Source organism: Solanum verrucosum, unplaced genomic scaffold (assembly GCF_900185275.1).
Source record: "Solanum verrucosum unplaced genomic scaffold, falcon-dt-bn FXZP01000062.1, whole genome shotgun sequence".
In the NCBI taxonomy this organism is placed as follows: domain Eukaryota; kingdom Viridiplantae; phylum Streptophyta; class Magnoliopsida; order Solanales; family Solanaceae; genus Solanum; species Solanum verrucosum.
The window spans coordinates 2996220-3068308 of record NW_026020477.1 but is presented as its reverse complement, the minus strand read 5'-3'; the positions used below and the strand labels follow the sequence as shown (position 1 = coordinate 3068308).

At 34.2% G+C, this 72089-nt stretch overlaps 4 protein-coding genes and 2 pseudogenes across 4 annotated transcripts in view; 4 read left to right on the top strand and 2 right to left on the bottom strand.

The window, feature by feature from the left end:
- Positions 1 to 447, top strand: part of LOC125809246 (cytosolic sulfotransferase 12-like) — a 1023-nt gene extending 576 nt beyond the window's left edge. Inside the window, exon 1 of the mRNA XM_049488909.1 lies at positions 1 to 447. This exon is cut by the window's left edge and continues 576 nt beyond it. Coding sequence (XP_049344866.1) covers positions 1 to 411 — 411 coding nt within the window. The 3' untranslated portion in view covers positions 412 to 447.
- Positions 448 to 6193: 5746 nt separating this feature from the next.
- Positions 6194 to 11341, bottom strand: LOC125809378 (GDSL esterase/lipase 5-like). The gene is made up of 5 exons (XM_049489031.1): positions 11080 to 11341; positions 9759 to 9880; positions 7348 to 7581; positions 6715 to 6976; positions 6194 to 6435 (listed from the first exon to the last, which is right to left on the bottom strand). The coding sequence occupies exons 1-5, from the start codon at positions 11339 to 11341 to the stop codon at positions 6194 to 6196; spliced, it is 1122 nt and encodes a 373-aa protein (XP_049344988.1).
- Positions 11342 to 36705: 25364 nt separating this feature from the next.
- LOC125809377 (uncharacterized) lies at positions 36706 to 37182 on the top strand. Its single transcript, XM_049489030.1, has 2 exons — positions 36706 to 36828; positions 36874 to 37182. Exons 1-2 carry the CDS (start codon positions 36706 to 36708, stop codon positions 37180 to 37182), a joined length of 432 nt encoding a protein of 143 aa, XP_049344987.1.
- Positions 37183 to 38570: 1388 nt separating this feature from the next.
- LOC125809376 (uncharacterized) lies at positions 38571 to 38964 on the top strand (annotated as a pseudogene).
- Positions 38965 to 40757: 1793 nt separating this feature from the next.
- LOC125809374 (GDSL esterase/lipase 5-like) lies at positions 40758 to 42498 on the bottom strand (annotated as a pseudogene).
- A 10449-nt stretch (positions 42499 to 52947) lies between these two features.
- On the top strand, positions 52948 to 55503 carry LOC125809373 (disease resistance protein Roq1-like). Its single transcript, XM_049489029.1, has 3 exons — positions 52948 to 53450; positions 53835 to 54885; positions 55195 to 55503. The coding sequence occupies exons 1-3, from the start codon at positions 52948 to 52950 to the stop codon at positions 55501 to 55503; spliced, it is 1863 nt and encodes a 620-aa protein (XP_049344986.1).
- Positions 55504 to 72089: the final 16586 nt, after the last annotated feature.

Here is a 72089-nt window from a genome sequence, read left to right as displayed (position 1 = left end):
TGTAAGGGGGTGAGCCTTTATGGTCCATTTTGGAATCACGTGTTGGATTATTGGAAACAAAGCTTAGAAAATCCTAACAAAATACTTTTCTTAATGTATGAAGAAATTAAAAAGAAACCAAAAATTCAGCTTAAACGCTTGGCTGAATTCTTGGAATGTCCATTTTCCATAGAGGAAGAAAATTCAGGAGTGGTGGATGAGATATTAAAAATGTGTAGCTTTGAGAATTTGAGAAATTTGGAGGTGAATACAAATGGAAAGTTTTCAACTGGAGAGCCATATAAAGTGTTCTTTCGTAGAGGAGAAATTGGAGATTGGAAGAATTATTTTACTATAGAGATGATCGATAAACTCAATTATATCATTGAAGAAAAGTTTCAAGGGTCTGGATTAAAGTTTTCGTATGTTTAATTATACATTAATATGCTATAAAATGCAATTATTTATTTTGAAAGCAATGTTGAAGTAATTTTGTTTAAGAGTAATGTAACAAGAACAAACACCAAAAGTCTATTGTTGTAATAATATTTTAACTGTTCATTACTCAACTTTGTTGCAAATTTAGTATTAAATTCATATTTCTTCATTTTGTCACAAGAAGTCACCTTTTTGTTAGTACTACAGTAATGTTAATCAAGTTGGAGGAATTTAATTTTCTTTTTGATTTTGAGATTATTATTTAAGTCCACTAGTATTACTATATATGCCAAATAAAAAATTTAGGACTCAAACATTATATATAACTAGATAACTTAATCGCGCTTCTCGTGGTAATCCATGACCTCATTAAGATTATGAATGATCATTTTCTAATAGTTGAATATTAGAAGTTTGGTATTTTCAAATATATTAAGAACTTGAAAGATTGTAAAATTCTTATTAATGTAACACCCCAAAAATTTCTAAGTTATGACCCGAACCATTCTTCATTTGTGAATAAGATTGTACCGGATGATTCTTAAATTGCCCATATGTGTAAAAATCAATTTTTTAGCGCAAGAATCACTACCAAAAAATCGCCTTTTAGCCACGGTTTATTAGCCACGGTCGCAAAACTGTGGCAAAATTAGCTAAAAAATAAAAAAATCTCTACATAGTACGAACTGTGGCTAAACATCTGTGGCTAAAATAGCCGGGTAAAATTTCATTCCCTTTCTTTATTTTTTCATTTGCCTCCTTTTCTATTATTTCCCTCTACTCACTCTCTTTTCTCTCACTTCACCCAAAACCAACCCCCAAAATCTAAATCGATTTCTGCCCAAAATTCGACTCTCTTCTTCAAAATCGATTTCTGTCAAAAGCCGCTTCAAATAGTTGTGTAATGTGGTAAGTTTTCTTCGTTCAAGTAACAAATCTTTGGAATCTAGTGTATTTAAACTCAAATTGAATGTAGGGTTTTGGATAAAATTTTTGTTTATTGAAGTTATGAGCTTTTGAAATCTGCAATTTGATGTGTTTTTATTGGGTTTTCATGTTGTAAAGAATAGAAATTTTAGTGGTAGGTTATACATCCTACTTTATTTATGTTGGAAAAATCATGCTCACACCTCTGGAAAGATTGATGGATATATTTTCCCCACGAATTTTGTAGATAAGATTATACATTGGAGGAATTATTATCATAAATCGATAACCTATAAACTTATATATAAATCTTGAGAGGTGTGAAATTTTGCAAGATTAGATCTCCTTTTGTTTTGTTCTGTGCATTTCTAACCATGTTCTAGTTATCGTTTGTTTCTGTATAAGGAACATGAATTTAAGTTCAACATTTGAAAAATTAAAGAGCAGTGCCTATTTGGGATCAAATACGTTACTACTTGTTTTAAGTTTTATTGGGTTTTCTAGTTGTAAGAGCATAATCATTGTTAGAAAGCCTACGAGGACGACAAGCTGACAACAATAGCACAATTTCCCTAAATTTTGATCAACTAGATGACCAAATTGTGAATGAGAATATCACAACTCCTACTCTCGGTAATGGAAATTTAATTTCTTCTTCAAGTTTTGTTGGAGCCAGCTCACAGGTGAAAAATGAGTCGTTACTTGTCCACATTAGAGGTTAGAAGTAATTTCATATTAGAGTTGATTGTTGCTTTGTATTCTTTATTATTAGTTTGTTGTTATCATTACTTTTCATTTCTGTTAATGGCTTGTTAAAATGATAGATACTTCAACCGGAGAAGTTACTACTCAAAAGATGCAATCAAATCGAGTTTGAAACTTTGAAAAAAATTAAAAAATCATGGTGGAACTAAATGGTGATGGAAAAGGAAGTGACAATGGTTCAAATTTGCTTGTGAGATTTCTTGGCAAACTTTCTCAAATGTTTGTATTTTGTCACATATTAGTTGAGTGATGGGATAGGATGCCACATGAAAAAACAAAACGACAATGGCAACTTATTGAGGTAACTAGCTAACTTTATTGCCATTCAAATAATGTTATCTTTTTCAATAGGTACTGATTTATGAATACAAACATATATGAAGGAGAATTTTGAGTTTGATTATGAGATTGGATTTAAATGGGTGATGCAATCTTTACGCGAGAGGTGGAGGGCCCTTAAATATAAGTTACGATGTAATAACTTCTACCCCAACAAAAGTAAAGAAGAGCTACTTGCTAAGCCTCCCGAAAATGTGGATTCTATTGATTGGATTGCCTTTGTGCATCACTGTAATAAGGATAAGATGAAGGTAATTGTTGTTCATAATTTGATTCTTTCTTTCTCTTATTTTTTGGGTAAATAATTTTTATTAATAACCAAAATGGACTTTACAACTCAAGGTAAAAATAAAAAACAGAAGAACTAGGTTCGATATTCATTCGAAATCTCTAGGCTTGCATATGTAGACTCTTAGAAAAAAAAACAATTTCAACACAGTTTACGTTGGGTATACATTCAGTTCTCTTAGTTTTCTAGCCGACTAAGGTCTCAAATTGGCTCTCAAATAAACTTTTTGAAGGATCATTTTGATCAGGACTTCATCTATTCTTCTTGGCTTCGGAATATCCTCAGTTAAACATCTGCCACAAGTGTTAAATTATCCTTGTAAGTGTCATTCTGTAAATAGCATCCCATGAAACATTTTCTTTGCATTAGTTTTCAACCCATCGTAATTCACCCTGCTACTCCATTGGACTCTTGCTACATAACAACTTTACTTCAGAAAAGTATGGAAAGGAAGAAATATGAAACTTTCTAACTCCTAAGTTCTGTACATACACAATATAACTCATTTTGTACATTTAAATATGCCTTCAACTATAAATACAATAAGAATTAGAAGTTATAACTTATATGCTAAATTTGTAGAGACAAAAAGGGCTGAAAATTACTAGTTACTTATAAGAAACTTATGTGATGTCAATGAATGCTTCAAATATGTTGGTAAGTTCTTGTTTCAGCTTTGCAATGTCTGTTTTTGCTCTCTCCCTTCAACATCATTAGAGCTTAAACTCTTTTCTCGCTCCGATATCTTCCTTTTAAATTTTATATTGCATCCTTTGTGTGGAAGTAGATACTCCTTTTAAGATGCCAACAATTATGAAATAGGATATAGTTGTATGATTGTTGAGTAATCTAAATGAACATGTTATAAAGACCATTGTGAGTCTGAAAATTTAAGATTGATTTTTGTTTGCTTTCATTAAGTAATATTGTTGGTGTTGGCTGTGATAAAACGATTTATATAGCTTTAAGAACTTGTGTCCTACATCTTGTGAAATTGTGCCCTTCTATTACATGTAATTAAATTTATGTTTGATAATTACAGAAATAAAGTGCACAAAATGTAAAAAATAGAAAGAAACTTAAAGTCTCGCATGCCGGTGGTAGCAAAAGCAATGCAAGGAGAGGTCGTCAAATGGTATGTTTCTTAACCTTGAATTCTATTTGGAAATCATTTTATTGTATCAAGTGAAATGTGTTTCATGTTTATTTTTTATTTATATATACTTGATTAATGACAGGAGTAAAAATTGAAAAGACTTGTGTGTCGGAGTGAGGTTATTTTGTCAATTTTACTGAAGAAGGATGGTAATTATGTGAATGAGATTTTAGCTGTAAGATTTATATACCTGTCCATTTTCAAATTTCAATTATGGTGTTGATTTATTCTTGTCTTTTTTCTTTGGTCTATAGCCTATCATAAGACTCAACTAGCTACCAAAGAATAAAAATAAAAAATAACTAATGTAGCAGCTGCCTTTGTGCTACAAATGTGTCTGCCTAGGATGCTCTTCATCTTTCCTCGTCAAATAACTTTGAAATTGTGATAATTTGTATTGGGTTCTCTCATTACACATTAGAAAGTGGTTTTTGTTTAAGTTTTAGTCAAAATAGTTGATGTCTTGTAGTAATACTTTTGTTAATATTTTTTTTGTACAAATTATGTTAACTTTTGTTAGTAGTAGTGCTTTGGGGTGTGTTCTATTTGCCTATAGTATTGTGAAAATATCTTTTCTTGTAGGATAAGATATCGGAGCAACTACCTAAAGATCAGGAACTTGCTGCCAGTTCAGGTGTTCCTATGAAGATACTAGCTCATTCTAATGATGCCGTTGGAAAAGTGTATGGAGTTGAGCATTCTGATCGAGTGCATGGTTTAGGTGGTAATGTTTGCCCTTCAAATGCTTTTGGAATGCCTCGCATTCAATTAGTCATGTGAATCTTGGTAGCTCTAGTAGTATGTCTCATCAACGTGTTAGAGACCTAGAGAAACATGTAGAAACCTTGAAAGAAAAGGTATATAAAGAGACAAAAAAACAGCTTGAGGCGACCAAATAAACGCTCGAGGAAACTAAGAATCGACTTGTGCAAAATGAGGATCAGTTGGCAACTCTTCATAAGCTTTTACAAGCTAAGTTTGGTAGTGAGTTGCCTACTTTCAACTAATCTTCTTAGCCTTTAGTATATGTTAAGACAAACTATATATATGGTGTTTCATTTAACTTTTAGTATTTCCATTACTCTAGTATTTGTGGTATTTTGTATGAATATTCAAGGTTTGAAGCTCTTATCTTTTGTGACTATATGTAGAACAATGTTGGAACTTTGATCATTATTATAATAGCTAGTTTTGTGTGTATACTGGTTCAGTAAATCTTTTGGAAATCATTTTATTGTATCAAGTGATAATTATGTGATCACTGTGCATGCCTATCTATTAGTGTATTGATATTGGGATATATAGCAGGGAAATTATTGTTTTTTTAAAAAAAAAACTCACTTTTGCCACGGTTGAACCGTAGCTAGTTCATATTTTGTATTAAAGTTATGAGCAAATTACCAACGCCTAAATTAGCCACGGTTAATATATGGATAAGTCATGATTTGTTGTAGGCAAATTTACCCATGGGTAGACCGTGGCTAAACACAATCTAAACCGTGGCTAGAAGAAAGTTACCACGGACGCTAAAACCGTGGCAAAATTCATGGCGACGCCCCTGTTGGGCACGCAGCTGACCGTGGCTAAGTGGCCGTGGCCAATATGTGATAGCCACGGTTTGGCTACCATTTAGCCACGGTTTCACGCGTGGCTAAAAGGCGAATTTTTTGTAGTGAATGAATTTGGATATGAATTAAAGTCACTAGAATTCCCTAGCAAAAAGTTGAGTTGAAAGTTTCCATACCAATTAAGTTTTGATGTAAGATTCTATTTGAGTCAACTTCAAACGATTATTTTTCTTAGAATTTAAAGAGTTACATGACCCATAACCTATCAAATTAAAGGTATTTGAATCTTCTTTCCAACGCCACCAATTTTGCAACAATTCAAGTTTCTAGTAAAAAGTTATAATCATTTTAGTAACCTACATGTGTTGCCCAACATCTCTAATGACCGAAATAAATTTCTACGAGATCCAAATCATCATGCAACACGAAAATACACCATTGAAGGCACTTGAAGCTCAGAGAAATTTAGGAGAGAAGAATCAAGAAAACAATAGAATTATACTCATAAGATTCATGAATAAAAGTTACTTTTAAAATTTATTTTCATTGCAATTAATTTGAAGCAAACAATTACATCAAGAGATGTCCATATTCTAAAAAGCAAATGCAGTATTATTTTAGTTTGTGAGTTGAAGTAGAAATGTATGCGTACAAGTTGGAGGAGGAAGCTATAGAGAGATAGTCTTATTCCCAAAAAAAATAATAATAGTGCACACCAATTTTATGGTGGATTTAGCCTGAAAATTCGAAAAAAGATTTTAGGCCATGAGGTTTAGTGACATGCGGATCGCCATGCCATAACAGTTTAGCAGACTGTTGGTAGGTGGATTGTGAGGGATGCGAAGCATCGAAAAATACATAATCTTTGGGATTTTTGCAAAGTTGGTACTCTTTAACTTGCCTCTTTCCTCCACAACTGTTAATTCCTCGAAAGGGTCCTGTACCACAACATGCCTTCTTTGATACTTCAAACCCTACACAACACATGAAAATCCATGGATAGAGTCATTACATCAAAAATGATTTTTAGCGGCAATTAATCAACATCAATAGCTTAATTGCCACTACCTATGTATTTTTAGCGGTAATTAGCACCCTTTGTATATGTCCCTAAAGCCTCTAGCAACACTGGATCTAATGACACTTAACTAATGCTGATAAAGACGTTAGCACTCTTCTATTTATTGCCGCTAAAAGTTGTTTTTGTTGTAGTGAGTATCAAACACTTCAAGCCAAGTAAAAATAAAACTTACCAAATTTCAAAGGATGGTTGATTCTTTGATCAATTACTTCATATAGATCAAACAATGTATACTTAAATCCTGCTAATTCATCTTGTAATTTCTTCATCGTTTTCGGAAGAGCCAAACTATGCATTTTCAGTATCTCATTTAGTTCATTTATGCATTCACCACTCTTGTTTTGTTGAAAGGTAAAAGCCCTAGCACCTGGAAAACAACCTAAGGGAATCAAAGTAAATATGGCAAATTTTCTTCCTCCTTTTTTGTAAATTTCCTGTTACAATACATAATATTAGTCACAATAATTAATTATATAGAAGGGAAATATATCCGAACTTTGACCGAAATTGTTGTAACAATACCGAACTTTAGAAAAATTTTTTTACCCCTGCACTATTTAATAGTGTATTTTAAAGGTATATATGTGCCCACGTGGACACGTTACTATTTATAATAATGCAATATTTATGATGTCCACGTGGACACATATATACCTTTAAAATACACTATTGTATAGTGCAGGGTAAAAGGTCCTCCATAAAGTTTGGTATCGTAACAACAATTTCGGCCAAAGTTGAAGTATTTTTCGGACCCTTTTCCCTTTTTAGAAAGATATTTACATTCAAATGCTATTTATATATATACCTTCAAAACGGATGTGAAATTTGATAATACCATTTCTACAAATTGTTGTTTAGGATATGGAAAGTGAATTAAATCAGGGCTACTTCGAAAAGCTTCACCATAGTCAACTGTTCCAGTACTAAACATGTAAACAGCATTTGAGATGAGTTTTTTGGACTGCTTGTCTCCCACTTTATTATTTAACAATTTTGTCACCTTCTTGAAATATTTCAATTGTGTTTTAAGGTTTATTACCTGCAAACTTAAGAATAATGTTTTTAGTGTGCCTGCTACATGAATATTCACAAATATTTATTTTTTGTTATATAAGTACTAATTAGTTTCACATAGCTTCATAATATTGGACTATTACAAACTTAAATGATGTTACATGGATATTGACATATGAGGCTCCTCTTCATTATTCAATCTCTTAATTTCCCTAACTCCTGGATGGAAGTCACATGTATTTCATAATTAAAAATTACAGGTTAAGATTTGTTCTAATTGTTCCCACTAAGCATTAGATGACTATTTTTCTAGGATTCAGTCCTAGCAAATGCGATGCAGTGAAAAACATTGCGGACTATATATGTGGTCGTAAGATATCCAAACAGTTAGCCAACTTTACTTTATATCTAACAAGGTTAAGGCGTGATCTAGAAAACGAAAATAGCGAGATCTGAAGTCCCATCAAATAAAAAGTTTAAAGATGAAGACTCGGTTCGACACGAAATCATGTTTGATGTGAATGTAAGGAAGAACTGAGGAAAATAATTTCGTAAATGTACAAAAAGAAAATATTTGTTCAAAATAAGAAGAGTTGGTAATAAATAGAAAAAGTGAACTTTATTGTTCTGCTAAAACTTTTTATTTAGGAGTCATAACTAAGCTTTCTTTATTGTTTGTTATATGTGAAAGTTGCTCTATTTTATAATATAAATTTGGCCCAAAATAAAAAAGTAATGAAAATGGTCATTGCACCGAAATAAGATGCAATGACCATTAAATATTTTGATTAAATATTTTTCTTTGACTAAAAATAATAATATTCTAAAGAAATTTAGTTGATTTTGGACTAAAAATTACACAGTAAAATAAGTGGTCATTGTTATTGTATGAAAAAATAAACAGTTCAAAACTAATTTTATTTGGCTAAAATAATAGAGTTAGGCCATTTTTTTCCTCTTCAAATTGGCCCTTGATCTAATCTAAAGAACAAAACGAACATAGCATATCCAATCCAACAGTATATATAGTCCTACATATCTAAAACATAGGCCATTTTGGAACATGAAAACATGTATTATCCTCTATAGACTATATATGTGTTTTATTTTATTTGTAAGGTGTAGATTTATACATAGAGTATACTCAAGATAGTTTGTAAAACGACAAAAAATGTTAGCTTCTTTCCAGCAAAGCCGTTTTTTGTGAGTCACTAATATATACAACTAATAACTTCATCATAATATATGTAAATTAAGGTGATGGAAGGTGGCACGAAGCTTCCTATTTCCTTGTTACATTATTGTCTCTTTATAAAAAACTAGAATACTACTTTTACATGTAATGTCCATTTCCTCATGCATAATATCACCAAATTAAAAAGATCATTTTACTATGTTACCAAATACCAAAGAATCAATGTCATTCTCAAGCAGAAAGAGTAGTGTGAATGTGAGGGTTCCGCCAGTTAGAGGAAGAATCAAGAGACGAATATTTGCTACTGTTTTTCATGAATTCAAGCGATGTTCGAGTAAACACATATATAGGTGGTTGCATTAAGAGAACGAGGCAAGATTTTTATCCTGAAAATTCATCTTCTACTATATATACAACGTAATTTTTATGTAAATTAAAGATGGCTTGACCCCCGGCCCTCTAGCTCCAACCCTAGCTAGTTGTATACAGGGAATTGAAATTTATCAACTTTGAGTTTGTTTTGTTTTCTTTCTTTTTCAACTAGTATTTGGAGCCTCTAAAATTATACCGTGGGAGTTATCTTAAAATGCATTTTTAGTTTTACCTTAATTTGGCTAAGGTGAACATATATGATTAAAGGCAGTTAATGCTGTATACTGTAACATCTTAAATGCTGAAATTATATGTTTTGGCTATAAATATAATAAAAATTTGTCGTGATTTATTTTTTAAACAAGTGTTTGAATCGACCCTTTTTTATTTGTAAAAATTGACTTACTTGTCATTAAAGTTGTATTTTCCACCTAAATTTAGATCATGGCCCATTACTTATAAAAACATAAAAAGTCTTTGAAACGACCAACGAATTTTGGATAGTTTTAACTTATAACGCTTACCTAAATTGGCTAAACACAAACACCAAATGCAAGCAGGAGTAATAATTAGTAGATCTAAGAAAAAAACACAAAAACATTTTGTCCATGTGTTAGAAAAATTATACGACTTACATGACCACGGTTGGTTTCTACGAGAGAACCAGATAAGCTTGAAGCAAAATTGACTCCATCAATAAATCCTTCCTTGTCAATTTGGAAATAAGATGGAATGAGTGGCAAATTAGCGTATTCCGCTACAAACAATAACACAACAGACCATAAGTTACATCTCCACAACTTCAATAATCAACTATATATATATATATGAGAAAAATGATAAATATACTTCCGAATTATCGTAAATCGTATCCAAATACCCTCTGTCATACTTTTGGGACATTGCTGCCCTGCCGTCCAAAAACTAGAGTATATATATACTCTTTATACTAATAGACATACACGTGCCATAATTTTATCCACCGACCCGACATTTTAATTGGATCGACGGATAAGATTGTGCCACGTGTCCCTATTTAGTCTTCCGTTAAAGTGAAGGGCATATATGCTCTAGTTTTTGAACGGCAGGGGCATCAATGTCTCAAAAAGTATGACGGAGGGTATCTGTCTACGATTTACGATAGTCTGGGGTATATTTGTCCCTTTTCCATATGGAAACAAGACAAATATATCCCGAACTATCGTAAATCGTATGCAGATACCCTCCATCATACTTTTGGGACATTGATGCCCCATTTTCGGCTAGCTAAATCAACATGTACGATTGTGCCGACAAAATCAAGTTATGTCGTATTTTTACAAATTAGATTAGATTAATACAATTTCATATTAATTGAATTTGAATTTTATAAGAATTTATACACTTGCCCTTATTTGACCGGCTCCAATAAGTCATCTCCGGGCCACTTTTTAATATTACTACATCATTTATCACCTTTCTAGGCAAATGTCTCTTTTTAAGGACATAATATAATTCATATTTTTAAAAGTAGGGTAATTATAGCTCTAAGAAAATTATCCAATCGGTGAATGTTATATTTAGGTCTAATGTTTGTTTATATATATCAATCTTACTTATAAAATATTAGACTGTTGTCTAGCATTTATAATAACATGTAAAATTTTAGAGCATAAACTAACATTTTTTCATAAAATTTTCAGTTTGTTGAAATGAATCTTTAAACCATAATTTGCAAAAGAAATATATTCTAAAAGATAGTCATTTAATAAATAGATGTCGAAAGAAAGAGACAAGTTGTGAAAATTTCTGATATTTAATTATTGTGTGGGTTTTTAAAGTGACATGGTTACTGTAAAAGAAAAAAGATTGACTCGGAAAGAAATGACTTCTAATTATGTACAAAGAGTGTTAATAACTTCTAATAATATATACTAGTAGTATTGTTTAGTTGGTGAAATTGATGAACTTACTTACCTATAAAATCAGATATGAGACGCCCATTAGAAGGTCTACCAGTTGGATATTTGAAGAATGATTCACCATAAGGCCACCAATTTGATTGATAGTCACTAGTAGTGTTGATATAATTATTATTCCCAGGATCCAGTATCGAATCACCGAACACAAAGAGGGATGCCGTATCAGCTAGTTTTCTATTGCACTCAACACACCCTAATAATATTAGTGCAACCAAAATGCAAATGAAGCCATGAAACAAGTTCGAGTTGATAGCCATTTGAGGAGTACCTATTGACTTTCTATAGCTACATATATATACACTACATGTCAACAATCTGCTACCCTCATGTTTCATGAGTTTTATATTTCCCATCATGGATGGCTGCTTAACAAAATATATAAGAATGACTTATCAATCTTTTTAGTCTGATAATACTTTAATTTTAGCTTTTCATTGATATGTTTTAAATGCCACAAGATTGAAAGACATTTTCATATATTTGATATAACTTTAATTTTGAATCAACCACAAAATTGAAAAGTGTTCTTTATTTTCTTAAACTCCATATCAACTGTCAATTTAAACTAGGTCATTCTTTTTTAAAATGGAGGGAGTAGTTACTTTTTATGGCCCTTCTTTCAAGGTCAAACACAACTAGTTCTCAATTTTAAATCAAATCTCATACCAGATGACTTAGATATCCTGAGGCATAGGCAATTATATTTAAGTGAATAAATAAAGAAAATCTATGTATATCATATTATTACATGGTTAGCTTCATTCAATGGACTACTGCCTCTTGCTTTAAATTAATCTAATTAATTAACACTTCATTGCCTCCCATTGGAGCTAGTCTTTAGAAATATTTAATAGTACATACACCACGTCAAGATAACAATACACTTATAGTTATGAAATACAAATAAAGCAACTGAGTTGGAATCACGAATACAAATAATTAATACATGTAGACATGATGTACAAACTGTTATATATGCTACAATTGCTATGAAACATAATTAAGTTGTTTGTCTAACTCGCCTAGTGTGATGCATCAATCACATGTCCTACATATATTCGTAGTCTTGTGTCACTATACCAAAAATATTTTTAACGATAGTTAATTAACTGTAACAACTTAATTATTGCTAAATATGTATTTTTAGAAGCTATTAACACTCTTTGTAAATGTTCTTAAAGTGTATAGTGACATTGTATTCAATGACAATTAATTAATATTGGTAAAGATTTTAACACTCTTTATTAATGCACATATTTATTTATACTAAAATATATATTTTTATTGCATAGTGTGGTACATCAACCTTACGTGTTATTGGATACTATCACATATTTATTGATACTAAAATATATATTTTTATTGCATAGTGTGGTGCATCAACCTTACGTGTTATTGGATACTATCTATATTCACTATCAGATCGTATGACATCACCATGCCTAGATTGTGTGTGCTCACTAGCTATGTGCAATTAAACAAATATCACAAGAAAACATATTTAACTGCTAGAACTAATTGAGTAATTAGCATTCTAAACGATACTAAACTAAATGGTATCACAACAGAGCAAGGAATCGGTCAGAAGTATCAAAGATTATTCAAAAGTTGTCAACCTAGTTCATGTTTGCTCACTCACATAAAATAAATTATTTAAATGCATACAACTAACACATATATAATGATTTGGGGAAAACAACATATATACTCATACTTTTAAGAAAAGGAAAAATCCTTTTGGCCAGAAAATTTGGTTAGAATGATATTTTATCTTTTTGAACATTTTTACCCTTTTAACTTTAATACTTTTTAATTAACAAATGGAAAAAAGATTAGTTTATTTTAAAATAGAAAAGATGTTACAAACTTTTTAATTTTCTGGCCAAATTCAGGTCAAATTTTCTGGTCATTTAACATTATCCGAAAAGGAAAAACAAGCAAATTAAGAGTTAAAAGTTTCACTTGCATCGAGAACGATAAAATTTTACTCTCTTGAAATGCTCAAATTGCTCCAAACGATCTTCAATGATCTTAATTTAATTGAAATCATGAATAACAAATACTCCCCCCTCTGTCCTTAATTACTTGTCCACTTTTCTTTTTATAGTTATTCCTAATTACTTGTCTATTTTGACAGATCAAGAAATGACAATTTTTTTACATATTATACCCTCAATTAAATGATTAATTACTTTGAAAAATGTAGAACTTTTCATTCACTTCATAATTAATAGGGATAAAATGGTAAACTCATCGTGTCATTAATTGTTTTCTTAATAGGCGTGTCAATTCAAAAGTTAACAAGTAATTTGGGACGGAGGGAATACAAATTAGTCAAGGAACCTGATCCTGAAATTGTAGGACATTCTAGGTCAAAGTCTTTTCTTGGGAAACTCAAACCCGTCCCTTGGTCTACGATTCGAAAACCAAAACTAAATACATGGACACCTTATTCATCAGCTATGAAATTCAATTTTATAATTAAAATCTAATTTTAATAACGTTTGCTCAGTCAAATATAATATTGCAATGTCTAGGTCTAAAATCCTCAACTTTAACCTCTTAGATTTCATGTTTTTGCTGATCCAATTCAATGAAACTTACACACAAAGGTCTAAAATATCCAATTTTAACCTCTTAAATTTCATCATTTTTACGTATCAAATTCAATGAAATTTACACATAATCAATTAATTGATGTATTGAATCCATACCTAACTTTGGGATTTGAAACTACATCTTTTCAGGATCCAAATAGAGAGCCATTTGCCAAAAAGAATAAAAAACTTTTTAAGTTCTTCCTAAATATGTTGATGAAAATACACTATAGTTTTTGTCAAGTTATGAATCCCCCCTTCAGGCCTATAACAATTTAATCAGTGGTTTTGTATATTTATGTGCCAATACATGATTTGAATCTTCACATAGTTACATATTATTTATTTTTTATTCGATACTCCCTCCGTCTCATTTTATATGTCACATTTTTACTTTGCACCTGCATTAAGAAATGATGTAACATTATCCTTCTACCCGTATTTAATTTTTTTGGAACTCAAGTTTTCAATCAATGAAAATGAATTAATTTATTTTGATTAATTAATTTAACCAATGAACATGAATCATTTACTTAATTTTTCTAAGTTGGTCAAATGTATATTTTCAAGGCTAATAACTCACAAGGGTAAAAAAGGAACAATATGATAATTTATGCATTGATTTTATGAAATGACAAATATTATGGACCGACTATTTATAGAAAGAGATGACATATAAAATGGGACAAATGGAGTATTCATTTAAGATTTAATTAATTCACATTTATCTTCAAAAATTCTACTTTTAAAGATAAAATACATCCTACAAGAGATAGCTCTATTCTCAAAACTCCAAAACAAACATTTAATTAAAAATGAAGGATATATATTAATCACCCCAATACAAAGTGGGTAATCATGAATTAAACTATATGCATGCTGTCTTCTTTTAAAGGTCAACCGTAATACTATTCTTTCCTCCATTCCATCTTTCAAGGGTCAACAATAATACTGTCCTTATTTTCTTTTAATCAATTACAAATATAAATAAATTAAACTCCAAAAAATAGCATTAACATTTACTTTTTAACTTTATTTTTAAACCAAAATTTAGTATTTCTTGGTTCTTGAATGATTCTTATCTAATTAACTTAAATTGTTGACTTTGCTAAATTAATGAAGTATTGATTGCTACCTTAATGAGCAATTAAATTTTTCTAAATAGCTGAAAAAGCAAAGTGTGCTTTAAATATAATGTAAGTTTGTAGAGACTTATTTTTACCTGTTAAATAATTCTTACAATCGAAAATTTTATTCAAATAACTTGATAAGGATGTACAATGACTATTAATAATATTAGCAACTTAATTAAATCATTGCAACCACATCAGGATCTTCTATTTGAATCTTTGACGCCCTCCCCCACTTCTACAGTTCTACTTATGAATTTTTACTTAGATCTATTTGTTTAGCCAAAAAAAAATATATAATTGAATTTATTAGAAAATTAAGTCGATCGAGAACGTAACAATTTATCTCAATTAGAGAAAAGCTAAAACAAAATTGACCGAAAATGAAAAATATTGATTAAATATAGCCTATATTGGAACTATTTCTGACTAGATTCTTGACAGAAGTTGATGACTACAAAAAGTTGATGAACAAATTAAATAATAATAATACTAGAGAGAAATGCAAGTATTTAGCAAGGGAAATTTGATGATGTACAGTGTGATGACTTAGCTGATGAATTCTTGGGAGCTGATTATCAAAATATATAGCGTAGGAAGTAGATACACAACAATAGGGAAGAGTTCGTGGGCGGGGCGGACTTGGTAGAGGAGGATAAATTAAAGCTCTACCAGGTGGAAAGCCTTTCGCCAGGAAATACATGGAGTAGGGACAAAAAACTAGTTAGAATATGAAAATTATAACAGGTGAGGAGGTAGAATACTAGGGAACAATTGTGGTATGCTATGTACTAGGCTCAAATCCACCACAAGCAGTCATGGAGGGGTATTTTAGACGGATTCGAAAGAAATTAGGTGTTGCTAAAGTAAACAGAGGAGTATTTATGATGTGGTTTGCCAGTAGTGTTGAGAATTGGGGGAAGAAGGGGTCCACCAAATGTTTGATAAAAAGGCAGTAATAGTGAAATCATGACATTGATGTAACAAAACAAAGTGTGGACAAATTGGGTTTGATGGTGGGATTAGATATCAAGTACCGGAGGAAAAATGCACTAACAAAATAACAGGGAACCTTATCAAAGCAAATAGAGCAACTACACAAAAGGAGAGGGAGGCTCATGACGTTTGCAAGAGTACTTATAGAGGTGCCTCTTAACAAGGAATATCCCAAATAGATAATGTTCGAGAATGAAGTAGGGAAGATATATAATCCATTAACAGGTGGAGTATGAATGGAAATCGGTACTATGCGACAAATGTAAAAATTTTGGGCATGCAATAAGATAGTGCAGAAAAAGAAGAATAAAAAGGAAAGGTAGATGGGAATGAGGGAGATAAGGGGAAGGAAGTTAAAATGAAGGATCAATATAAGAATGTACAGAAGAAAATAGAGTAAGAGGGGAACCTAGTAGAGCAGGAACTCGGTGGGGGGAAACTACAAATTTCTAAGGCATTGGAAACTGAAGAACAAGGGAATAAGATCACAAACCTAGGCAATGTTAAGACTAGCAATAGGCACGATATGGGGATACCCCATCCTCAATAGATAGGATTGGCTTTCTGGAACTCCAGGGGATTAAATAGTACTGATAAGCAAAAAGAGGTGCATGTCTTTCTGCATAACTCAAAAATTAGACTATTTAGTTTTCTGAAGACTAGAATTAAAAGGGCCAAAGCTAGTAGGGTTGCTTTTAATCTTTGCAAGGGATGAGCATTTACCGCTAATCTAACAGTTCACCGAAGAGGTAGAACATGGTTTTTTTTGGAAACCGGAAACATATACGGTTGATCTGCACATGGTAATAAGGCAACTAATACATAGCAAAGTCAAACATAGAGGGACATGGGAAACTTTAATGTCACTATGATTTATGGGTATAATGAACAAGCTATGAGAAGAACTATGTGGAGTGAAATAACAAGAATACGGGAAAATTTAAATGGAGCATGAACAATAATGAGGAATTTTAACAATGCAATAAATACAAATGAAAGGGTGGGGAGACATGTGAAAATTGTAGAAAAGAGAGAGTTTAGGAAATATGCTGAAGAGTGTGAGGTTCAAGATCTTAAATCAGCAGGGTTATTCTTCACTTAGAACAATAAGTAAAAAAGGGAAGATAGAGTATGTAGTAAGATAAAATAGGGCATTGGTGAACATGGAGTGGAAAACACAACTACCAGCATCAGAAGTGCAACTTATGAATGAGGGAATCAATGATCATTGCCCAACAATTATAAGCTAGGAGCATGGACACATAATTGGAAGGAAACAATTCAAGTATTTTTTAACTTGTGGAAAATGACCCCAGAGTTTAAATCCAGGATAAAAGCAAGTTGGGAAAAAAGAGTAAAGGATCGAAACATGTTTTGATTAGTTGGGCAAAATGATGGCAGCGAGATTAAGCTTCATCTTCCAGGCGATTCGGCTTCCACATCTCACTGGTAAACTCTCAATCTAAGCAAGTCTCATCCTCTCTTCTTAGCTCTCCATAACATCAGGTAAACATGAAGCCCAATCATCCGAAATTGAACTCATCTTTGAAACTTAACCCCCGACTGGCCCCCTTCCAGCAGAATGGAACTTCCATGGAGGTTGATACCACTCCGAGAAGGGTACCTTTAGAAGATTAGAATTATAATTAGATGTCGCTGTAAAAAGTGAAGGCTGAGTGATGGCTGTATTTGTTTTATTGAAATTTTTATTTGTATTGAGCCCTATATGTTGGTGGACGGTGGTAGCACTATGAATCTCTGTCAATCAACTTCTACTTTGACTATTTGCTCCATGATTGTGATTTGCATTGGTTTGTGCTGCTCTTTGATGTCTTCGTATAGCCAAGTTTGAAGTTTGTGCCTTATCCATATTAAGAAGTCTTTTTTCTTCACTGGACAATCCCTGATAAGATGAAAAAGTTAAAGTACCTGCAAAATCAATTGTTAGGTTAGTTAAAAAATCTACCAACATGTTTCCTTTTATGTTGATTTTCTCAATTGTAATATTGCATCCCCTCCTCATAAGGATAATCTCCTAAACCACCATAACAGTATTCCAAGGGACCACCCAAATTCCATCTAAAATCTTCTTCATGGGAAAGGAGTTAGTCTCAACTATAACCGGTCAAAATTGATTAGCAATACACCATTGTATCCCTTCCTTTTTTGCCTTGCCTCAACAATGATGTTAGTTCCTTCCTCAATCCCCTTAGTTGCAGCATACACCAAGTCTCCATTCATATCTCTGATGCAAAATCCAATAGAACTAGGTCAAGGTTCCCTTTGGATGCACCATCTGTATTACATTTATCACAATTATTGTTAGGTTTCCTCCATTGAACCACCTGACAATTTAAGTGAGGAATATAACCTTCTAGAAACTGCACTAACAAAGGCCATTGTTGAGGCATGTGTTGAAGCCATAGGTATCTATATCTCACCATAAAATAAATATTCTTATTAATCTTGAACTTAGCCTTTGTTATAGACATAGTCTCAACATGGAGTATTTGTTCCTTCTCTTCCAGATTTTCCATATTATAAGGATTGGGACAACTTTAAAAAAAAAGGCACCAATTTGCTAGCACACTCACAAGACCACCATTTGCGTATAGTCTGATTAAGTTGTAGAAAAGGACCACTGATGCTTGCTGTTGCAGCAAAAGCATGTCAGATATGGCTTGCAAAAGAGCATGTGAGAAATAGATGATTATTGATTTTATGAGTATTTCCAATGCAACAACAGCATTTAGACACTATAGAAAAACATATTCTTTCTAATAAATCATCTATAAGAAGTCTTTGTTTCCACAATCTCCAGAAAAAAGAATGATGCATTGAAAGGAATCCCTCTTGTCCTTATATTGTAATAGAGTTGTGCTCATCTTCCTTCTACCTTAAAATGTTTCACGCATTGTTAAATGTGAACTTTCCAAACCTGGTTAGCATCCACCAAGGTCTATCCTAGTTTTGATAATCTCCTTAAATGATCAATTCTTGTTTCACATTATCAACAGGTAGAATTATTTGCAACTTATTTTCATCCCATCCACCATTATGTATAAGCTGATTAACATCTTCCATATTCAAATTTATATGAGCAGTAGGAGGAATGACATAGTATAGATCCCCCAATCTAGTTCAGTTGTCAAACCAAATGTTTGAATGCCCACACTTCGTTCTCACCAGATTTCCTGGGCAACAGAGTCTCTAGCTTCCAACATCATTTTCCATAGTTGTGATCCCCGTTTCCACTCCACTATTTGAGGAATTTGTTTTTTGCAATATTTATTCCACATATAGTTGGCCCACAATGATTTAAGAGTCCTGATTCTCTATCAAAGTTTGCAAAAAGAGCTTTGAAAACATCAAAGAGCGATTTGAACCCTAAACCTCCTTGTTTTGGTAGACACATATTTTGCCAAGACGCCCAATGTTTTTTCCTACCATCTTCCTTATTATTCCAAAAGAATCTTGCAAAGATTTTGTGAATAACATGAATGACACATTTTGGAGGATTTACTGCATATAACAGGTGGATTTGCATACTCCGTAAAACATTGGAGATTAGTACAACCTTTCCTCCATAAGATAAGACTTTGCCTTTCTATGCTTGGATTTTATTCTTCACCTTCTTTATTATGTTATTGTAATAGGATATCCTTGTGATAGGACACCCAAGATATAGGAAGGGAAACTGACCTCTGGAAAAACCTATGAGATGTGACTATACTATTAGTAACCTTGTGATACATGTAGAAGAAGCTCTTCTCTTTATTGATATTCTGCACTGATATCCCTTCGTAACCCTACAAAGTTTTCATTACTAGCTTTAAAGACTTTTTCAGTAGCTAGAAAAATGATAGTATCATCTATATATGATAAATGATTCAGGTTGGAGCTCCACTTTCGCATTCCAAAACTTCTAAAGGAGTTGGATTAAAAAAAGGCATTCAGTGCGCCAGATAAAAGTTCAGCTAATAGGATGAATAAAGTAGGAGACAGAGGGTCCCCTTGCTTCACTCCGCTGGTGGAGTGTAAAAAACCATGTGACTGTCCATTAATGAGAACAGAGTACCAATTGTTAGCTAATAATCTCCAAATTTATCAAGGAAAATCTTTGCAAAACCCATCTTCCTCAACACTGTTCTTAGAAAAGTCTATGATACTCTGTCATATGTTTTTTCCATATCAAGTTTAATTGCTACATTAGCTTGATTGGCCCTCTTTCTTATATCGATAATGATCTCCTGAGCTAATAATACATTCTCTATTATGTTCCTCCCCTTCACAAAACCTTATAGATTTTTTAAAATCAAGCCAGGAAGCAAAATATCCAGTCTATCATGGATGATTCTGTATATAACCTTGCTTATGAAATTGCTGAGACTTATGGGTCTCCTTTCAGAAAACCTGGTCACTATTTCTTTCTTTGGTATCAACACAAGATTAGTGTGGGTGATATATTTTGGTAATGAAAGCTCTTCATAAAAAATATTAACCATTCTCACCATATCACTTCCTACTATGTCCCAACATGTCTGGTAAAAAGTTCCTGTTGAACCATCAAGGCCACTAGCATTGTAACCATCCAACTAAAAACTGCTCTTTTTACCTCTACTTTTGTAGGAATGGTGTCCAAGAAAATATTATAATCTAGTGATATCATTTTGGAATATGTCTGATCAAGGAGTCATCTTGTGTCACATCTTCTTGTGTAAATTGCCTCTGAAAGAAGGTTACGGCCTCTATGGTGAGTTGATTCACTTCTATCCAATCCCCTTCTACATTTTGGATTCTTTTGATATTTAGTATTTTCTTCCTTTTATTGACCTAGTTGTGAAAGAACCTTGTATTCCTATCACCTTCGGATAACCAGGCGATGCATGCCTTTTTTCTCCAAAATTCTTCTTCATGATGTAAATATCTCTTTATCTCTTCTTGTGCTTGTTGTACGACAAATCTTTTGGTCTCAGTGGTAAATTCTTCAAACAGGTCCTCCAATTGATTCTGACAATACCCTCCCTTATTGTGAGTTGTTGGAATATATTTCCATAGCATTCTCTACTCCATTTAGATAAGGCTATCTTCACCATTTTCATCTCTTGTTTTAGAATTATGTAAATATCAGTATCATTCTCTGCCCTCCAATTTTCCTTCACCACTTCTAAAATGGTTTCATGTTCAGTCCAAAGTTTTAAATCTTGAATGGTTTGAAGAAATTATGAGATTGTTCCCCACAAGTTAGGAACAAATGAGCATGGTCAGATCTAGTTCTTGACAAGTGTTCCATCTCATATTGGCCAAAAATATTTTGAAATTGATGATTTATCAATAATTTGTCTAACCTTTGGAAAATGCATTCTTCATTTGATCTACCATTCTACCAAGTAAAAGGAATGCCTTTAACGTTGCTCTCAAATAGTTCAGACGAATTAATGCAGAAGGCAAAATCCTCATACTCTGTAGAGTTCACAGGGAGACCCCCAATCCTCTCTTCTTTATTTATTATCACATTGAAGCCCCCCCCCCCCCCCCCCCCAAACCAACCAAGGGTCTACCATTCTGCAAGAAAAATCATAAATACTATCCCACAACTCAATTCTATTAAAAGAGTTACATTTAGCATAAACAAGAGTTGTGTACAGTGATTTCCATGTGTCTTGAAATAGTAGATTGAAGGTGATTTGTTGGTCAATATTCATAATGATTTCTACACCTACATAATCATCGATAAAAAAACATATCTTCCCATTAGCATCGAAGTTGATATATTTCATGTTTAGTCTTCTCTTTTATTTCTGAATACATGTTGGAATCATGAAAGGGTTCCATCAAAGCAATTAATAAAAATGGAGAAAATAGTAAAATGCCCCCCTAACCTATTAGTCAATTCTCAACTACACATTTATACTTTACGGAGGTCCTATTACCCCCTCCCCCCCCCTCCCCCCGAACTTTTTATTTTCGATATTTTGTGACCCTTAAACCCTAACCTGTCCAAGAAGGTGAATACACCTCTTGTAGGCGCGTAAGGGTTCAACAAAAAGACATAAAATGACTAAAATTGAACTAAATAATCCATGTGGCAGTATCTCATTGGAGATTATATAATTAATTCATTTTTTTATTCTTTCCCTTTTTTTATATCACAAAATTGTTATCCCCATTTCATGATTTCTTCAAGTTTTTATCAAAGTCCTTCAATGGTGGTCTTTTAAATTTCGTCTCTAGGAGCTCCAAATTAGTTTATAGCTATTGATTTATGCTTAGTTAATCATACATCAACGGTTTTTAGCAACAACAATCACCTAACTCATAAGAAACTTTCATATATGAAGCTCAAAAATGGAGTACAAGTTTTTTCTTAAACCCCTCATAATTTCAGCAAAAATAAATAAATAAAAAGAAGTCAAACCACAATGAACCAACAATGGTGAATTTGAAATTTCACTTTCTAATTTCATTCTTACCAAATTTGTTTTTCACTACTAGATTTGTGAATACTTATTTGTGGAATTTTGTTTTTGGGTTGGATTTCAAATTGAAAGTTTATGTAGACTAGCTATGGAATGGTTCTTCTTCTTTAATTTGGTTTAGGGATTTTTTCATCATTTTCTCTTATTATTCTCTAAAGAAATCATTAGTATTTTGGAAAAACAATCTCTATTTGAAAGCAATTTTTGTAAATTTCAATTTCTAGGTTTGATAAAAATGGAAACTTTACATAATTTTATAGGGGATTATTAAATTATTATTTTGATTAGGCTTATAATTTATAGGAAAAAAATAAATGTATAGTGATTCATCGGGTGTGCTGCACATCTTTGACATAAAACTGGTTATGCCTTTTTAGGGAGGTGATTATTCCATATTTAAATAGTTCAGAAGGGTAATAGGATCCTCGTATAGAATAAATGTGTAGTTGAGAATTGGCTAATAGGTTGAGGGGGCTTTTGACTATTTTCTTAGAAAAATTTATGGAGTCTATGTAGTATTTGTACTATATGAAACGCTTGATGAGTATTCATTGATCTTATATTCCAAAAAGGGTCTTCATCATTATTTACTAATTCACTTAGTGACACCTCTCTTTGGCAAAACTCTGGTACACTATTAGAAAAGTGCGAATTACATGGGGATATTACCTAGGGAAAATTGTCGCAGGTAATACTTGCAAATTTTCTTGCAAAAATTTTAAATTCCTCAATATTAGAATATATTACATGTGAAACTTATATTTCCAACAAATTTCGCAGCTAAAGTTGGTACCATTTTGCATTAAATTAGTTGCTGCAAAATTGTCTAGGGAAATATATCCGCAGAAACAATATCTCTAGGTAAATCCCCTATGTAGATGGCTCAATTTTTTTTTAAAAAAAAATCCTTTTTAATCTGTAGGAAAATTCCAGATTGTCTAAAAAATTATTTTTGGGGATTTACCTAGACATTTGATTACCTTGAGAAATAATTGAAGATTTAGGAATTATTAGATCAATTATCTTTTAGATGGTTGGATTCTTTTACACTCATAATTTTCTTGGATAATAGACCAATTAAAAACTCAATTAAAACGTTAGGAATTGAAAATTAATTGTAAGACCAATTATTCTAACTCCCTTTTCCTTCTCTCTAACTCACTTTACTCAAACCCACTAAGCTAGAAGCTTCTCTCCAAAACTCACATGCAGAAGTGATGGTGGAAACAATCTGATTTTCCAAAGCTCCAATCGGTGTAGCTCCAAGTTCCAAGCTCATCCAAAGCTCATCTTAAAACTCTCCAAGCAAACCTTTTAGGCGAGCTACTTCGTTCCTCAGCAAAGTGTTCACTTCTTTTTCGCCAGGTTTCATTCGATTTGTTGTGGATTGGATGATGGAAAAACCAGCAAGCTACGGCTTCAAAGGGCTGGGGTCCGATCTGTGCATACATCACTAAAGAAGATAAGAATCCACATATACCTCATGCTTCTCTCCAAATGGATTTTTCTGAAGTAAATGACTACAGATCGAGAAGATTTGCTTGCCAATCTACCCAAAAAATCAGGTTTAATCTACAAATTTCAAGCTCTGTAAGGTTAATCTGTAAATTTCTGTTTACTGATTTAGTTTGGATGAAAATTGAGTGAATTTTTTTTTGCAAATCAAATATCTCGCTTAAATACTATGTCAATGATTGTTGCGGTGTTAAGTTTAGCTCTTTTATTTTTATTTTTCATTAGCTGTATTTCTTCTTAGGTTCTTGTCATGTTGTTCTAGAATCTCTTCAGTTTGTTCTCATCTTCAATTTTTTCTTAGTTGATGTGAGTTTCTGTTTTAATAAGTGAATGTGAGATGTTGTGAATCTTGTACCTTTTTAATGAAAAAATGGTTGGAATATTTTTAGAGTTTCATTTATCGATAAGAAGGTCATAAGTCATGCTATGTTTCGGGTCAAAGAAGAGCAAAACCAACCAGTGTCTACTTGTGTTGTTCCATTGCTAAGCATGTGTGGACTCAACACTATTTTGTAGGAAACAACCAAGAGAACATAGCCTGCAGAGTATAGACGATTATCTCTAATCCATATGAATAACATGTTGTGCTGACTTAAATTTGTCAAGAAAATCAATTGACTCGGTGCTCCTTGAATTGTTTAGTTTATATAAAGAGGATAATGAGTTGAACTTAGATAGCACCTTTTTATAATGACAGTCTACATTCATTCCAATACAACCAACATTATGGTCCTGTATCGCCTAGTGTACTAAGACAAGATATTTTTGTTTGTATGTTGGATTCTTAGATAGATCATCTAGCCTTAAAGTTATGAGTTTATTTGAATTCAACAACAACAACAACATATCTAGTGAAATTTCACAAAGATGGGTCTGGGGAGGGTAGAGTGTACGTAAGACCTTACCACTACCTTGTGGAGGTAGAGATGCTATTTTTGAAAGACACTCGAATCAAGCCTTGGGTTGTACCTGAAGAGGATGGGTAATGATGGGTAACCAATAGGACTCCAGTCACCTCATCTAATACATTTGGCAATGTGGACAATGATCATCAAATCTGGATTGTACCTGAAGAGGATGGGTAATAAGACTAACTTTTAATAATACATTTGCTTAGCTGAATTGTTTATCTGTTTATATGTTTGATAACTACTATATTTTATATAGGTTTGATCCTCACAAGATAGTTATTGAAGGCATTGCTAGTTGGATTTGTAGTAAATTTGAATTGGCTAGACCCTCATGAAAGAAGTTTCCAGAATCTACTCATGATATGTGGTTTGAGGAATTCAAGGTAAGGACACTATACACATATGATACATCAAGTCATATGTTTTCGATGTTAACCTGAGTTATTGCTTATTGCCTTCACTAATTTCCTATCACTCTCGTTATGATTTTTTGTTTGGTTCATTTTAGCTCTTGCTTCTCTTATTTAATTCTTCAACTTGCTCATTGGGTTGTTGAGTTTCACTTTCATGGCCATTAAGGTTTTAACTTCTCGACATATCCAGTTAGGTTTAGTTTTCATCTCTAATATATTTTTGGGGATAGTTGTTAAGTCTTAGTTCGGTTAATGGTTAATGTTCTAGAGGCAATCACTTTTTCCTCTAGTTTCTTATGTAGTGTATGTGTTTAAATCTTTTGTTAATCACCCATACATTTGTATGTGATCTTATGTCTTGTTCAAAGATTTCTTCTTCCTCTTCAGATTATGTACAATCGTTGGAGATGTTGGATTATATGCAAGGAATTAGACATAATAACTTGTATCTTATTCAATAGACCTGTATAAATACAATAATATTAGAAGTTAACTAACGAAAGATATGTTATCTATATATATCTTTGTACAATATCAAGAAAGAGATCTATATTGATTTTGTAACACTCCCCCTCAATCTGGAGCATGTATATTGATCATGCCCAGCTTGTTACAAAGGTAATTTACTTGAGCTCCATGCAATGCCTTCGTGAACAAATCAACTAGTTGTTCTTCTGTCTTCACGTAGCCCGTAGATATCAAGTTTTCCTGGATCTTCTCACGAATAAAATGACAATCAACCTCAATATGTTTCGTTCTTTCATGATATACCAGATTTGAAGCAATATGAAGCGCATCTTGATTATCACACCAAAGTTTTGATGAAGTAGAATGCTTCGATCCAATTTATGTTAAAAGATGATGTATCCACATGATTTCACATGTAGAATGTGCCATTGCTCTATACTCGGATTCTGTACTAGACCGAGATACAATGTTTTGTTTCTTACATTTCCATGACACCAAGTTTCCACCAACAAAAACACAATAACCAGTAGTAGATCTTCGATCAATCTTGAATCCAGCCCAATCTGTATCTACGAAACACTAAATGTCAGAGTGTCCATGATTGTTATACAATATACCAAGTCCAGGGGATCCTTTTAAATAACATAAGATTTGTTCTAAAGCTTCCCAATGTCTGACTGTGGGTGTGGACATGAACTGACTAACCAAACTTACTACAAAGGCGATATCTGGACGAGTCACAATGAGATAATTTAATTTCCCAAACAACATTTTGTACCGTTCTGGATCTTCAAATGGATAGTCATCATCTTTCATAAGATGCAGATTAGGAACCATTAGAGTATTGCAAGGCTTGACAACCAACTTTCCAGTTTCTGCCAGAAGGTCAAGAATATACTTTCTCTGACATAGAAAAATACCCTTCTTGCTTCTAGATACTTCTATTCCCAAGAAGTATTTAAGTTGTCCCAAGTCTTTTGTATGAAACTTAGTATGTTTGAAAGACTTAAGAGAAGAGATGCCTGCAAAATCACTTCCAGTAATGACAATGTCATCGACATATACAACAAGGAGAATAGTTCCAGCATCATATTTCCTGTAAAAGACTGACTGATCACATTTTCTCTTTTTCAATCCGAACTCTTGAACTACCTTGCTAAATTTTCCAAACCAAACTCGAGGACTTTGTTTCAAGCCATACAAAGACTTCTTCAAGTGACAAACCCTTTCATACTCCCCCTGAGCAACAAAACCATGTGGTTGCTCCATAAAAACCTCTTCATGGAGATCACCATGAAGAAACACATTCTTAATATCCAACTGATGTAATGGCCAATTCGCATAAGCAGCTAGAGAAATAAATAAGTGGACAGAAGTGAGTTTGGCAATCGGAGAGAAGGTGTCTGAATAATCCACCCCATAAGTCTGAGTATACCCTTTGGCCACAAGTATGGCCTTAAGTATTGTCACAGAGCCATCTGAATTAACTTTAACTATGAATACCCACTTGCTTCTCACTGCTTTCTTTCAACTAGGTAAGTCTACCGGATCCCATGTGTGATTTCCCTCTAAGGCATGTATTTCCTCAAGCATTGCTTTAGATCATCCATGATGATTCAAAGCTTCCTTAACAGTTTTGGGTACATAAATAGAGTCCAGAGATACAATCAAAGATCTAGATGCGGGAGATAACTGTGACCGTAGGAAACAAAATTACCAATGGAATATATAGATTTGTAAGTGCGTGTACCTTTTCGAAGAGCAATATGAAGGTCAATATTTTTTGTAGGATCACTTGGAGGAGGATATGATGACGAATGAGTTGGTGCATCATAGGTATCATTAGTCTCGTACCTCCTAGAGTAAACCTGAACAACAGGAGGTCTTATTGGAGCTGATGGAACTGGCGTTGAAGGCACAATAGTAGATTGGTGCTCAATTGAAGAATCAGGCGATGTATGAGAAACATCATTTAATCGTTCTAGTATGACCCTGGTAACTTGGTACACTAACCACTCATCTTCCTCCCCCTGACTCGTAGAAATGGGAGGTGCATACAAGAATGGTGTAGCCTCCGAAAAGGCTACATCAGTTGATACTAAATATTTTCCAAGTTTTGTAGAGTAACAACGATATCCTTTCTGAAGGCGAGAATATCCCAAGAAAACACACTTAAAGGCAAGGGATCTAACTTGGTAACTGATGGTCGAACATCCCTAACATAACAAGTGCTTCCAAATACCTTAGGTTCCACCGAAAATAGGGACTTATTTGGGAAAATAATGTTATAGGGTACATTACCTACAAGCACAATAGATGACATGTGATTAATCAAGAAACAAGCTGTAGAGATTGCATCGGCCCAAAACTATTTAGGAACCTTTGTTTGAAACAATAATCCCCGAGTTGTCTCAAGTAGATGCCTGTTTTTTCTTTCAGTAACTCCATTCTGAGAAGGTGTATCAACACAAGATGACGGGTGGAGAATCCCATGTTGCCTCATATACGACTGAAATGATTCTGACATCTATTCTTTAGCATTATCACTCCTTAGTATGCGCACGGTAGTATTAAATTGAGTCTTAACTTCAGCATAAAATGCACAAAAATGGGAAAACACTTCAGATCTATTCTTCATAAAGTATATCCACGTCATTCTAGAAAAATCATCCACAAAAGTAACAAAATATTTATGTCCACTTTTGGAAACAACGTGACATGGTCCCCAAATATCAGAATGACCTAACTCAAAAGCTGACTCTACTCACTTATTAACACTTGGACTTAACGAGGTGCGATGGATTTTAGGAAATCGACAATCAAATGAAGAAATATTTTGAAACTCTGGACAAAGCTTCTTCAACAAAGGTTATATAGGATATCCCAATCGACAATGTACTTTAAATGGAGAAATAATACCTGAGCATGCAACAGACCGAGGTTCCCATTCATCAAGGATGTAGAGATCTTCAGATACATGTCATTTACCAATAACCTCATTTGTTCTAACGTCAAGAAACAGATAATAATCCGAAAAGAGCGTGATATAACAGTTAACATCTCTCATAAGTTTACTAACATAAACCAAATTAAAGGCCAATTTTGGGAGACTTAAGACAGATGATAGGGTAATAGATGAGGTTGGTTTAACAGTTCCAGATCCAACACTGGTACAAGTTGATCCATCCGCTACAATAATTGGAGATGGTGCTTTGTGTGGCTGGAAGTTAGAAAAATTAGTAGGGTTACATGGCATGTGATTTGTGGAGCCTGAATCAATCACCCATTTATTTGAAGAGGTAATAAGGCACACTTTCCCTAACTTGACAAAAGTAGTAACTGAAGAAGATTTATGATATCGGGTGAATCTAGAATAATCTTCTGATGAAACCAAATCTGTTTTGTCCGATGATGGCAAATGAGCAACATCAACCTTACTATTATACTTATCTGAACTCTTCCATTCTTCTCCCTTATTATCATTCATTCTCACAATATCAACGCAAATTAACAAAGAAATCACCAAAACTCCCAATATAAAGGTTTTAACAAGAGAATAGTCAACTTCACAAAACGGCTCAACTCAAGTAGAGAAAACCAAATAACCCAAAACAAAGTTCAGGTTGTTCGAATACCCAACAGTTCACAGATAACAAGCAAATAAAATATGAATAGCCAAAGGCTCCGAACAGAAAAACAATCAAGCAACAAAGAGGAAATTTGAACCACCAGCAGCAAAGATCAGACAGTAGTCTGGCTCAAAACAGACCAAACAGTAACAGAGAAAGGAAGTCAAACTAAAGTATCACCAAAAGAAAGATTGTAGAACCTGGATCTTGTTGTTAAATCTTCAAAACGTGGTCCAATGATAAGAAAACCACCATAAATCAATTGGGAATCTTAAGGCAATGTCAAATTAGTAAGACAGACCACCAGCTGTGAAGTTAGATGAACGAGAAATATAGCATCGGCAAATTCCGGCCACCACCAGTGGTGAGGTTCGAGAACCACCACTTCAAGTCTCACAATTTCGGTTATGCTGTGATTCCATGTGCAAGGAATTGGAGAGAATAACTTGTATATTATTCAATAGGTAAACTTGTATAGATACAATAATATTAGAAGCTAACTAAGGAAAGAAATAAAGAGGAAATCCTAAAGATATGATATCTATCTATATCTTTGTATAATATCAAGAAATAGATCTATATATATTCTGTAACGGATTCAATTTATGAGAAGGTGTGTGACCCATTCATTAGTGGCATTGCAGGAATTGATACTATTGACACAAGCATCGTAAGCATCAATGTGATATGAGACTTTAGGATGAAGGGTGTAGAGTCTAGTTGTTGTTTTACCAATTACTAATGGCTTTCGGTAAATATAGATAAATAATTAATTGACTAAGTAGTTGATGCAAGAAATTAGATTGAAATAAAAAAGAACTAGCTTCACATTACGTAAAATAATTTGTAGTCGAAGTTAATGCGATGTGAGCCAGATGGGCAACTAAAAGGATCCTGTACTACATCAGATAAATGTGCTTGTTGGAAAAGGGATATCATTTCTTTATACAGGTGGTGTGAGATTGTATAACTAATGCAATTTTTATTTGCTATATGCAGAAGAAATTCAAAAGGCTCCCTCACTATACTGATGTTATACGACGTGATTTTGAGAAAAGGGCATCTGCAAGGATGGCACAATTTTTTCAAGATGTTAGGAAAAACTTGCCTCTGAAGCCACATTGAATGAGGGGATGCAATATTCAAGGAGATGAAGAGGCACTGGGAGTCTCCTTCATTCAAGATAAAGTCTGAACAAAACAAAAAAAATTGTGATTCAAATGTTGGTGCATCACTTCATACAGGTGGTTGCATACCTCATCAAGTAATAAATAAGAGAATGGTAATCATATTCAACGTTGATAACACAAATATCTTCCTTCATTATAGAAAGAATCTACTAAAAAAGATCCATCAATTTCAAAATTTTATTTTCAAACTCATCGCAAGAAAAGTGATAAAAGTTGGGTAAATGAGAAAGCAGAAACTGCTTATGTAAGTATTCATTCACTCTATTCTTTTGTAGATTAAATATTCCTGATTTTGCTATCTTATTGTTAGAGCTCATCTTTTATGGTATTGGAAATTCAAGTTGGTGTATGAGTATATCAGGAATATGGTCGTACAATTATAGCAATATGCATAAATCTATGAAACCCTGCAATGACTATGAATTGTGAAATGAAATTGTTTTTTCCCTTGACAGCTTCAATAAACATATTCTCGAATGTTTTTTCCCATGCTTTTTAAGAAAGTATATAATATCACTAGCCATCTAGAGAGTGTTGATTTTTCAGTAATTTTGTAAGGTTCTTGTAAAGTGAATTTATATATTGTAGATGGTCAACTCCAACTGTTACAAGGTTGGATATTGATAGTTGGTCAATTTTTAGTAAATTTTCAATTTTGAGTCATTTTCTTGAATTTGTTTACTTAAGTTACAAAATGATTTTGTTAGCTATAATACATGAGATTTAGTCTAGGATTAGGGAACTTACAGAATTCAAAGATAGTTCATGTTATTTACAGAAGAGAATTTACACTAGCTAAAAAGATTCATAAGACATCTAGCCCTCGAGGAGGATACCATCAAAACATCTATGATTTCTTTTTATCCAAATACACCATAAAATAATAGCAGACACCATTCTCCAAATATTATTGATGGTGAACTAAATTAGGAAACAACAAAGAGATAATGTCGCTATAAGTTTCTAGACTGCAAATTAATTGACAAACCCTGATAATAGATGTCACGTTTAGTTGCTTCATAGCCTGGTGCTGCTTTTTGACAGGTACATGAAAAACTTCTGAATTTTTAGTATACCTTTCCATGTAAAGCCATAGTAACTCACTTCGAATAGGCTGTAAAGAATATGATAGTTAAATTTGTATGTCCCATTCTACCTTCTCATCTTAATAGACAATATTAAGTGATATTGGAACAATAGTACTAGTCACACTGTCACAGTGGAGCCAACTACCCAACCCAGCTATGCTCCCACAATTCAAGTTGCAGAAGAGTTGTATGAAACTGATCCCTTTAGTACTTGGAAAGAGATTGTCGTTGGCAATATGCTAACGCGTATTAATAGCTTCGTGATTATTCATTCTCCATGCTTTGATTAAAAAAGAGTCTCTGATAGAAAATGAAAAGGATGGAGAATGCAAAATCAATTCTCTATGCTTTGATTTGAATTTCATGCATTATACTCTTTTAACTTTAAATGTAGTGAACACACTTGATGAGATTTAACTCATCAAATGTCAAAGTATTTGAACCTTTGTGACATTTTGTATCCCAAAACAGATGTGCTACCATGCTATGTATGAAGTTGCCTCCAGAGGGGGCTAAAGTCTTGACTAGAGAATGTAATTTCTAGAATCAAATTAGGCACAGAAAGATGGAAAATGTGAATTGATCTATGCAAAGCATGTGTTATGGATAACAAGTCATCCCTTGAAATCATTCCTATTTCCAAATGCCAACAAGTAGAGGAAGAAAAATTCAGAAACTACAAAAACTAAAAATTTGATAAAGATTTTCTATAATACATGAGATTTAGTCTGGTCAGACAGTGCACTCAACTTCACCAATTGTGGTTCACTGATTGCAGCTTGTGCTCCATCATTCAACAAAGTAAAGTGCCTTAACTTGGTCTTTGGTTCTTCATTTGTGTGAGTCCAGCTGTTATTTGCAGATTGTGTTCTGCTCAATCATCCTAATAATAAGCAAATAGAGTATGACGAAACGGTCATTGAACTTGTTTTGTTGAATGAAAAGAAAAATTTGTTTTTTTTAGTATGAAGATATTTTCATATATCTAGGACATAAATATATTCTAATATATGATGGTTTCATTACAGTCTACATACATGAGTTATCATCATATTACTTTTATCTTTAAGCTCCAGATTTCAATATCTACCATTTCATAAACTCCTCTTGCCCCCGGACTGGAAATGCTCTCAGGCATGGATACCGAGAGTCTCACCTAAGACCCTTTTGGCCTTAGGCACCTTTTTTCGGTGGACTTCCTCTGCCGAAAACTTTCTTTTTGTTTTCCTTCCCTTTTCGAATCTCTTTTTTCATCGTTCTAATCTGCATGGACAAAAGGATATACTTCAGATTAGGGGGGAAATCATATGACCTAACTGAAACTAGATCAACCATAGATTTTTGGTACGAATGGGTGGAGAGTGCAAGGCTTCAAATGAGAAGGATGAAGCTTAGCAGGGTTGCACTCCTATGGTTATGCAATAGGCTCAACGATGCTTCATCCATTAAAGGGAAATCATTTAAGACTTGGAAATGCAAAGATGCAACTACCAGCATTTACTGTACCTTAGAGTTCAATAAATATGAAAAGTATATCTCTGTTGTCTTCAGTAAATGGACAAGAAAAATGATTATTTTACCTAAAAACTCATTCAATGAAGGATGGGGGACTTGTCTTAAAGATAGACAAATTCATAAATCAAATGGCAGGAGTACAAGTCTCTATTACAGAGCAAGGAGGTCTCACTTCTATGGGACTAAGGGAAAATGCTAGTTATAAAGAAATAATACAAAGAAACAAATGGAATGCTGGAGAACAGAGCTTGACTCTGGCGGCTTTCTCTGAAGGAGAAAAAGGACCCCTTAGTAGGTGTTTGGCGGGAAGATTCCAAGGATGCGTCGAGATACCCACCAGAAGTGAGGTTAGGAGCTGGGCGGAAAAGGCATGGATGGGCATCCACAATCTAAAGATCTATGACATGAATAAAACTCAGTTCCTATTTGAGTTTCAATCAAGACGAGATGCAGAGCACATACTCATGGGAGAGTGGGGTCGGAAAAATCACCTTCTACTTCTAGATGGTGGACACCAACGGTAGGAGCTTTTCCAGAAACTAACTTTGAGTGGTTCTGGGTGCGTATCATAGGTCTACCACTGCAACTTTGGAATGATAAAGTGATGAAACAAATTGGAGATCTCTGTGGGGGATGGATGGAAACGGAGGAAGAAACTCAATTGAAAAACCATCTACGATGGGCTCGAATCCGAGTGTGGGGATCGAGAGAGAAGATTGATTCTTCAGTGGAGATTAATGATGGTGAACTCATATTTACCCTGCTGTTATGGGTTGAAGCTTAGGCCAGATACCTGAAGAAGGTAAGGGATGAGCCCAATAATCGAGACAACAATATGAGGAGTGAGAAAGGAAAGGCTATAGAAAATCCTAATCTACAATTGATAGAGACATGACAGAATAGGAAAATCTTTTTCAAAAAAATTTCCAATGGTCCTTAGTAAGGACTCTGGCACTTTTACTAGTGGAAGCCACATGACCCTTGAAGGAAATGTGTCAACATATATGCATGGAATGGACCCAGACAGTCACAAAAATTTTATAGGAAAGAAATTTTGTAGGAATTGTTGTTGGCCTATTAAAGCCCAAACCTCTGATAGCCCAAATTTCATTAAAGGGAAAAGTGTTGGTCCTATTTTAAAATTCCCTCAAATAAGTCAAGAATACACTTTTTTTTTCTCCAAATTCTCTCAATAACACAGAGCTGGAGTCTGTTATGAGAATGAAGATCAAGAAAATACATGAAAACTAGAATTCAAGTGAAGAACATAAGAAATTAAATGCAAAGTGATGGAAGAAGAGAGGAAAATGACCTAACCCTCTCTATGGAAGATGCACATGAAAACCGGACTGGAAAAGAATAAAGTCAATTGTCAGCAGGACATCTTACAGTATATGAGGAGTCGGTGCCAATTCGAATGGAAGAACCTTTGTTGGAACATGAGATCGAGGACAAGACTACTATTTGGGTGCAAACCAATGTTCTAAAATTCAGCAGGATGTTTGGCACAACCTTTGAAGGATGTGATAAAATAGCTTTTGACCTCTTTATGAAGATAGATAAAAAAAAAAAAAAGGGGGGGGGGGGGGGGTATTAGATCAAAAGAAAGAGGCGAACAATAAATACACCAAGCAGAGTTCTATTCCTAAAGAACTCAAGAACCTTGAATTCCATGTAAATTTTAAGGATAGGGAACCTAGAGGCAGGGGGAGAATAACACCCTTGATGCTCAAATGAAGATAAAAATCATATCTTGAAATGTGAGAGGGTTGAATGGGGGAGGGGGGATAACATGAGCTTGGTTAGAGGTTTAACTAAGCAATGGGGAGCTGATGCTTATGTCTTTCTTGAGACAAAACTGATTGGAGGGATGTTACTTTATTAAAAAAAGTGTGGCATAACAGGTGTTTGGGAGAACTTCATTTAGATGTTGTAGGAAGAAGTGGGGGGATAGCGGTGATGTGGGATAAGAGGTACTAGAAGGGGGAGCTGGTAGAGGTAGGAGGACAAATGCTTACATATAAATTGATAGGCATAGAACAAAATCTTTCTTGGTTTCTAACTGATGTCTATGCTGACTGTAACATAGTGATTAGAAGGGAACTATGGAAGGAGCTAACAACAATTAGAGATTCTTGTGTTAGGCTATGGGTTGTGTGCAGTGATATCAGGTATCCTAATGAGAGAACTGGCAATCACAATCTATCTCGGAGAATGACAAAGTTCACTGATTGGATTAATGAGATGGAATTAATTTATCCTCCTTTATTTGGATGATCTTTTACTTGGAGAAGGGGGGAAAGCCATATAACGGCATCAAGAATAGACAAATTCCTATATTCTAGTCAATGGGAGAAAGTGTTTCCATAAATCAGACAGAGTACTCTTCCTAGAGTAGGTTCAGATCACAACCCTTTGCTCTTGTATTGTGGATAATGGACTCCAATGAAAACATATTGCAAGTTTGAACAATGGTGGATGAGAGTGGAGGGTTTCAAGGGAAAGTCAGAATGGTGGACATCTTTTTCAGTCACTGGAACAACCTCCTATATGTTGTCCACAAAGCTGAAGATGTTGAAAGGAAACTAAAGAATGGGGGTTTAAAAACAAAGGTAATTGGAAGCATATAAAGGAAGATATTCTGAATCAGATAGCCAATCTTGAAGAAATCCAGGAACAAAGACCACTAAATGAGGATGAGATACTTCACAAATTCAATCTCACAAACGAGTTTGCAGAAGTGTCCAGGAATGAGAAAGTAGCATGGAGACAGAGGTCAAGGGTACAATGGTTGAAACAAGGGTATAAGAATACAAAATACTTCCACAGAGTTGCCACAGCCCATAGGAGAACACAATTGAAAAACTAAAAGTGGAAGGTGCAACTATCACTAAACCAGAAGAGATCAAGCAAATGACTGTAAGCTTTTATCAAAAGCTTTATAAGGAACTAGAGCAATGGAGACCAGGTTTCAACTTGCAGGGATATGAAAGAGTGAATAAAAAAGAGAAGGTTTGGTTACAGAGACAATTTGAGAAAGATGATGTTTTAGAAGCACTCAAGTTGTGTGCTAGTGACAAGGCCCTGGGCCCATATGGTTTCCCTACGAGTTTCTACCAGAGCTTCTAGGAAATCATCAAAGTAGATATCATGAAGATAATGCAACAGTTCCATGATCAACATGTTTTTAAAAGAGTTTGAATGCAACCTATATAGCTCTAATCCCTAATAAAGTGAGAGTTGTTGAATTAAGAGATTTCAGACCTATTAGTTTGATAAGTGGAATCTACAAAATAATTGCGCAGAAAGACTGAAAAAGGTGATAAGCAAGCTAGTCAATAAACATCAAATGGCCTTTATCAAAAGGATACAAATCATTGGCGCAAATTTGATAGCAAGTGAATGTGTTGACTCAAGAATTAAAGGCGAAGATCTTGGCATCATGTGTAAATTGGACATAGAGAAGGCATATGATCATATAAACTGAGAATTCCTGCTCAAAATTCTAGAGAAGATGGGTTTTGGGGGAAAATGGTTGATGTGGATTGGCTTTTGTATAAAAATCATTAGGTTCTCCATTCTGGTAAATGGAGAACCTACAGGTTTTTTCCATCAAAAAAAGGACTCAAATAGGGAGATCCACTCTCTCCTTTCCTGTTCATCTTATCCATGTAAGGTTTTAACAGCACGATGAAAGTGGCTATTCAAAATCATTGGATAAGAGGATTCACGATTGGCAATCTTTCAGTGGAGGAGATGCAGATATGTCATCTACTATATGCAGATGACACAATCATATTTTGTGAAGCAAAGGCAAGTCAGATTTCATTCATAAGGATGACCTTGGTGATTTTTTAGGCAGTTTCTAGGCTATTAATAAATTGGAGGAAGAGCTGCATATTTTCCATTAAGGAGGTTCCTGAAATACAAAATTTGGCAACTATTTTGGGGTGCAGAGTGGAGCAGCTTCCAATGACCTATTTAGGCATGCCGCTGGGACACAATCACAAAGAGTTAGAAATATGGGATGACATCATTGAGAAGATTGAAAAGAAATTGGCTAACTGGAAAGCCCAATACATCTCATTAGTAGGGAGAGTTACTTTGATAAAGGATTCAATGCCTACTTATGTAATGTCACTGTTTCACATCCCTGCTAAGGTGTAGGAAAGGCTTGACAAGCTAAGAAAAGATTTTTTGTGGTTGGAAAACAAAGAAGGAAAGGGCCGACATTTAGTTAAATGGCAGGTTGTACAACTTCACAAGCAACCAGGTGGACTTGAAATAAGAAATCTAAGAATTCAAAATACATCTCTTCTCTCAAAGTGGCTATGGAGGTTTACCAAGGAAACACGTGCTTTGTGGTGAGAGGTGATAGTAAACAAATACGGTATGGATGGGAAATGGTGCTCCAACTTAGTGAACGGCACCTATGGAGTTTCAGTTTGGAGAACCATCATAAATTTGTGGCCCAATCTAATCAGAAATATAGACTATAAAGTGGGATCTGGAACCAAGACTTCATTCTGGAAGGAGAATTGGATTGGAAATAAGTCACTGATGGTCTTGTTTCCAAACCTTAAGAGACAATGGCTGATGTTTAGTCCCAACAGGGATGGAACATTGTGTTTAGAAGATTCCTTAATGATTGGGAGATTGGGAGAGTCATTGCTTTATTACAAATATTGGATGGGTTTACAGGGAAATCAATGGACGAAGACTCTATCAGATGGAGACATAGGAGCGATGGGGTGCTATCAGTTAACAAATTATATATCAAGGAAGTGAAAGAGTTGCAAGGTGGTAAGATTGGTCCCTGGAACCAGATATGGAAAACCGAGGTACCAACCAAGGTGAAGTGTTTCTCCTGGTTGGTGGCAAGGAAACGTTACTCCACTCATGAAAGATTAAAGAAGAGAGGCTTTCAGATTGCTTCTTGGTGCTCTCTATGTAATGAAGTTGTGGAAACTAGTATACATTTGTTCCTACATTGCAGAGTGACAACATTATTATGGAACTTATTTTTGGGCCTAACACAAATAAAGTGGACTATGCCGGAACACACAACAGATTTACTCAGTTGCTGGATCAAAAAGGGGGGGGAGAGTAAAACTCAAAAAAAATGGTGGAGTATGATTCCATCATGCATATGGTGGTCCATATGGAAGTAGAGAAACAATAGGTGCTTTAAAAACAAGGGGAATACTTTTGAGAAGGTTAAATGGTTGTGTATGACAACCTTTTATTTTTGGTGTAAATAAGAAGGAATAGATCAGAATGCACAAATTATAGATTTCATAGGAAATATGTAATCTATTAGTTGTTTTGTCGTAGATTGAAATGTAAATCTTTTGGAGGTCTCCGTCATGTCCTTAATGCTGATGAATACAACCTTACCCTTATAAAAAAAAATTGCCTTTAAACATTGTCTCAAATAACCTGTTTTGATGCAGAATAATTTTGAAAGAAAGAAACAAGAACTATTAGCTTCTCAAAGTGCATCAACTGCGGAAGGAGAAACTAATTCAGCTGGTCAACCTTCTCAATTAACAAAAATGGATATCTGGGTGCAATCTGTTGGTGGACAGAAAAAAAGGAAGAGTTAAAGGTCTTGGCTCCCTGGGTCAATCTGTGAAGGCATCATCTAAACAATCAACATCGGCTTTATCGAGAGAAACTGATGAGATGATTAAAGCTCAGGTAAATGCTTCCAATGCTGACTTATATGCTCAATTGCAGAAAGAGCGTCACAAAAATAAGAGGATGAGGAAAGAATTAGACTTATTGAAGAAGCATGAATACAATGCATCATCTTCAAATGTGCAATCATCTCAAGAAGACAATCAAGCTTATGAGGATGAAAGTGGTGATGACTCTGATAGCGTGAATGACAGTGGTTTTGTCCATGACTCTGATAGTGTGAATGAAAGTGACTATATTAAGGATTGAAATAGTTGATAGTACTATTTAGGATTCAAATTTGAATTGTATATTGTTTTTGACCGTTTAAGAATCATAAACTATTGATCTTGCGGGTTTCTTTTTGTAGGAATTATGAGTTCTGTTTTTTGTTGAATGAAAGTGATATAATGTGAGTTGTATTTTTTGTTAGTTCTTACGGGTTTCTTTTCATAGGAATTATCTTGAGCAATATTTTCATATATATATATATATATATCCGCAAGAAATTTCCTTTTGTTTCACAAAAAAATATCTCCAAACTCCTACATATTTACTTGGGAATTGCTTGTGAAATATTTCTACGAAAATCTGTAAGAAATTTTGGTAAAAAATTTGCAAGAATTTTTTATATTTATCGCAGATAAATCCGCAAGTAACACATGCGGATTTTAATTCCCTAAGTAAATTACCTAGGGCTTGTATAAATCCGCAAGTAAGAGTTACTACGAAGGTTTTTCCATCAGATTTCATTTTTCCAGAAAGTTCGCAAGTAATTGAATTACATGCGAATTTTACTATATTATTCCTAGAAAAATCCCCAAGTAATCAGTAATTTTCTTATAGTGCGTAGTGTCACGTCCCGCCACTTCGCAGTAGAATTTTGCGTCCGAATAGGGGCGGAAGGGTCTAGAGTTGTAGAGAGGTTTCCGGAAGACTCTAGAACCCTTTAGATTATTCAAGAAGGCTAGAGAATTCCCTAGAATTCTCTAGAATGACTTAGAAGGCAATGGAAGGTCCTAGAGTGTGTAGAGAGTTCTAGAGCTAGGACCAAAGTGTAAATATCTTAGGGACTTGTAAGTAAATTTAAATTGCACTTTAGTCCCTAGGTGCTAGTATAAATAGAGGTGCCCCTCATTTGCTAGGCACCAAGAAAGTGTAAAGCATTCTCCAAAAGCAATACAAAAACCTTCTTCCAAAATTCTCTTAAGTCTTTCCTTAAGCATTCTCTTAGCGATCTAGTCTTAAAGGGCTTACTTGAGCTTACAAGATCGTGAAAGATTCGTGAGTAAGTTGTCAAGTGCCGCACGGAGCTTTAGTAAGACTCTAAGTCCGTGACAGTAGGCTCAATGTTACCACATTTTTGTTTTTCTTGTTTCCTTTGACATGAGAATTTGGGGACAAGCCTGCTTCTCTACCAACCAGCTCCATATTTAGTATGTTATCTTCTTCTTCCCAATCTTCTTCGGTTGATCTGTAACACATCTTAACAAAATTTTAATTAGAGGTATTTTTACTAAATAATCTTATAATGATAATTTGAAATTAGATCTAAATTTGATTACTATTACTTTATGTAGTTGTTTAATAGTAAGGTTAGTATGAGAAAAAGTAATAAAATTTTCTTGATTTGTTAAAATGGATAAGTTAAACAAAAAATCTATTTTTTTTATAGAAGGGTCAAGTAAAATGAAACGGAGGGAGTATTTCTTAATATGAGGTGGCCAGAGGACTTAGCAATTTTCCAACCTTTTATCTTATTTACTTTTTTATCTTCTTTTTATTTAATTGGAGATAGGAAAAGGAGAAATGAGAAGGTGATTGCGATTTTCCAGCTTAGCTAATTACAAATCAAATAAAAATAGTACATACATACTTATTCTTTTCCCAATGACTCTAAAAGGGAATTTGAGAGTCAACCCAAAACTTCAAAATAGAAACTAGAGAGTAAACAAAACTTTTATGAATTTCTCCCATACATAGTATAGGTTAAACAGAAGAATTTTGCCTTCTATTTATTTGAGTATATTTTACATACCCAAATTCAATATTGAGTTACAATACTAAAGTTGGATAAAAGATTTTAGATTTTGAGGTGCAATGACATCAGTCGTCCCATTCCATAATAGTTGAGCAAATTGCTGGTTGGCTGCTTCTGTTGGATGGCTGGCATCAAAGAACACAAAATCTGTCACATTTTTGCATAACTCATACTCTTTTACTTGCCTCTTTCCTCCACAACTATTAATTCCTTTAAATGCACCCGTCCCACAACATGCTTCTATTGATACATTAAAACCTACACAAAACACACAAAATTACCCTTATGATTGATCCCTTGAAACATAAATATATAATGTTATGAACATCAAATAAAAACATAATACATAATCCTGCTTTTTAATTTGGCCTCAACTGACATTTATGTCTTCCAACTTTGGATGTGCATGAGTAGACACTTAAACTTAATTGTATAAAGTTGAACAGTAGACACATATGCATCCTATACGTGGCAATTTCACATCCTACGTGGAGTCCTACGTATATTAGTGTGTGTCTATTTGTTCAATTTTATACAAGTTTAAGTGTTTTGTTGTGCACACCCAAAGTTGGAGGACTAAATTAAGATGTAGTCAAGTTAAAAGAGCATATTTTTGTATTATCCCTAAAATAAAACTTACCATATTTGGAAGGGTTATCAATTCTTTGAGTAAAGAGTTTGTAAAGATCAAATAATGCAAAATTAAATCCTTTGAAATTTTGTTGTAATTGTGTGAGCCTTTTGGGAAGAGCATTGTTGTGCATCTCTAGTAGTCCACTCAATTCTTGCATGCACTCACCACTTTTACCTCCTATTTGAGCATTAAATGCCCTTCCACTTGGGGAACAACCTTAAGGGGGCAATGTAAATATGATAAATTTTCTTCCTCTATTGTAAATTGCCTGCTACAATATTCATTCACACAATGTTAATCAAATTTATCTAATTAATGTTGCCAATACTAGTTAACAAATTAATTATTACCTGTAAAATAGCAGTAAAATTACCCAATACCATCTCCGAAAATTGTTCTCGTTACTTCCCGTGCTAAACATGTATACAGTATCAATCAGGAGTTGTTGAGACTGTTGTGACCCTAACTTATTCACCAACAATTCAACCACTTCATTGAAATGTGTTAACTGAAGATCTATAACCTGAAAATTAATTTTATTACATTCGTTGGAAAAAATTGTACATTTTCATAGATAAATTAGTTATACGTATTAAAGAGATGTCAAAAATGAAAAGAATATAATACGAAAGATAATAAAATGATTTTCGAAAAAAAAAGTTACTTACAATACCGCGATTGGTTTCTACTAAACAACCTTGAGCCACTAGAAGCAAAGTTCACCCCATGAAGAAATTTATCGGTCCCAATTTCAAAAAATGCCGGAATTAATGACAAGTTAGCAAATTCCGCTTCAAAAAATAAAATAATTTAGTTACAAATACAAGAGAAGAATAAAAATGTCGATTTTTCAGTATCATTACTAATAAAATCGGATATGAGGTGACCATCACAAGGTCTACCGGTAGGAGAGTTGAAGAACTTTTCACCATAAGGCGACCAATTAATTAGCTTGGAATTGAGTAGTAGTGTTGATATAATTATTATTTCCTGAATCTAAAATCGAATCACCAAACACAAATAGGGCACGTAAAGGTCCGTCACCTTCAACACATTTACTTGGATTGGTAAAGAAAAAGGCAAAGAAAACCAAACAGCATACATGAAACAAGTTGGTAAAAAAAGTCATTATAATTGTTTGTGATGATAATGGGGATAGTTCGATAGTTTGTCTCACTTTTATATAAAAAAATATTGTTTTCTTTTATGATTAAAATTTTAATATGGACATCTACAGATATCTTAACCTGATCCTATATTAAATGTTAGGTTAAAAATGGCAAGATTTTTTAAATATTATTCTATATGTAGTCTTTCCTAGGTAAATTGGTAGTTGATTATTTACTTAATTTATGTTTATTTTATTATTATAAAAATAGGAATAACACTATTGAGTGACCAAAAAAAGTTTTTAAAATATTTACTTATATACCTTTTTAATCTATTTTATACTATACCAGTTGAAAATATAGTTTAAAACAAATACTAATTCTAATTTTCGATTTGCATCCAATGTATTAAAGAGTTGCTATCACATTCAGATTAGAAAATATCAAACGGATGCCCTTATTTTTCATGGAGTACTTTTGTAATTGAAAATTGTTTGTGGCTGTAAAAAGTTTAAGTTTAAGTTTAACTTAGAAAGAGATTAAGTAATTATTAGACCATATTTTAATAGGCTTAGATATTTTTAGAATTATCTTTATATGCTTGATCTTAAAAGATAGAATATGAGTCATTACACTAAAGTAACATATTAATTTCATCACAACGAATAAAGTAAACATCAAATATAATTGTACTGTTAAAGATTTTATCCAATATCTAGAATTTTGATTATTTTTTTTGGAATCCAGGATAACCCAAAGCCGTTACAATCTCTATCACAATCTTTGTCTTTGGGGTGATCACTCTGTGGTGAACATTCTGCGTACACTCGATAAACCCCCACTGTGAATTCCTTATTAATCAATAATAAAATACTGCTAAATTAGGCTAATTCACAACTAAGTTTTACCAACGGTTACTCAATTTTGAGTTAGTCAAAGTCACATTTTTTAATATATATTTTTTTGTTACATACTAGGGGTGTGCATTCGGTTTTTTGGTTTGGTTTTACACTATTCGGTTTGAATTTTCGGTTTTTGGTTTTGTAAAAGTGTAACCCAATCCGATCCAAAATAAATTTGGTTTGGTTTGGTTTTCCTCTATTCGGTTTGGCTTTCTTCGGTTTGGTTATTCGGTTATGTCAATAATTAATAACATATATAACCAAAGTAATAATATTTAATCCCTTAAATATACTTTCTAATATAAATCATAAGTAAAACTTAAAACACAATACTTATAAGTATACCTATTATAGATGCAATTCAAACATAAAAGGGAGAAAAGAGAAAAGACACAAGTACCCCCTAGACTATAACCGAAATCACAGCGACACACCTTAACTAAATTAAGGTCCTATTACCCCCTTGAACTCATTTTTTTTGTAATTTTGTACACCTTTTGACTTATGTGGCACACCACGCGACTCCACACAGTATATATATATATAATTCGGTTTTTTCGGTTTTTCAGTTTTTATCTTTTAAAATTCGAAACCAAACCAAAAAACCAAACAAAGTAATTTATTAATCCAAAACCAATCCGAAAAACCAAAAAACCAATCCAAATAAAAATTCGATTTGATTTGGTTTGATTATTCGGTTTAATCCGAATAGTGCACACCCCTATACATACGGGTCATCCAACTAAAAGTTTATCAAACAAATCATTTTTTTTATTTTAAATTTTTGTTATATAAATGTCATCAAATTTGGATCAAGTTTACTAAAAAGAAGAGTCTCACTTGAATTTTCTATATTTTGTATTGAAGTATGCATGACACCAAAATAAGTTAATTATATTTGTTAATTTACTCTTTTGTTCTATTTTGATTTGTCACACAGTTTAAAAAAATAACGAAGACTTTTGAATTTTATGGTCTTAAATTAAAAATATATGTCAAATTACTAAAATGCCCTATGCTCTTAAATATATCATTGGAAAAGTTGCTAAAAACAAAAAGAGACATTCTTTTTATGACGGATCAAAAGGAAAATAGGACAAACAAATTAAAATGAACGAAAATTTTCACGAATAATTTCAACGAAATCTTTCAGTTTCTTATTTTACTATGTTCAACTCTATGTATTCCTCTATTAGTAGAGTACATTGAATATACTTAAATGACTGTAACAAAGTTTCTCATATTTGTATCAACAACTACTCTAGAGGGAATATTTTTATGCAGTGTTGGCAATTTAATAACTATCATTGTAGGGCCAGAATGTTTCAGGTTATGCTCCTCCATATTATCATGATACATCAAGAAAGGTATATAGTCTAATGCGGCTACTACGAAATACTTACTCATGAATGGGCCAAACTCTTCTATATTGGTTCATGATTTTTCTTAGCTATATAATTCATCCGGAGGGGTGGGGGAGATTGAGCCTCAAGAAATACTAAACGATCTTATCAATATATCAATGTATATATAATTTCGCTCATATTCATTATCGTAGAAATTGAGTTCAAGCTTTCTCCAGCCCCTTCTCATCAACGAATTCGTTTTTGAGGACGACTCTCAATCAAGTGATTTTCCCTTTTAGGGTACTGACAATTTGTTCATTTATTGCATTTAATAACTAGGTAATCGTGTAAAGCATGACCAGTTTGATGACAATTTTTTACACAATTTTACACAATCCTATTAGTGGCGGTAAAATCATCTAGTCGCTTAAGATCCACACAAATTCTTCAAATTTAAGACAAGGAAGAATATCTTCAAGAGTTGGCAAAGGTTGTCGGTTAAGCAATGCAGCCTGAGTTGGTTCATAATCATAACTAAAAGCAATCAAAAGTTGAAGCAATTTGTCATTATTGTGGTAATGTAAAATTTTGGCATCGTCATCAAAAAACTTTAAATTTGATTTGGTCTGGAGAAATATTCATAGAGAGTTTCCTCCTTTTCTTATTTCAAGGTAGTCATCTCTTTCATCAGTTGAAAAACAATCAAAAAGATCAAAAATAGTATATGTTGAGAGAAATGAGCTCATACCTCTTTTCCAGTGTCAAACTATCCAAATTGGAGAGGAATATTTTAAAAAGAAGTGTTTCGAAGTAACATAATAATATCATAATTTCGGCTATTTCAATCTTCCAAATGATCAACAAACTTTTCATCTGTTTCAGTCTCACTTTGCTTTGGACAAATAATATAACCAGTGACATATTGTTGGTGTAGATAATGGTGAAACAGTAATGAAGAAGACAAAGGTAGGGGTGTAAATCACCAGATTAATTCGTATTTTTTAAATATCAAATCAAACCATTTGTATGGAGTTAAAAAATAAATAAATCAAACCAAATCAATAATAGTCAGATTTTTTCAACCTCAATTTTTTTTGAAAGATTCTATTTTCTCGGATTTTTTGGACTTTTTCGAATTTTATTGGTAAAGACTAAAGATCCTATTTTCTTTCCGTGATTTTTAAAAAACTGTTGAACACTAACTTAATTTTTATCCTAGAAATGCATTCATTAGTTTCATTTGACATTGCAAACCCATGAATTTAATAGTCAATTTCCCATTCCATTTGGAAATACAAGAGAGTTTCTATTATTTTTTTGGACAAATCATAAAACATTATCAATACTAAATTCAAACCCGAATCACTGGTATGTCAAATTGACTTCTGCTTTAAATTTCAAAGGTTTTACTCATTTGTTAAATGACTACTCCATATTCTTTAAGAAAACATATTCTTCTATATGTATTGTGGCTGTCTACGTAGATGATATCTTGTTAACATGACATCAAAGAGATGAATGGACTTAAAGTCTTCCTGGCTGAAAAGTTCAAAATTAAAGACTTGGGAAACTTGCACTATTTTCTTGGTATGGTGGTTCTTCGCGAGCAGTTGTGTCTAATTCTCAATCAACGCAAGTTCACTTTGGATTTGCTGGCAGAATTTGATATTTTCGGTCTTACTCCAGTATCTCCCCCCTCTTGATCCCACATCAAGATTGCTTGCTAATTCGGGTGATCCAATCAAAGACCCAACTTTGCATCGTCATCTACTCGGAAAGTTAAATTATCTCACACATACTAGCCTAGATCTTGCCTTTAATGTACAATATTTGAGCCAAATATATGCACAATGACGGATTCAGGATTTCAATGTTCTGGGTGCTCCCTTAGCTACAGTGGCGGATCGAAAATTTCGACTAAGGAGTGTCAAAATATAATGAAGTAAAATCGTGTAGAAGCTAAGGAGTGTCTATATATATATATATATATCTATATAAATATATTATTTTTAATGGTTTTTACCTAACTACATGTATAATTTTCCGACAAAGAATTGTCGATCGACACCCTTTGAGTATATTCCGTTATTGCTTAGCTATCAATCACAAATATAAGTGCACAAGTTTAACACTTGTTAAAAAAAAGGACAATCATATTTAAGCACGATAATAAAAAAAATTACAATAAAAATTATCTTGTATAAAAAAAAAGTTAGAAAAGACCATTAGCGAAAGAGAAAAAGCAACAATCTGCATGGAAGAAAATAAAATAAAATGTCCAATTAGAATAAATAAGTAAGAGAAGAGCTCATTTTTAAACTAAAAATAATGTCTTTGGAGGGAATAGAACCTCTGGCAAAGAAATAAAAAGAATGAAAGACCTTGAGCACCCACAATAAACCACCACGCCAATTAAGTCATTGTTCCTACGGGTGCTCTCTAGTAAATTATATACAATTCTTCTTTCTTTCTATATAAATATATATAATTCGATACGAGATTAATGGGTGCTCGAGCACCCATATAGGACCATGTAGGTCTGCCCCTGTATATGCAAGATCCAAGGGCCCCTCATCTGAATGACGCTTTTTGTGTCCTTCGCTACTAGTTAAAGGACCTGGTCTAAGATTATTCATATCTTCATCACCATTCTTTGAGTTGATAACTTTCTATGATTCAGATAAGGGGACTTGCCCCAATTCTCGAAAGTCAGTAAGTGAATTTTACATAGCTCTTGGTGATTCTCCCGTCTCCCGGAAGTAAAAGAAGCAGAGTTCTATCTCCCTCAGCTTTATTGAAACTGAGTATTGGTCCATGTAGAGAGTTATAGCCGAGTTGACTTGGTTGGTACAATTATTCATTGATCTTTTGATTCCTATAGCTTCACTGGTTCCTCTTTATTAGGATAGCAAAGTTGCGATACATATTACTTAAATTCAATTTTTCATGAACGAACCAAGAATGTGGAGCTTTATTGTCATTTCGTTCGACAACAATTCATTGTTGATTTAATTTCACTCTCATTTTCTCTATCTTCGTCTCAATTAGCTGATTTATTCACCAAGCCCTTAATAGAGCCTCTTCACCATAACCTTCTGGGCAAGTTGGGTGTGTTTTCCTCCCTCTTGGGGGGGGGGGGGTGTTGGTGTAGATAATGGTGAAACAGTAATGAAGAAGAAGACATAGGTCTTCTAGGTGTGTTTCTTGTTTGAATAAGGCTTTTGGAAGATTAGTCATATATATATTTTTATTTCTTGTAATTGTCTTTAGTTATGTTAGATAAAGTAGGACACATTAGTTTGTTAGATAAAGTAGCATACGTTAATTTGTTAGATAAAGTAGAACACATTTCATAGTTGGTCAGTCACGTTTGTCATTATCTTTTCATAGTTTGTTATTCACGTATTTTGTGAGTTGTATATATACACATATGTACAGTGATGACAAATATACAAAAAAAAAGATTTTTTTCTCAATCAATTTCTTCCTATTTTTTCACACATCGCCACAACTTTCTCCCTTTTAAAAAAATTATGCATTGTCTGCCACCAATGAAATAATTAAATCTACTGAAACTAACAAAAACAGGCTGAGAAATATTATGCTTGTTCATGATATCCACTTAGTAAATTAACATCAACAAAAAAAAAGAAGTGAAAGAGAGCGCAACGTGCCCTTGCTTGGTGGGTTGTTAATTAATCAGTTCTAAGAGAATGCCATGTAGGACATGAAATTGCACTGACTAGGTTTTTTTTTGTCTAATTCCACTCCCAACTCTTGGATTGGTTTAAAAGAGGAATCATTTGAACCTACCTCTAATTTTAGCTTAGAAAAAATAAAGTGGCTCCTCCTCCTTTTTTGTTGTATCAATAATACAATTGTCACACTGATCACATAGGCTCTTTATTTATTTTTAATGCTATCCAATAGGATTTACTTTTTGCTTGTGTTTTAGTGAGGAGTTGGGTGATGTTTCAATCGCATTGACTTATTAAATTTTGGGGTGATTGTGTTTTAATAACAACCTATTTGATTAATAGATTTCCTTCCAAAGTTCTCAAATACAAAACACCTTATAAGATTCTTTTCAAGTCTAAACCAAATTATTAGAGTCTTAAGTGTTTTGGTTGTTTGTATTTTGCTTCCACTCTTTCACTTCATATGGTAAAGTTTGAACCTAGAGTTGTGTTATGTGTGTTTTTTTTGGATATTCTCATGGAAAGAAAGGTTTTAAGTTACTAAATCTTCAAATCAAGAAAATTTTTGTTTCAAGAGATATGATGTTTCATGAAAACATATTCCCTTTTACTCCTACTAAACTTGGTGAATGCACCAAATTTTTTCTATCTAAGGATTATACTGTTGGTTCTAAGGATCTTGTGCCTACTTTAGTTCCTCATGATCTGTCCGTAAAGGACAATTCTATCCTATTTTACCTATCACTAAGTCTGCTTTTCCTGATGATCATCATTCCGGTGTCTTTGAATCTCCATCTTTTCCTATTATTCATGCTAACATCCCCCCACCTTAAGTTCTCCTATGATTATAGATAATACTCTTAGTTAATATTCTAGGTCTCATAAAACACCTGATTATCTAAAGGATTATATCTGCAACACTTTGCTACTCACCAATGTCACCAGTTCTTGTTTTCTTTCCTCTGTTACTCTTCAATTTTCTTTTTCCAGTTTGTCTTCCACAAATCAAGCATTCATAAATTTCCTCTCAAATCTCCAAGAACCTACTAGCTACACTCAAGCTATGATGCACCCAGGTTGGAAAAATGCCATAGCTAATGAAATTGCAGCTCTTGAATTAAACAAAATTTGAAAGGTAGTAGAGTTACCACACGGGAGAAAGGCATTACCCTGTAAATGAGTGTATAAAATCAAACGACATTTAGATTGAAGCGTGAAAAGACTCAAAGCTCGATTGATAATTAGATGCGATATACAAAGAAAGGGAATATATATCAATGAAACATTTTCACCGGTTGTTAAAGTGACAACAATTAAGTGTATCTTGTCTATAACTATAAAAAAGAATTGGGGATTATTTCAACTTGATGTGGATAATGCATTTTTACATGAAGATTTAGATGAGGAGGTGTACATGAAATTTCCAGTCGGACTTACTCCTCCTTCCTCAAATCATGTTTGTAGGTTGAAGAAATCCCTTTACGGATTTCGACAAGCATCTCAGCAATGGTATACCAAATTGACTCCTGCCTTAAATTTCGAAGGTTTTACTCATTCGTTAACTGACTATTCCATGTTCTTTAAGAAAACAAATTCTTCTATATGCATTGTGGCTATCTATATAGATGATATCTTGTTAATATGAAATGATATAGAAGATATGAATGGACTTAAGGTCTTCCTGAATCAAGAGTTAAAAATTAAACCCTTGGGAAAATTGCACTATTTCCTTGGTATGGATTTTCTTCGCGAGCAGCGGGGTCTAATTCGCAGTCAACACAAGTTCACTTTGGATTTGCTGGCAGAATTTGATATTCTCAGCCTTATTCCAGTATCTTCCCCTTTTGATCCCACATCAAAATTGCTTGCTAATTCGGGTGATCGAATCAAAGACCCAACTTTGTATCGCCATCTACTTGGAAAGTTAAATTATCTCACACATATTTGCCTAGATCTTGCCTTTACAGTACACCATTTGAGCCAATATATGCAAGATCCAAGGGCCCGTTATCTGAATGACGCTCTCTATGTCCTTCACTACTTGTTGAAGAACCGAGATTATTCATGTCTTCATCACCATCCTTTGAGTTGATAGCTCTCTGTGATTCAAATTGGAGGACTTGACCCAATTCTCAAAAGTTAGTGAGTGGATTTTACATAGCTCTTGGTGATTCTCCTATCTCCTAGAAGTCAAAGAAGCAAAATTCTATTTCCCCTAACTCTGTTGAAGCTGAGTATCAGTCCATGAGGAGAGTTGTTGCTGAGTTGACTTGGTTGGTGCAATTATTGATTGATCTTTCGATTCCTATAGCTTTGTTGGTCCTCTTCACTCGGATAGCAAAGTTGCAATACATATTGCCAAGAATCCCATTTTTCTTGAGCGAACAAAGCATATGGAGCTTGATTGCCATTTCTTCCGACAACAATTCCCAGCTGGTTAATTTCACTCTCATTCTCTCCATCTTCGTCTCAGTTAGCCGATTTATTCACCAAGCCCTTAACAGAATCTCATCACCGTAACCTTCTGGTCAAGTTGGGAGTGTTCCCCCCCCCCCCCCCCCCCCCCAACTTTAGGGAGGAGGGGGGGGTGTTGGTGTAGATAATGGTGAAACAGTAATGAAGAAGACATAGATCTTCTAGGTGTGTTTCTTTGTCTGAAAAGGCTTATGGAAGATTAGTCATATATATTTTTTTAATTCCTTGCAATTATCTTTTGGTTATGTTAGATAAAGTAGGACACATTAGTTTGTTATATAAAGTAGGACACATTTCATAGTTGGTCAACCACGTTCGTCATTATCTTTTCATAGTTTGTTATTCACGTATTTCGTGAGTTGTATATACACATCTGTACAATGATGAAAATATACAAAAAAAATAAAAAAAATTCTCTCAATCAATTTCTTCCTATTTTTTCACATATCGCCACAACTTTCCTCCTTTAAAAAAACTATGCATTTCTAGACACCAATAACGATAGTTAGATCTATTGAAACTAACAAAAACAGATTGGGAAATATTATTGTTGTTCATGATATTTACTTAGTATATTAACATCAACAAAAAAAGAAGTGAAAGATAAAGGAAACCCAACAAAGTGATTAAACAATAATTGCTACGAACAAAATACAACGAGAAATATAGAAGAGTGGATATGAATTTCAACAACCCAATGAATCTGTAATATCATGTTACAAAAAGAGACAGAGAAACACAAAAAAATCTAAAGAATTGATAGGTCTCTACGTCGCTGGATACAAGAGACTACAACCCTATTTATACACCAGAAATTAAGAAGCAAAAAAAAAATAATCTAGAATATCTAAATATATATAATACTCAACCATAATTAAAATATCTCTACAATGTTTACCACATCTTAACAATTTCGATTATTTTGTTTAAAATTAAAGTCAAACTAAATAAAAAAAGTATGTCTTTTTTCTTTAATTTGATTTTTTAATTTTTTCATTTTCTATGAACACCCCTTCCCCTAGCAAATCAGAAAAAGATGGTGAAAAGAAGAAGAAAGGAAACGTCAGAACAAAATAATCAAAAGAGGGCGAAATATTTGACTCCCGATCCAACTACTCTCCATTCCACAGGTCAACTATCAAAGTTTCCTCCCAATTTTTATGGATTCTATAAAGTAGCATAATCTCTATGCATTTGAATTCTCTTTCAGCAAAAAAGGTATATTTTCTTGTAATTTTTTCTAATTCAAAAGCTCAATGAAGGTTCTTCAGTTTCCTTTTTTTTTTTTTTTTTTCTTTTTTGTGTTCTATTATAGAATGGAAAGTTTGGGTTTTTTTCTAATTCCACTCCCTACTCTTGGATTGGTTTAAAAGAGGAATCATCTGAACCTACCTTTAATTTTAGCTTAGAAAAAATAAAGTGGCTCCTCCTCCTTTTTTCTTGTATCAATTATACAATTGTCACACTGATCACATAGGCTCTTTATTTATTTTTAATGCTATCCAATAGGATTTACTTTTTGCTGGTGTTTTAGTGAGGAGTTGGGGTGATATTGAACTAATGATTGATTGTTTTATCTTTTGTTGTCTAGTTATAGGCTGCAAATTTATTTCATCTTTTATTAGTGCCTTGAAAAGATTATGACTTATCAGAACTGACATAGTTCACTACTTAATACTCCCGCCATTCCATTTTATATGACTTAGTTTGACTTGATATAGTGTTTAAGAAAGAAAGAAAGAGTTTTGAAACTTGTGATCTGAAATAAATGATACATATTTGTGTGATTATAAATCATTTCATAAGGATAAAATGAACATTTTAAAGTTAAATTGTTGCTTAATATAGAAATGTATCATTTTTTTTGACCGACTTAAAAGAAAAGTGAGTCATGTAAACTGGGACATAGCGAGTACAATTTTTGTTTGATTTCTTAATACTGTCAGATTGACAAATAGAAAATAGTTGTTGGAATGATCTGTTTATTGTCTTGTTAAGGGATTCTGGAATTCATTCTTTGACTGGACAAAAAAGCTATAGGGAGAAAGATGTCCTTCAACTCTGAAAGTTCATTACCACATTCCAAACAGTGGGATTATGATGTGTTTTTGAGTTTTAGAGGAGAAGATACTCGTAAGACCTTTGTCGCCCACCTTTATAGAGAATTAAGTCGAGCTGGAATCAATACCTTCAAAGATGATGAAACACTAAAAAGTGGTGTATCCATCTCACCTCAACTTGTGAGTTCCATAAAACGGTCAAGGTTTGCCATTCTCGTCTTCTCAGAGAACTATGCTTCATCCAAATGGTGCTTGGATGAGTTATCGAAGATTATGGAATGTCAACTTGAACTTGGGCAGGTAGTTGTACCAATCTTCTACGACATCACTCCGTCAGAAGTACGCTACCAGAGAAATAGTTTTGCTAAAGCCTTTTCCAGGTATGAGGAAGATTTCAAGGGTGACACCAACAAGGTGCATAACTGGAGGAAAGCTTTAAAAGAAGCAGCCGATTTGTCTGGCCATGATCTGCATGGAGCTACTTACAATGGGTCAGTAGCTATATTACTTCATTTTGTCAAGCATTTCTTCTATAATGGTTGTTGCACTTGCACATGTTTTCTTTGTACAACTCATGAACTTATTGAACTGCAAGTAACCCCATGCCACCTACTCCCTCACCTTTCGTAAATGTAAACTATGCAGATCAGTTAAAGTTCACTTGTTCTAGTAAGTAAGGTGAGTATCATCCTTTTTGTTCTTACAATCTATACATAATTCCTATTTGAAGATTCCAATTACATTCACACTCTCCTCAAATATTTTTTCAATATTTTGTTTTGTTTTACTCTATCTGTGTTTTATTTGTCTGTGTATTTTCTTTTATTCGAGTTCTTTTTTGCTCAGATTGTCATTGTCCTCTCTCTCTCGTGCAGAGACGAGTCTATATGCATTCAACATATTGTGAAAGATATATCTAATAAGTTGAGCCGAAAGTCAATGATCAGTGGCACTCTTGTGGGAGCAGAATCACAAATTCAAGCTGTACTTTCACTGTTGATGATGGAGTGTGAAGATGTTCGATTTATTGGGATTTTAGGGATGGGTGGTATTGGGAAGACCACCATTGCAAGGGCTATTTTTGATAGTATTTCTCATCAATTTGAAGGTGCTTGTTTTGTTGTAAACGTTAAAGAAAATCAACCTAAGCTGGGATTGTTGTCTCTACAAAAGACTCTGGTTTCTGAGGTGTTGACAGTTGAATCTGTGAATATAGCTGATGAATATGGTGGAATTGATATGATCAGAAAAAGGCTTGGTTCTAAGAAGGTTTTAGTAGTTCTTGATGATGTGGATCACCAAGACCAGTTGGATGGGTTAGCTGGACACCGTAATTGGTTTGGTGGAGGCAGTAGAATTATTATAACAGCAAGGGATAAACACTTATTTCGGGACTGTGATGGAACTTATAGTGTTGGCTTACTAGCTGAAGCTGAAGCGATTCAGCTGTTTAGTTGGCATGCTTTTAGAAAGACATCTCCTAACAGTGATTTTCAGCAGCTCTCTCAATGGGTGGCACAGTACGCCGGTGGCCTTCCCCTGGCGCTTAAAGTCATAGGTTCCTTCCTGTGTGGACGGAGCATGAAGCAGTGGAGAGATGCACTAGATACACTGAAAGGTATTCCAGAAGATGAAATTATTTCAAAGCTTAAGATAAGTTGTGATGGACTGGAGGATGCACATAAGCAAGTTTTTCTAGACTTAGCATGTTCCCTTATACCAGGTCCTGCTTATATTAGAAAACTGTACCCTGAAATAATAATAGCTGTCCTGATTGAGAAGTCCCTCCTTTTTGAGTCATCATTTGAAAGGATTGCGATGCATGATTTGATTCGAGAAATGGGACGACGCGTTGCACTGCAACAATACCCAAGGAAAAGGATATGGCTTCATGAAGATATTGCTGATGTTTTAACAGAAAATACGGTATCAAACTTATTTTGAGAAATTTTATAAATTATAAGTCATTAATTTACGATATTCTGTTCTTGCCTTGAGGAAAATGAGGCAATGTATTAAGCTTTTAAATGAGGTTAAAAGCATTTTCAAACCATACACCTATTAAGTACTCTTTTAAAAATGTATTTTCCAGAGGATGGATGGAAATGGATTCCTGCATTTACTTAGAAAATAGAAAATTACTCTTTGATGGGTTCTTTCAAAGAAGCTTTAGACTCAATTATCACATGCAAGTATAAAAGCTGCTCCGGTAATGCAATTTTTGAATCCTCTCAGGGTGTAGAAGCAGTAGAAGGCATATTAATTCCATTGAAGTCTGATGCAGAGGAAGATACTATACACCTGAGCAATGAAGTCTTTAGACATATGAAGCGACTAAGAGTATTCATTAAACCATATCACATGAACTTCATGCATTTGTGTGCTCATGAGCCTATAAATTTCCTTCCTAACAGCTTATGCTGGTTTGATTGGTCGTATTATCCTTCAGCATCGTTGCCAAAAGATTTTAAACCACCAAAACTGGTGGGCCTTATTATGCGTTGCAGTTATGTGGTTAACCTTTGGAAGGAGTCGAAGGTATGATTTGTGTGAGAAATATAGGAAAAGAATATTATTGAATTGTTGTTGTTTACATTATTACATTGAGACCCTATTTATAGACCCTAGAATACAATCCTTTACCAAGTAGGATACTATTTAGTATTCCTATTTCTATTTCTATTTCTATTCCTATTCCTGTTCTAATAGGATTGTATAAACTTATTCTTATTCTAATAGGATTGTATAAATCTATTCCTATTCTAACACTCCCCCTCAAGCTAGTGCATACAATTCATGTACCTAGCTTGTTACAAATGTAATTAACACGAGGACCGATGAGGGACTTGGTGAGATATCTGCAAGTTGATCACTCGACTTCACAAATTTGACAATCAATCTCAATGGGCTTGGTCTTCTCATGAAATACTGAATTTGATGCATAATGCCGATAAAACAGAGAGTGATAAAATTACAGTGTTGAACTTCCCAAACCAAGCTTGCAAAAACTATTTCAGACCATAGAGTGACTTACATAATCAACATACAAGGCTACTAAACTCCCCCTGAGCAACAAATTAGGTGGTTGCTCCATATAGACTTCTTCACAATGCAACGGTCGCCGGAAGTGCTCAAAATCTAGTATAAAGTGTATGGATCATGTTGGAATCAATAGACGTCTCAATATTTAACAAGAAAGTCACCGAAAAATTGGCTGGAACATGCTCATATGCCGGAGTATTGATTTGATGGATAAAAGTGGTCACAATCTAAGAAATAAAATTATATGGGTAGGGTTGGAATGATGTCACGACCCAACTAGAAAATAGAAATTATATAGGATAGTTCGAATTGATGGAATGACCCCCATTGAAAAAGAGAAATAATATGGGTAGGGTCGGAATGATGGCACAACCCTAATGAAAAAGAAAAATAATATGGGTAGGATTGGAATGATGGCACAACCCTACGCAAATCTGATTTGAGGAGTCACCGGAAAGACGAATGGGAATATGCAAATCAAATCTGAGGAGTCACTAAAAAGACATGATGCTATGCAACTCAGATATGAGAAAGTAGTTCGGTAAAATCCACGGTACTACACAAATTAATTATGAAAAGTAGTCCGGAGAGATGCACGGTGCTACGCAAATAAGATATGCAAAAAAAGGTAGTCACCGGAAGGATGTCACGGTGCTACACAAATTATATATGAAAAAGTAGTCACTGGAATGATGGCACAGTGCTACACAAATTAAATATGAAAAAGTAGTCACCGGAATGATGACACGGTGCTACAAAAATTAAATATGAAAAAAGTAGTCACCGGAATGATGGCACGGTGCTACACAAATTAGATATAAAAAAGTAGTCACTGAAAAGATGGCACGGTGCTACAAGTTAGATATAAGAAAGTAGTCACCGGAATGATGGCACAGTGCTTAAATAAATCAAATATGAGAAAATAGTCACCGGAAAGATACATGGTGACCCAACTTTTGCTAACATAATTGTTGGCCAGACGGGCGGCATATATGAGTAATAGCCGCCCGCCGGCAGCGGAATCACTTTGATCGTTTACCAAGATCGTAGAGGCTCTGATACCATGTGAGAAATATAGGAAAAGAATATTATTGAATTGTTGTTGTTTACATTATTACATTGAGACCCTATTTATAGACCCTAGAATACAATCCTTTACCAAGTAGGATACTATTTAGTATTCCTATTTCTATTTCTATTTCTATTCCTATTCCTGTTCTAATAGGATTGTATAAACTTATTCTTATTCTAATAGGATTGTATAAATCTATTCCTATTCTAACAGACTCATTTAACTTCTTGTTTTCCTTCAATCAGGTGAAAATTAGTTTTCTTGAATATTTTTTTTGATATTAGTATTATTTGACTCCTTTCTTTTGATGATCATACTTGCAAACTGTGCAAGGAATTGGAGAGAATAACTTGTGTCTTATTCAATAGGTAAACATGTATAAATACAATAATATTAGAAGCTAACTAAGGAAAGAAATAAAGAGGAAATCCTAAAGATATGCTATCTATCTATATCTTTGTACAATATCAAGAAAGAGATCTATATACATTTTGTAACACTCCCCCCTCAAGCTGGAGCATGTATATTGATCATGCCCAGCTTGTTACAAGGTAATTTACTCGAGCTCTATGCAATGTCTTCATGAACAAATCAACCACTTGTTCTCCTGTCTTCACGTAGCCCGTAGATATCAAGTTTTCCTGAATCTTCTCACGAATAAAATGACAATCAACCTCAATATGTTTCGTTTTTTCATGATATACCAGATTTGAAGCAATATGAAGCACAACTTGATTATCACACCAAAGTTTTGATGAAGTAGAATGCTTCAATCCAATTTCAGTTAAAAGATGATGTATCCACATGATTTCACATGTAGAATGTGCCATTGCACTATACTCGGATTCTGTACTGGACCGAGATACAACGTTTTGTTTCTTACTTTTCCATGACACCAAGTTTCCACCAACAAAAGCACAATAACCAGTAGTAGATCTTCGATCAATCTTGGATCCAGCCCAACCTGCATCTCCGAAACACTCAATGTGAGAGTGTCCATGATTGCTATACAATATACCAAGTCCAGGGGCTCCTTTTAAATAACATAAGATTTGTTCTAAAGCTGCCCTATGTCTGACTGTGGGTGTGGACTTGAACTGACTAACCACACTTACTGCAAAGGCGATATCTGGACGAGTCACAATGAGATAATTTAATTTCCCAATCAACTTTCTATACCGTTCTGGATCTTCAAATGGATAGTCATCATCTTTCATAAGATGCACATTAGGAACCATTGGAGTACTGCAAGGCTTGGCAGCCAACTTTCCAGTTTCTGCCAGTAGGTCAAGAATATTCTCTCTGACATAGAAAAATACCCTTCTTGCTTCTAGATACTTCTATTCCCAAGAAGTATTTAAGTTGTCCCAAGTCTTTTGTATGAAACTTAGTATGTAAGAAAGACTTGAGAGAAGAGATACCAGCAAAATCACATCCAGTAATGACAATGTCATCGATATATACAACAAGGAGAATAGTTCCAGTAACAGATTTCATATAAAAGACTGAATGATCACATTTGCTCTTTTCCAATCCGAACTCCTGAACTACCTCGCTAAATTTTCCAAACCAAGCTCGAGGACTCTGTTTCAAGCCATACAAGGACTTCTTCAAGTGACAAACCTTTCCATACTCCCCCTGAGCAACAAAACCATGCGGTTGCTCCATATAAACCTCTTCGTGGAGATCACTATGAAGGAACGCATTCTTAATATCCAACTGATGTAACGGCCAATTCTCAGAAGTAGCTAGAGAAATGAACAAGCGGACAAAAGTGAGTTTGGCAACCGGAGAGAAGGTATCTGAATAATCCACCCCATAAGTCTGAGCATACCCTTTGGCCACAAGTCTAGCCTTAAGTCTTGCCACAGAGCCAACTTTGACTGTGAATACCCATTTGCTTCCCACTGCTTTCTTTCCACTAGGTAAGTCTACCAGATCACATGTGTGATTTTCCTCTAAGGCATGTATTTCCTCAAGCATTGCTTTAGACCATCCAGGATGATTCAAAGCCTCCTTAACAGTTTTGGGTACAGATATAGAGTTCAGAGATACAATCAAAGATCTAGATGCGGGAGATAACTAACCGTAGGAAACAAAATTACCAATGGAATATATGGATTTGCAAGTGCATGTACCTTTGCGAAGAGCAATAGAAAGGTCAATATTTTCGATAGGATCACTTGGAGGAGGATCTGATGACGAAGGAGTTGGTGCAACATAGGTATCATTAGTCTCCCGCCTCCTAGAGTAAACCTGAACAACGGGCAGCCTTGTTGGAGCTGATGGAACTGGCGCTGAAGGCACAATAGTAGATTGGTGCTCAATTGAAGAATCAGGCGATGTATGAGAAACATCATTTGATTGTTCTGGAATGGCCCTAGTAACTTGGTACACTAACCACTCATCTTCCTCCCCCTGACTTGTAGAAATGGTAGGTGCATAGAAGAATGGTGTAGCCTTCGAAAAGGCTACATCAATTGATACCAAATATTTTCCAAGTTCAGTAGAGTAACAACGATATCCTTTCTGAAGGAGAGAATATCCGAAGAAAACACACTTCAAGGCCTTGGGATCCAACTTGGTAACTGATGGTCGAACATCTCTAACATAACAAGTGCTTCCAAATACATTAGGTTCCACCGGAAATAGGGACTTATTTGGAAAAAGAATGTTATAGGGTACATTACCTACAAGCACAGTAGATGGCATGCGATTAATCAGGAAACAAGTTGTAGAGATTGCATCGGCCCAAAACTGTTTAGGAACCTTTGTTTGAAACAATAGTGCCCGAGCTGTCTCAAGTAGATGCCTATTTTTTCTTTCAGCAACTCCATTCTGAGAAGGTGTATCAACACAAGATGACTGGTGGAGAATCCCATGTTGCCTCATATACGGCTGAAATGATTCTGACATGTATTCTTTAGCATTATCACTCCTTAGCACGGTAGTATTAAATTGAGTTTTAACTTCAGCGAAAACGCACAAAAATGGGAAAACACTTCAGATCTATTCTTCATAAAGTATATCCACGTCATTCTAGAAAAGTAATCCACAAAAGTAACAAAATATTTATGTCCAGTTTTGGAAACAACAGGACATGGTCCCAAACATCAGAATGAACTAACTCAAAAGTTGACTCTACTCGCTTATCAACCCTTGGACTTAACGAGGTGTGATGGTGTTTAGCAAATCGACATGATTCACAATCCAAGAAAGAAATATTTTGAAACTCGGGACAAAGCTTCTTCAACAACGGTAGTGAAGGATGTCCCAATCGACAATGTACTTCAAATGGAGAAATAACACCTGAGCATGCAACAGACCGAGGTTCCCATTCATCAAGGATGTAGAGATCATCATATACATGTCCTTTACCAATAACCTGATTTGTTCCAATGTCACGAAACAGACAATAATCGGGAAAGAACGAGATATAACAGTTAAGGTCTCTCGTAATTTACTAACATAAATCAAATTAAAGGCCAATTTTGGGAGACTTAAGACAGATGACAGGGTAATAGATGAGGTTGGTTTAACAGTTCCAGATCCAACACTGGTACAAGTTGATCCATCCGCTACAATAATTGGAGATGGTGCTTTGTGTGGCTGGAGGTTAGAAAAAGTATTAGGGTTACCTGTCATGTGATTTCTGGCGCCTGAATCAATCACCCATTTATTTGAAGAGGTAATAAGGCACACTTTCCCTGACTCGACAAAAGTAGTAACTAAGTAGATTTCTGATACTGAACGAATCTAGCATAATCTTCTGACGAAACCAAAACTTTTTTATCCGATGATGGCCAACGAGCAACATCAACCTTACTATTACGCTTATCTGAACTCTTCCATTCTTCTCCCTTATTATCATTCGTTCTCACAATATCAACCCAAATTAACAAAGAAATCACCAAAACTCACAATATAAAGGTTTTAAAAAGAGAATAGTCAACTTCACAAAACGGCACAACTCAAGTAGAGAAAACCCGAGAAAACCAAATAACCCAAAACAGAGTTCAGATGGTTCGAATACCCAGCAGTTCATAGAGTAACAAGAAACTAAAATATGAATAGCCAAAGGCTCTGGACAGAAAACCAATCAAGCAACAGAGAGGAAATTTGAACCACCAGCAGCAAAGATCATACAGTCTGGCTCAAAACAGACCAAACAGCAGCAGAGAAAGGAATTCAAACTAAAGTATCACCAAAAGAAAGATTCCAGAACCTGGATCTTGATGTTAAATCTTCAAAATGTGGTCCAATGATAAGAAACCACCATAAATCCATTGGGAATCTTAAGGCAACGTCAAATCAGTAAGACAGACCACCAGTGGTGAAGTCACGTGAACCAGAAATATGGCAGCGGCTAATTCCGGCAACCACCAGTGGTGAGGCTCGAGAACCACACTTCAAGTCTCACAATTCCAGTTATGCTCTTATACCATGTGCAAGGAATTGGAGAGAATAATTTGTGTCTTATTCGATAGGTTAACATGTATAAATACAATAATATTATAAGCTAACTAAGGAAAGAAATAAAGAGGAAATCCTAAAGATATGCTATCTATCTATATCTTTGTACAGTATCAAGAAAGAGATTTTTATACATTCTGTAACACAAACTAACTCTTATACATATATTGTCAATGCTTTTTTCTATCTTTTTGGCTGAATACCTCACTATCACATAAACTTGACACAGTTTGTTTATTGCATGCATAAACTTTTTGTAGTCCTGATTACCCCCTAAACACGGTTTTTTGATAGCCTCGACAACCCTGGATGCTGATATGGAAAAGAGTGTGCATTGAAGAAAAATAAAACAATAGCTTTCAAGTGGAGTATTTTCCAACGGCCTATTACCACAGTCATATACAGTGGTTTATTTGGCTCAACTGTGTATTTCTTCTTGCTTCTTTTTAATATATAATGCATATTTTAACCAACTTGATATTTAAGAGACTAGAAGTTTAGGCATGTATTGGAGGTAATGGTGTAATGCAGACTTAGAGGCATAATTGTGTATATTCATTGGTTGGTTAATTTGTTGATTAATTAGTTAGCAGTGCAAGTAGTTAGTTACAGAAATCAGACATGTATATATAGTGACATACTTCACATTTTGTATATCGGTTTTATGAAATACAATCAGAAATTCCCCAAATTAATTCTCTCTGCTTGAGTTTAAACATGGTATCAGAGCCAATTGCATTGGTCACAAAATCCTTTAGCCAAACAGGAGGCTTTGAGGATCTGGTAGACTGCCTTGTCCTTTGCTCAACTACCATCTCATTAGGAATAACTGGATTTGGAATAATAGCATCAATAACACCATCTGCAGGCCCCACATCAACATCACCTTGTGCATCCTCTAAGTCTGCATTTGCATTATCAACACTTGCATTGTCATGTATCTCCAAGTGAGGAACATCTTCTGCCAGCACCCTTTCCTCATCAAAAACAATATCATTTGCAGGAAATATTGGTGGATGGAGTTTCTCCTTCTGTGCAGCAAAAGGAAATATACCTTCTTTGGAAATGACATCTCTGCTGACTAATAACCTTTTTTCGGTCAAGCTATAAACAATGTAACCTTTCTGAGTAGCTGAGTATCCCAACAACACACATGCCTCAGCCCTGGGTGAAAATTTATCATCTCTAAGTAGCGTGGTGGCATAACATAAACAACCAATGGTTCTTATATGAGTTAAACTAGGTTGATGACCATGAAAAATAGTATATGGTGATTGACCCTTCAATGTTGCAGTTGGCATTCTATTTATCAAATAGACAACAGATAATACACATTCTCCCCAAAGTTTTATTGTTATAGATCCTGTAAATCTAAGGGCCCTTGCCACCTCTAAGATGTGTCTATGTTTTCTCTCAACCACCCCACTCAGTTGAGGGGTGTGTGGGCAGCTACTCTTATGAATTATTCCCAAAGACTCAAACAATGCCCTACAATCCTTGTTGAAAAATTCAGTCCCATTGTCTGATCTAATCTTCTTAACATACTTACTGAACTGGTTATTAACTAAAGTAAGAAAACACTTGAGTGTAACAAAAACATCACTTTTCAATTTCATCAAAAACACCCAAGTCATTCTTGAGTGATCATCAGCAACAGTTAAGAAATACCTAAAACCAGTATGAGTAGGGGTCCTATATGGACCCCAAACATCTATGCGAAGTAAATCAAAAACAGCATATGATCTAGACAAGCTTGAAGGAAAGGGCAGTCTAGTTTGTCTAGAGCTATATAGTGGACAAACTGGAAATTTATTACAAGCTTCTTCATCTGTGAATCTTTTAAGTAAAGAAAAATGCTTTAATACTCTCACTGGAGGATGACCAAGTCTGTTAGGCCATACAATACCCTCTGAATTCTCTGTTTGTGCCATTAAACCTTGCTCCACATGCCTGACCTTTTCTGAAAGATGACTGGGAAAGTAATAAAGGCCTCCCCTCTCTTTACCAGTCCCCTTCACCTTCCCATTGAAGAGGTCCTGAAATACACAGTGCTTAGGAAAAAAGGTTACAGAACAATTCAGTTGCCTGGTCAATTGAGATACTGAAAGTAGGTCAAACTTAAACTCAGGGACAACCTATACATTATTCAAGACATCACCAGTTGGTAGCCTGCAATTACCAGTATGACCAACTAAGGTAGTTTGGCCATTTGGAAGGTGTACTTTCTTATCTACACTTGCACTAGAGTTGATATTTCATTTAAAACTCTAATATTATGAGTCATGTGGCAAGTTACTCTGGAATCCACTATCCATTCTATACTAGCACCTGGCAAGTTACTACTAGCACTTGCAGTGTTTGCCACATGCTGCTCCTTATCAATGTTGTCAATATTTCCTCCAAAAGTACTGGTTGACAGCTTGTTAGCTGATCCTTGCCCTGGATATGCTGAACCATGATTCATGAATCCAAATTCATCTCTAGGATCCCTGTTAGCATAAGCATGATTAGCTATATCTCTCCCAGCATTCCCTGTGCCTGTTGACCCCCCCCCCCCCCCCCCCCCCCCGGTCCAGGTTTCTTTTTGAACTTCTAATCAGCTGGGTATCCAATCAGCTTGAAACATATGTCCTTAGTGTGTCCATGTAACTTGCAATAGTCACAAATAAGATGCCAGTTTTTCTTCTGCCTGGGATTATAATATCCACCATTACTTCCAGATCCATCATCTGTATATCCACCTCTCCCGGTGTACATAGCCATTGACTCATTCGAATAATGAGTACCTCTTCCTCTATCAGCATACAATGCCATGGATTCATTCGAATGATGAGTACCTTTTCCTCTGTCAGCATACAAAGCCATTGATTCATTTACATCATCACCAATCCTAGATCCAGCTGTTGCTCGTTGGCTTTCATCAGCCACTATCATAGCATAAGCCTTACTTACACTGGGCATGGGATTCATCATCAAAATCTGACTACAAGCATGACTGTACACCTCACTTAGTCCCATTAGAAAAGCAAATAATCGTAGGAACTGTAAATGATCAACATATGTTCTAGATTTATTGCAGTTACAGGCAGGTGGAGGGACCAGTGCATCGAATTCATCCCATAAGAGGCGTAATTTGGTGAAATACCCTGAAACTGTCAAATTACCTTGATTAAGAGTGCAAATCTCGCGATGAAGTTGATAGCTTCTAGATCCATTGACTTTGTTGAATCGTTCATTCAGATCTGCCCAGACCATAGCTGCGTCTGATGCATACACAATTCCACTCAATAGCTCCTTGGATACGGTGTTCATGATCCATGCTAACACAAATGCATTGCATTTCTCCCATTGTTCCTCCAACTTTAGATTATTATCTGATTTTCGACATGTTCCGAGAACAAAACCAAGTTTACTTTTGGCCCTAAGATTGATATCATGGATCTGCTCCATAGTGAGTAGTTCTCAACAAGGACTCATTAAGACCATATACATCAACACTAAAGACCAGCAGGCAGATTTTCTCACTAAAGCACTTGGTCGATCACAGCATGATTTTCTCTTGGCCAAGCTTGGAGTCCTGAACATTTTCAGTACATCCAGCTTGAGGGAGGGTATTGGAGATAATGGTGTAATGCAGACTTAGAGGCATAATTATGTATATTCATTAGTTGGTTAATTTGTTGATTAGTTAGTTAGGAGTGCAAGTAGTTAGTTATAGAAATCAGTTAGGTGTCAGACATGTATATATAGTGACATACTTCACATTTTGTATATCAGTTTTATGAAATACAATCAGAAATTCCCCAAATTAATTCTCTCTGCTTGAGTTTGAACAGCATGCAATGAACAAACCGTGCTAAGTGTTGTGAGGTGACAAGGTATTCTGCCATTCTTTTTTCAATTAGAAACAACTTTTGTTATGTGTTGCACATGACAATTCCCAAAACAAAACAGAGATCAAAATACTAGATCATTGTTTTCGAGTCTTTTGTAAATCTATAGCTAAGACCATATTTTCATCTGTGTACAAAAGCTATCGCCGTAGATATCTACATGAATTTAATGTTGTACTTGTATTCATAGATGTCATTTCTTGTTTGAAACAGCGTTTAAACAGGTTAACTCTTCTTGATTTGAGTGACTCCCAAAAATTGATCCAAATTTCAGACCTTTCTGGATGTCCAAATTTGGAGAAGCTATTCCTTAGTCGTTGTACTCAGCTGGTAGAGGTCCATCAATCTGTCGGAGCCCTCAAAAATCTTATGAGTTTAGTAGTGGAAGGTTGTGAAAAACTTGAAAGGCTTCCCACTAAGTTACAGTCTGAGTCTCTTGAAATTCTAAATTTTTCTGGATGTCGGAGTTTGATAAAAGTTCCAGAAGTTCAGCAAAATGTGAATCGCTTATCAGAATTCAAGAAGACATACTTTCGTGTATCTACATCATCATTTGAACATGGCAATTCTCTGAGCTATATAGATATGTGTGACTGCATTCACATTGAAATTCTCCCTACCAGCATTTGCAGGTTGAAGAATTTGAAGTTCCTTTACCTCATTCAGTGTTCTAAACTAAAAACCTTGCCGGAAAATATTGGTGATCTAGAAAACATTGAGGGGCTTGATGCAACTGGCACAGCAATCTGGCACACCCCAAATTCCTTCATAAGCTTGAGGAAACTGAAGTTCCTATCTTTTCGAAAAGTACCAAGGACTTTTCATGTGCACGATTTATGCAGTTGGGGCACATGTTCTGCCCAGCTTGATTTGAACTTTCAGCTTCCCAGTGTTTTATCTATCTTCTGCAGACTTGAAAGACTGGATCTTAGTGCTTGCAATTTATTTGATGGCAGTGTTCCTGAAGATCTTGGATGTTTGGCCTCACTATTAGAGTTAAATCTGAGCAGAAATAGCTTCACCTATTTACCTAAAAGCATTGTGTTACTTAAGCACCTTCGATACCTTGACTTAACATATTGTGAAAATCTTAAAGAGCTGCCAGAGCTTCCTCTTAGTATAATGAAATTGTTTGCTGATGATCGTTTTGCTTTGCAAAGCATTCAAAAATTACCAACCATGTACAAAGAGTTGTACATGGTCTCCTTCGCTAACTGGAAGATGCAGGAGATGTGGTATGCTTCACGCAGGGAAAGTTCTGTTTTGCAGGTGGGAAATTGTCAAAAGGAAGACATGAATGCGATGCTACAAAAAATTCTCTTTTCTTTTCTTTCAATGATGCAGCTAAAGGTATGTTTTCTTTTCCTCATTGAATATGTTTTTTTTTTTGAGATTTCGAGCATGGAATGATGATCTTGTTCATTGTGAAAGTGTAAATAATAAACTAATGCTGCAATAGCTCCAAAGCTTTTGTCTAGTGGTAAGACGCAACTTGTGATGTGTGAGTTAGGCGCATGTCACATGAGCGAATCCTGCCACACACAAAAGCATGGTATTTTGATGATGAAGGGTAAAGGGGTGGGCTAACTATCTACCGAGTTTTGAACTGTGTGCCATTGGCCCTAGGATCTTTCTTGGTTATCCAAAAGAAAAAAGCTAAATACTTATTGCTACATTATTATTGTTGCAGTCGGGTTTTGACAATGAATTCCAAGGGGGAAAGTTTTCTATTCTCTTCCCTAGAAGTTCTCCAAGTGATGAGGTTCTCTGGTGGTTTAACTATCGCCAGACACATTCAAGGACGATTTCCATCAAATTGAAGAAACACTGGTTTAATGATAAGTTCATGGGATTTGCTATGTATTGTGGGCTTCCTTTCCAATTGCCAAAACTCTCTCGTGCTCGGCATTCAGCATTCAGTTTGTGCTTGGGTTTTGGAATCAAAACCAAATTGGTGCCGGAACAGGCTTCTTTGGATCGACCCACACTTGAAGATATTATCTATTTGGAGGTGTCAAATGCAGTTTCAAGTGATCGTCATGACTGCTTTGTCTTCTTACAATTTGATAAGACAAAGGTATACTTTAAAGGAAAAGGCAAAGAACTCTTTTCGGTAAATAGTCCAAATGACTACTGTAGATTTGAGGCATCTTTAGATAGTCGAATATCAGCTAGTTGGGGAATTCGTCCATTATATGCAGATGATATTGAGGTGATGAGGTTGAAATGGAAAAGCCAACTTATGAAACAGGATTCATAAGTAATAACAGAGGAAATTCAATATTTTGTTTTTTTGGTAAGACTTCTTATTGAGACCTACCAATTCTCCCGAGATGCTTATCTTTCTCTGAAGACTTAACTCACTTATTCTTGAATTGTAAATACTCTCAGCTCGTCTAGGGGGATCAAGATTGGGCCTAAACTTTGAAGTTGGGAACACGATTCTAGTTCATCATGAAGATGTAATTTTCTCTTTTACTGTCCTGTGGGTGATCTGGAAGCACACGAACAAGATAATACATTAAAGAGCAGTTTTTGCTCCCTCAGAGATTACCTCCACTGACATTAAAGAACACTTTAGATTTCCAAATTTTGAATCGACAGAAGAAGAGGTTCCGAAGGAGTGGCCGGGAAGAAACATCTGTGGATCTTAAAGCTCTGTGTCCATTTTGATATAGAGTTAAGGATGACAATGTGCTTGTACGGGAGCTTGGAAAGAGGAACAAGAACGGGCTGGAGTGGCATCATAGGGCTTAGACTGACATTACAAGCAGAAGTACATGCCTTTGAGTACTCAATGAGATGGATTTCGGTAGTTTCTTAAGTCATAATTTGTTTAGAAATGACACCTTGGTTAAGCAACATCAAGGATGGGATTGCTGTTCAGATTCAGACATATCTATATGTTGCATGAATGCCTGGATAATGTCAAAAGATATCCAGGAAAGTTGTTAAGAGTTCCCAGTTAAGCAGCTTCAGCTGCGAATGAAGATGGCAGAAAAATGGCCATGATGACTTGCATGGATGTACTCCACTCTGCCATTTGATGACCATAAATAGCTTGGGCTTATTGTGGAGTTTTATTTCGCAAGTGTAATAAGCAATCTCCTCCCTAGTGTAAGACTTAACTGGGACAGTTTGAATGTGAGTAGAATCTTAGAGAATAGCAGCAAATCTATGTGTTAGAACAATCTGATTATTAGGGATTTTGATGTATGCTATAGGAGTGTACAAAACCCCAGCTATACTTGCTTTGGTTTTAACTTAATGTCAACCGACACCAAGCCAACCTGACATTATATATACTAGTTCGTTGATACGTGCGTTGCATGTAATTACCAATTCTGAAAATATATGTCATAGTAAATAGTATTGCTTATTTAAGAGAAGATTTGAATAATAAGCTTAGCACAAAATAATTATGCAGATTCTTTTGTGAATGTTCAATGTGGATCATCATATATATTTATTTCTTACGTGAACCTATGAAGATGGTCAATGAAAAAAATTATTAGTTAAATACAATAATGTATATATTTATTTTAATTTGATGAGGTTCAATCATGTAATTAGTTGTATCTCACTAATATTACCTTAAAGATGATATTTGTTTTGTATTTTTCTTGTCATCTAACCAGATGTGCTTTGCACATGTATTTCACGTTAAATTATTTAGATTTCATATGAGCATGTGAAGAGAACAACTACATTTATCTTTTAGAACTATTTTTTGTATATTAGTTTTTATTTTATAAGTTATAACATAATAGATGACGTTCTTGTTGGCTCTCATATTTGACTTCTCGATTGACTGTGTTTATAAATCAAAGATAGTTATCTAACTATGTATGGTTAATTGAGAAAGGTTTCCATTTTTTTATTGGAAAAATGAAAAATTAAAATTAAAGAATATATTCTATCTGTGAAATCATATATATAATCACCTGTTCATCTTACACTCAACAAAGATATAGTTCATATACTTGTAAACGATTTTCAATTTATTCAACCAAACATGATTCGTCAAAGAAAAAATAACAACATTGTATTATCACATATATAGGGACGGTATAATAATATGAAAAATTATTGGTAAAAAAATAATAGAAGGAAAGTTGAAAGACAAAAATAATTAATGTAATAGCTATGAAATTTAATTATAATATCATAACTAAGAATGTAAAAGAGTGTGAATAACGTTTGCAATAATTAATACTCCCTCGATTTGTCCATAATTACTTGTCCACTTTTCCTTTTTTAGTTGTACCTAATTACTTGTCAATTTTGACAAATCAAGAAAAGACAAAATATTTTACATATTATACCCTCAATTAATTACTTTGAAAAAGCTAGAACTTTTTGAAAAATTGAAGTTTTTAATTCATCCACTTCATAATTAATAGGAGTAAAATGGTAAACTCACTATGTCAATAATTGCTTTCTTAATAGGTCTGTCAATTCAAAAGTAGACAAGTAATTAGGGACAAAGGGAGTAATAACTAAAAGAATTTATAATGTTATAACTCAAGACTTAATGTGCAATAACTGAATTTCTAATAAATTTTATACTTACATATATTCACATATGATTGATATATTCACATATTTTCACATTTTTTTTGAGTTTTTTTTTTCTTAAAAAAGAACTCGGAAGATTTTAAAATAATATATTTTGAAGTTAGAAGATCTTGTTAACTTGATAATACATTTGTGACATATATAATACTTTAATTTAGGGAAAACGGTCTGAAAAATACTCCAACTTCTGTCGAAATTGTTGTTACGATACCAAACTTTATGGAGGACCTTTTACCCCCCCTCCTTGCACTATTTAATAGTGTATTTTAAAGGTATATATGTGTCCACGTGGACACGTTACTATTTATAATTATAAAATATTTATGATGTCCACGTATGCACATATATACCTTTAAAATACGCTATTAAGAGTGCAGGGGGTAAAAGGTCCTTTCCAAAGTTTAGTATCGTTGCAGCAATTTCGGTCAAAGTTTGGATATATTTCAGACATTTTTTCCTTTAATTTAAATATAAATATATATTTGCATTAATGAAAATATTTATCTCACAAAAATTAGCTATTAAATAAATAATAATAATTAAACTAATACAAACTTCAACTAGCGTTATTACAAGTCATATGAATTTTTCTTTGTCTAAAATACTTAAATATTAAAAAATAGTAAATAAGTAAAACAAAAGGACAATGTTTTTAGGCATAATACATATATTGGCCCCTAAACTTGGCTTCAAATTTTAACTTTGACCTCCAACTTTCATAATGCACAAATAGGCACTTTAACTATCCTATCTTTAAATAAATAAACACACAATTTTCGGAGCCAAAGAGCGTGAAATGCAAACTCTCCCACGTGTATTAGTGAGCCACTCAATGACTGCCAACTAATTAAATATTTTACACGTCATTTTAGAACTAAAAGAAATCAAAATTAATTTTAATTTATATACAAGAATCAAAATTAATTCCTCCTAATGGTTTTGCTAGCTTGGAGCTCATTGGGTCTGTTTTCATGGGGTTTGGGGGGTCAATTGGTTGCTGTTTTGTGTTTGGTTCGAGCTGCTGGTTGCAGCAGTGTTGTTTCGTGATGATTCTCGCCGGAGATAGCGGATCTGATGGGTTTGGGGTCAGGTATTTGGTGGGTTTAGCGAGCTCGAAGCTAGTTCGCTTCATGGGTTGTGCTCTGGTGTGAGGAAGAAGGAGAACGGCTGGGTTGGAGGTACTTGTTTGGGGGTCATTTGGTGGTGGCGTTTTGCCTGAAAAAGAAGAAAATGAACGGAGGTTTTGGGTTGCCGGAGATTGGCCGGAATTTGGGGGGTAGGGTTGTCATTTCAGCATTTTTTTACGATTGTTTTTGTTGCAAAATTATTTCAGAGCAGCCCATAAATATGGGAAGACATGAGAATCAATGAACTTCTCCTTCTTTTCTTTAGTTAAAGTGGATTTGTGCTTTAAGTTGTCAAATACTTAATGGAAAAAACAGGGTGTTTTGTGTATTGTGATTGTCATAGTGAATAGCAAATTACAATTATGAATTTTTGGAGGCCAAAAAATGAACATACAGTGCTAAAAATTATTAAGTAAAATGGTGCACTTAAAGTGTTTGATAAATTGTCTAAATGAATTTTTTAGAGATTTTTGTCAAATTTGAGTAGCAATCTGATACCTAATAAAAATGTAAGGAGTCCCTTAAGTGTGGATCGGATTCATTGATCGAGAACCTTCGAACTTAAATTGCATTCGACTTTTACAAGTGTATACTCACCCATCTTGCCAAAAACAAACTTCATTATAATTTTTTTTCGCAATAACAAAAAAATTTATTAAACGTCACTTGCATTTTGCAGTGAACAACAAATAATGCAAAAAAGAGGGGAAAATTGTTGAAAAAAATATAAAGAGGGTTTAATTGTCCTTTCAATGCTTTTTTTACTATTGGGCCCCTCGATTTTTACATCTGACGCGCCTAATTTGAGTTTATTTCACGCATTTTGCCAGGTAGGATCCGAGTGTTTTTTTGTTTAAGTTTTGGATAGTTAAAGTGCCTATTTGTGCACTCACAAAGTTAAAGGTCAAAGTTATAATTTGAAGCCAAGTTAAGGGTCCAAATTAT

Excerpts from the sequence above, each read along its gene's own strand:
- LOC125809377 (XM_049489030.1), top strand. The coding sequence starts at position 36,706 with ATGAAAGTGGCTATTCAAAATCATTGGATAAGAGGATTCACGATTGGC. Across the intron at positions 36,829-36,873 it reads TCATATTTTGTGAAGCAAAG|GCAGTTTCTAGGCTATTAAT; the intron begins GCAAGTCAGATT and ends GTGATTTTTTAG.
- LOC125809378 (XM_049489031.1), bottom strand. The coding sequence starts at position 11,341 with ATGGCTATCAACTCGAACTTGTTTCATGGCTTCATTTGCATTTTGGTT. Across the intron at positions 7,582-9,758 it reads TAGAAACCAACCGTGGTCAT|GTAATAAACCTTAAAACACA; the intron begins GTAAGTCGTATA and ends TTAAGTTTGCAG. Across the intron at positions 6,977-7,347 it reads ATTTCACATCCGTTTTGAAG|GAAATTTACAAAAAAGGAGG; the intron begins GTATATATATAA and ends GTATTGTAACAG.
- LOC125809373 (XM_049489029.1), top strand. The coding sequence starts at position 52,948 with ATGTCCTTCAACTCTGAAAGTTCATTACCACATTCCAAACAGTGGGAT. Across the intron at positions 53,451-53,834 it reads CATGGAGCTACTTACAATGG|AGACGAGTCTATATGCATTC; the intron begins GTCAGTAGCTAT and ends TCTCTCGTGCAG. Across the intron at positions 54,886-55,194 it reads ATGTTTTAACAGAAAATACG|GGTGTAGAAGCAGTAGAAGG; the intron begins GTATCAAACTTA and ends GAATCCTCTCAG.